The sequence below is a fragment of the Chanodichthys erythropterus genome, chromosome 4 (genome assembly GCF_024489055.1).
Source record: "Chanodichthys erythropterus isolate Z2021 chromosome 4, ASM2448905v1, whole genome shotgun sequence".
Lineage (NCBI taxonomy): Eukaryota > Metazoa > Chordata > Actinopteri > Cypriniformes > Xenocyprididae > Chanodichthys > Chanodichthys erythropterus.
In genome coordinates this window covers 9,618,644-9,690,732 of record NC_090224.1, presented here as the reverse complement: position 1 = coordinate 9,690,732, position 72,089 = coordinate 9,618,644, and the positions used below count along the sequence as shown (strand labels likewise).

General features: G+C 38.2%; 3 protein-coding genes across 7 annotated transcripts in view; 1 reads left to right on the top strand and 2 right to left on the bottom strand.

Moving 5' to 3' along the window:
• usta (uronyl 2-sulfotransferase a) overlaps window positions 1-14,272 on the top strand; it is a 75,638-nt gene extending 61,366 nt beyond the window's left edge. For both annotated transcript variants that reach the window (XM_067384002.1, XM_067384001.1), the window contains exons 4-8: window positions 439-518; window positions 638-791; window positions 10,505-10,602; window positions 11,547-11,704; window positions 11,932-14,272. In XM_067384002.1, the coding sequence (XP_067240103.1) occupies window positions 439-518; window positions 638-791; window positions 10,505-10,602; window positions 11,547-11,704; window positions 11,932-12,236 (795 nt within the window). In that variant the 3' untranslated portion in view covers window positions 12,237-14,272. The remainder of the gene's footprint in view (window positions 1-438; window positions 519-637; window positions 792-10,504; window positions 10,603-11,546; window positions 11,705-11,931) is intronic.
• A 6,395-nt stretch (window positions 14,273-20,667) lies between these two features.
• Window positions 20,668-33,159, bottom strand: slc22a16 (solute carrier family 22 member 16). Of its 2 annotated transcripts, none has more exons than XM_067384000.1 (9): window positions 32,843-33,159; window positions 31,905-32,375; window positions 30,157-30,274; window positions 29,678-29,992; window positions 28,905-29,145; window positions 28,334-28,461; window positions 23,697-23,806; window positions 22,755-22,854; window positions 20,668-22,628 (listed from the first exon to the last, which is right to left on the bottom strand). In XM_067384000.1, exons 1-9 carry the CDS (start codon window positions 32,890-32,892, stop codon window positions 22,455-22,457), a joined length of 1,707 nt encoding a protein of 568 aa, XP_067240101.1. In that variant the 5' UTR covers window positions 32,893-33,159; the 3' UTR covers window positions 20,668-22,454. The 2 variants fall into 2 exon arrangements, 1 of the variants encoding a protein (XP_067240101.1); XR_010894956.1 differs by lacking the exon at window positions 20,668-22,628 and adding an exon at window positions 25,582-25,619.
• Window positions 33,160-37,220: 4,061 nt separating this feature from the next.
• LOC137019030 (apolipoprotein B-100-like) lies at window positions 37,221-67,004 on the bottom strand. Of its 3 annotated transcripts, none has more exons than XM_067383996.1 (28): window positions 66,898-67,004; window positions 59,037-59,066; window positions 58,674-58,777; window positions 58,444-58,589; window positions 58,214-58,361; window positions 57,975-58,127; window positions 57,753-57,877; window positions 51,668-51,753; window positions 51,130-51,583; window positions 50,930-51,044; window positions 50,691-50,837; window positions 50,374-50,585; window positions 50,105-50,300; window positions 49,828-50,004; window positions 49,517-49,720; window positions 49,211-49,378; window positions 48,919-49,124; window positions 48,653-48,832; window positions 48,444-48,553; window positions 48,152-48,359; window positions 47,819-47,994; window positions 45,763-45,923; window positions 45,546-45,655; window positions 45,108-45,418; window positions 39,320-45,013; window positions 39,092-39,197; window positions 38,789-38,975; window positions 37,221-38,428 (listed from the first exon to the last, which is right to left on the bottom strand). In XM_067383996.1, the coding sequence occupies exons 1-28, from the start codon at window positions 66,950-66,952 to the stop codon at window positions 37,523-37,525; spliced, it is 10,875 nt and encodes a 3,624-aa protein (XP_067240097.1). In that variant the 5' UTR covers window positions 66,953-67,004; the 3' UTR covers window positions 37,221-37,522. The 3 variants fall into 3 exon arrangements, with proteins under 3 accessions (XP_067240097.1, XP_067240099.1, XP_067240100.1); XM_067383998.1 differs by having other exon boundaries at window positions 45,546-45,604; XM_067383999.1 differs by having other exon boundaries at window positions 37,791-38,001.
• Between the last annotated feature and the right edge of the window lie 5,085 nt (window positions 67,005-72,089).

The following is a 72,089-nucleotide window of genomic DNA, read 5'->3' as shown; positions in this document are numbered from 1 at the left end:
ATCCACGCGAGGAATGTTTCCTTGGTCTGTCTGTGTGTGTGATTCTGAAACTCAGAGGCCTGTTTGCAATGTTTTACGTCTATGGTTTATTTTTTGAATTAGATCCATCGCTGTGGCTGAAGAATTATTGTGTTATAGCCACTGAAGACAGCAACTTCAATTAATTATGGCTGATTTTGGTATACACCCTGTGATTCATTAGTTTGTGAGTGTTTTATTTATTTGTTTGACAGGAAAGATATATAATTACATTTCCTGCTGCCAATGCTTCTGGTGGTTAAATTATTTTTGTTGTTGCGGGATCTGCAATTGTAACATGTTGCACGCCATTACTATTTTGTTTTATCATAATTGTCAGTGTTGCTGGATGAAGAGAGTCTCATGAATAGTTATGTAACATGCATTTTGATCTGTTTATTTGTGTTGATTTATTGCCAGGTGGATTTGATGAGAAACATTAGCACTATTCCACAGCCTTTTCTGTACACCAGACATGTTCACTATCTCAATTTCACAAGGTAAGCAAATCAGGAATTATTTATCTGAATGTATCTGATCAGGACTAAGATAAAAACATTGTTGCCATTAAATTATTGTTCGATACAGTGCTTATTCTCTTTGTCTCTTTCTTTTTCAGGTTTAGGATAGAACAGCCTGTCTACATAAACATCATCAGGGATCCCATTAACCGTTTCCTCTCCAATTACTTTTTTCGTCGCTTTGGGGACTGGAGAGGAGAGCAGAATCACTTGATCCGCACACCCCAGATGAAAGATGACGAGAGATATTTGGTCAGAGGCTCTTTCTAAATTCCTCCTCTTCTTCTAATTCTTGTTCGGAGTTCCTTCTTTACTATTTTCTGACATTTTATTAATCAGGTATTTCTTAAACTACAGGCACTTTTATGTTTCTTGCTTTATAAAAACTAACACATTTCAAATTGTTGTTATATGAAGATTACAGTACATAAAAGTCTTGGGAAATTCACTGAAATATGACTCCATGACAAAAATATTCATTTTTACATTTTTAAAGTTATGATAATCTAAACAAATAAAAAGTGAAATAAATCTGTTCATTATATTGGGTAAAAAAATCCATAAATTTCAGACTTTCCATCTTTTGTGGTGTAATTTTCACCACAACCATAAATTTTGCCCCTAATATATATATATTTTTATATATATAATATAATAAGGTTAGTGCACTTGGTTATTAAGGATACAAAAATGTCAGTGAAGAGCATGCTTGAGATGAAATATGAGACATGTAATGTGTAAATAAAAAAAATATCACACATTGTCATTTCCATTCAAGTTGTAAAAAGTGTAATATTATTTAATTGTATTTAGAATAGGCAAGGCAATTTTCCCATTATCATGTACATAGTTTGAGGCTGTCTACACTGGACACGTCAAATCCACCGCTGCAAATCAATTTGCCCGTGTCAGAAGTTGCGCAAGTGCATGGAGTATGTCATAAATAGAACGGAGCATCAGTTTTGCATTGCGCCACATCCAGTGTAGACAGTGTTAGCAATGGTCACTATTTATTCAGAGTTTTAAAATACTGCATTTGCAGTGTGCTGGAAATGCCACTTGTTCATTCTGGGCAAAAAAAGGACAAAAAATAAATGTGTGTATATCTACTGTTTGTGGTCAAATTAACCCCTTGAGCTTCGTACCCGCCCTTCGTAGTTAAAGAAACACCCAATTAGGCACAGAAACTCAGTCCCATTAAGCACATACACATGCTCTTTTTTTTCTTGCTGTCTTTCTCTTGTGTTTCAGTCATGTCTGTGCTGTTTCCTATAGGGATGCAGCAGTACTTAGTGAAGTGAGCACAGATTCAAACATAAACATCTGAATAGTGATATGAAGGGCTTACTACAATAAAACTAGTAATTTACCTATTCAAACAGAAGTTGTACTCATATGCACAGTTTACATAGAAAATTGCAGCCTGACCATGGAGTGACTTGACTTTGGGAATTTAATTCCCCTTGGGAATGAATTTGTTACACATTGTAATATGTTTGTGAGAGCGGGTGCAGGAGTCTGGCTGTATGTTTGGAAATTAGCTCAGACAATGTGAGCAGAATGTTCAGGAATTGATTAGTCATGCTTGTTTTTTTAGTCAGTTGCATTGCTAAATGCTCTAATCTCTGATTTGGAAAAAAAAATGCTGAAACTCAAGACAGTCACTTGAAAACTTGGCATTGATTGAAGAATTACATCAGTCGACTAAGGATTGTGACAGAATTATGGCTAATATCTGTTATTCATAAAACATAAATGGCCAGTTTCCCAGACACATATTAATCTGGAACATTAACTGGGACTTTTTCTTGCTAGTTAATTCAGTCCAGGCCACTTTCTCTGTTAACTCATCTTGTGCCTGGTGTAATGATATTAATCTATGAATATTTTTACTGAGAAGGGGTCAAGATTTGGCAAGTTAGCATGGTTCAGTTAGTACTGTAAGTTCAGTTCACAGTGGATAAAACAAGAGAACTCAATAACAGACCAACACATTAACAACATAGGCTACTAAAGCCAACTTATAAAAACAAGATTAGCTGAGACAGGTGAACATCACATTACAGTAATCAAGATGTGATGAAATAAAAATTGTATGATTCTTTTCAAATCTTGAATGTTGAACTCATTGTTGAGAAATAGTTCTGAACACCTAAATTCCTGAATACTGATTTCACATTTCCTTTCAGTGAACTGAAATATGGTTTTATTATATGTGTAATGTCATCTGAACCATGTACAAAAATTTCAATTTTATTTGAATATAATTGTAATGTGACACTGACTTTGCCATCACATGACTAAATTAGTCTTTAAAATATATACAAATAGAAAAGTTATTTTAAATTGTGACATTTCATAATATATGTATTTATTTTTGATCAAATAATGCAGTCTTGGTGAGCATAAGATACTTGTATCAAAAACATTAAAACATGACGCCAAAATTTTGAGTGCTTGTGTATTCAATTTTTTTTTTTAACTAATGACTACTTTGGCACTAGTAAATACTATCTATATCCATATATATCCATCTATTTATCTATCTATCTATTTATCTATTTATTTATCTATCTTATCTATTTATTTATCTATATCTATCTATTTATATATATATAATATACATATATATATATATATATATATATATATATATATATATATATATATATATATATATATATATATATATATATATATATATATATATATATTTACTAGTGCCAATAATAGTCATTAGTTTAAAAAAAATCTAATTTTGCAGCGCAGGTTATTGACTTTTAAAAGTTATGTGGTTCCAAGAATAAAGATAAACAAAGACTTTAAAATGATTGGGAATACTAATGGACAGTTTTTAATTGCTTTATAGATTAAAAATGTTGCTAGCTCACTTTAAATAATATTAAATCCATATCACACTACATTTCTATCAATAATTCACAATTATCTTTCCCCATTAACCATTTTAATATAACCATTTTTGTAATCTTACAGGAAGACACATGACAGTAGCAGTTCTGTTATGATGGGAGTTGAACCTATCTTAGCTAACGAGAGACTACAATAAATATAATCAGACCTTCACCATATAGAACATAACCTCTTCTTAAGATCTCCTCTCCTCCTGGAGGCTTGGTTAACCACATATCTTTTTTTATAGTTTAGGATTACTGTGGCTTGTGATCTCTCACACTAAACATATCTGTTTGCTTAATTTATGTGTCTGTAATAACTGGGCCCTTAGTCAGGAATGAGACTTCAGATGGTATGCTATTGAAGTTTCATTTTAGATCTTTCCTTTTGAATTTAATTATTATAATCTGTGACGTACTTGGGAATTCCCCCGCAGTCTGCATGGATGTGCACGCCCACACACACACACTCAACGTCAGACACATGATTTCACCAACACCAACACATTTGCATTACAACTGGATGCTGGAAGATAATTGGATATTGCAGAGTTGTCCCATATGTTTGGAGCATGTGAAGTGATTTTATAAAGTGTGTGTTAGAGGAATGGCCATGCTCACAAGGACAAGGAGGGGGGTAGGACTTTCTCACCTGGTGTGACTGAAATTTTACAAGCTGGTTTCCTTTCAACACATTCTCTAGGCTTAAGCTAGTCCTAGACTAAAATGCATGTTTGAGCTGTTTTAACTGGAAGCAACTTGCACTGATATATCTTAAAATATGTCAGTACCATTGTTTTAAAATATGTCCATGCTATTGTTTTGACTACACTGCGTTCCAAATTATTATGCAATTGACATTTCAGTACGATTTCAGTACAATAAACATTCAGATTTTAGTTTTTCTAAGAAAATGTTTGTTTGTTTATTTATCCATGTATTTTTAGATAACTGGTATCAATCTCAGACAAAATAATTTGCCAGATCTATGGAAACCCTACTTAGAGGTTGTTCCACATTATTAAGCAAGTCACAGTTCTCATGCAATATGGGGAGGAAGAAAGATCTTTCTGAGGATGAAAAGCATGAAATGGTGCAATGATGTGCAAAAGGCATGAAAACAACTAATATTGTGTGAAACTGAATGGAGATTATCGAATTATCATAAGATTTGTGAGTGATTTAGAGCACAGCAGAACTCGGTCAGATAAAGGCTTATTAATGAAAGTTCCTATCAAAAAAATGTATTGTATTGAAAGGGCAGCTATAAAAAAGCCAGTGGTGAGCAGCAAACAGGTATTTGAAGCTGCTGGTGTCTCTGGAGTCTTGAGAACCTCACCATGCAGGCTGGCAGTTGTGCGTAAAGATGCATTTTAGACACCACTAACCAAACCTAACAAAGAGAAACATTTACAGTGGGTGTAGAAATACCTTTTCAAACAGTTTTATTGCTGTGGTGTTTTTTTGCAGCATGGGATAGTGCATAGTGCATTGTACAATAGTGCATTGTACTATGCACTATCCTCCTTTTTATACCATAGCTGAAAATGGAGTTATGAACTCCAAATATCTTGCAAAAGTCATTTTAATACCCTCCATCTCACTTCCCAGTATTCCAGCCCAAATCATCATCCACCAGCTCCTTGCTGACGTCGCAGTCTTTTTGGAACGTGGTGGCCATTCACCAACCATCCAGGAATCCATCCATTTAGACCATCCATTGTAGTACGGCATTAGTCAGTAAATAAATAAAACTATTTAAAAATGAGTCTTCATGTATTTCTACACACACTGTAAATGTTTCTCTTTGTGAGGTTTGGTTTGGAGTGGCTGAAATGCATCTTTACGCACAACTGCCAGCCTGAATGGAGAGCTTCTTGAGACTCCAGAGACACCAGGAGCTTCAAATACCTGTTTGCTGCTCACCACTGGCTTTTTTTATTGCTGCCCTTTCAATACAATTAATTTTTTGACAGGAACTTTCATTAATAAGCCTTTGTCTGACCTAGTTCTGCTGTGCTCTAAATCACTCACAAATCTTATGATAATTCGATAATCTCCATTCAGTTTCACACAATATTAGTTGTTTTCATGCCTTTTGCACAATATTGCACCATTTCATGCTTTTCATCTTCAGAAAGATCTTTCTTCCTCCCCATATTGCATGAGAACTGTGACTTGCTTAATAATGTGGAACAACCTCTAAGTAGGGTTTCCATAGATCTGGCAAATTATTTTGTCTGAGATTGATACCAGTTATCTGAGATTTATCATGGATAAATAAACAAACAAACATTTTCTTAGAAAAACTCAAATCTGAATGTTTATTGTACAGAAATCTTACTGATATGTCTCTTGCATAATAATTTGGAACGCAGTGTAAATGCACACAAGTGATGTTTTTTTTTTTTTTTCTAAGGTACATTTATAAAAGCTATTTAAATGTCCTAATTGAACTAAGGCCTAGTCCTGGCTTAATCTAAGCCCTGTCTATGAAACCGAGCTTTAAAGTGTATACAATATGTAAGTATGTTCTGCTAGGTGGCTTCAGTGGCCCAATTTTGTCTCAGATGGTCATCTGGTGTGAAAAAAAACCTCAGATACAGAGAAAAAATGATATACTAGTATACATTTAGGCACACTTGGCAACATTTATCATGAATTTAAAAAAAAAAAGAAAAAAATTACGCTTAAAATATGAAAATGAAAATGTATACGACCTTTGAAACAGTTTGGGGTTTAAGATTTTTTTATGTTTTTGAAAGAAGTCTGAATTTAAACTGAATTTATTTGATCAAAAAATACAGTAAAAACAGTGACATTTTGAAATATTATTACAATTTAAAATAACTATTTTCTATTTTATTATATTTTAAAATGTAATTTATTCCTGTGATGGCAAAGCAGAATTTTCAGCATCATTACTCCAGTCTTCAGTGTCACATGATCCTTCAGAAATCATTCCATTATGCTGATGTGGTGCTCAACATTATTGTTTTCAATGTTGAAAATTATTGTGCTGCTTAATATTTTGATGAATAGAAATATGTTTGATGAATAGAAAGTTCAAAACAGCATTTATTTGAAATAGAAACCTTTACTGTCACTTTTGATAAATCTTAAATGTGCTTGCGCCAACAAACTCAGTTGTTCTGTAAGGTCATTGTGTGAGAAATGCTGGCAGACCTTCAAAGCTGTAGTACTGCCCATGTTTACTAATGACTGGAAACATTAAAGCTGAACCGTGTGTGTGGTGTGCGCACATAGGAAGTAAATTGCCCCCATTAGTGGAACTTATCCAGGTTCTCATTTCTCCTATCGTATCCTTTCATCTCATTTTGTCTCGAATCGTCTCTCATCTAATCTCTGCTTTGCTCAAACAGTGGTGACTCTTAATGCAGCCACACATTATGTATGCAGTAACCAGTATTATTTCTTATTTGCATTCATCCTTTTGTAGCATTTTCCAGACAGAAAAATGCTTTCTTTCATGTGTGGCAGAGCGTGTTGCTTGGTGACGTCCATCTGGAGGTAGTTTAGGGGTAAATTGCGATGGCTGTGTTCCTAGGTGCTTAGTGAAATGGCCACCTTGGGACTGAATCAAGAACACAAGGCCAAATAAGTGTGTCACCTGAGCTGAAGTGGGTCCTTCTAGAGAGAGAAAGACTGACCCGTTTTACTGCTCGGGATGTTTGCCAGAAGCACACTAGACATTTGCTGTAACTTTTTATATGTAATTTCATATATCCAAACAGACTTTCTTTATTTTTATACTCTCTTTTTTCTCCACTCCAACAAACAGCATCTTCCTCCTCATTGAACTTGTTTTTAATTGCTGGTTTTAAATGTCTGGTGCAGCTTTAAGGCATCATTATCTCTTCAGGGCTTGAGTATGTTGTTCTCTAAGTTGCTGCGTAATTGGCGATCTGTTAGAGGATGACATTTCTGTTCCTTTTGTTCTCCGCAGACATTTGCCCTTTTGACCATCTGGCTTTCTTAACTTAAATACTCGTTTCCTTTTTATACACCAAAAAGTCAACGGAAGCCCAAATGGGACATCACTTGTTTTTCTTTCGGCAATAGCATCTGTGCGTTCAAAGTGCATATCCATCAGAGTTGTATGTGTCTCCATTGGGACGGAGTGGAGACGCGGATGAAAGGACATTGATGCGCTCTTGGCTTTTAGACTCTATTCAGATACACACAGAGTGAGTATTGTTAAAGGAACTGGCCCTCCTGGAGCTCCACTGCTTTGAAGAAATCTCCAGTGCATCAGCTTGATATTGTCAACAAATGAACACGTTTATAGATCAGTGAAATCAAGCTAAACAGCAAACTGCTTTTTCTTCTTCTTCTTTTTTTTACCCCCAAGCGAATTAAGTTTCCCCAGAATGCTGTGCATGTTATATTATCTACAGGTAATAATGTCCAGGCATCGATGTGCACAATTACTGTAATTTTCCATTGCTTATACCCAGTGTTGGGGAAAGTTACTTTTAAAAGTAATGCATTACATTATTGCGTTACTCCCTAAAAAAGTAACTAATTGCGTTACTTCGTTACTTTTTATGAAAAGTAATGCGCTACTTTACTTTTGAGTTACTTTTTCTCACCAGGGCTGGGCTTGCTTGTTTGTTTGTTTTTTAATAACAACAAAAACGTTCTATTTTTGGCAAAAAGGCCCTTTCACACCAAAAGTGAAATGAATAAGCCTTAGGCTGAAGGAAAAGCATATTTACACCTGTACAGTAGAGGGCGCAGCTCAAACAAACCTTTCAGCTGTGCTGCCATTCTGGATTTAAGAAGAATAGGATACAGGAGAAGGAAGTTCTAGTTCTTATTTCTAAATCTAATCTAAAGTATTTTTTGCTTATTAGTATGGTTGAATTAGGTATATTGAAGGTCAGCAGCCAAGACATTGGTTAATAATTGAGATTAAATACATAAAGTATATTTGTGTAATTTAATATAGTTAATTATTACAGGTTTGCAAAAATTCTGAGATTGCATTTCACTGTTTTTATTCATTTTGAGGATACATACTGAATGTTTTCGTGCAAGTGAGATGAGTAAATGCATGTTCACATTTAGTCTAGAACTACAATATCCATCATTGCTTACACAGCGCACACAATATCTCTGCACTGTATTCCTCTCAACATGGGGACAACATGTCAGTCAATAAATGTGAAAAAGTAACTTGCATTACTTATTTGAAAAAGTAACTTAGATATTTTGTTGTAAATTGAAAAGTAATGCGTTACTTTACTAGTTACTTGAAAAAGTAATCTGATTACATAACTCAAGTTACTTGTAATGCGTTACCCTCAACACTGCTTATACCTATAAATATCATGACAATCAAGCCTTTGTCTAGACAAATGTTTGGACACACTGGACTAAATTTATGTTTATCATAATTATTTTTATCTGAAGGCTTATGCTTTAATTAATTTAATAATTAAATGTAACATTTTCCAATCTATATTAATGTTAAATACTGTTTAAAAATCATCCCAGGATGCACCGGTGTGTTTAGTGGAGTAAAAGAAACGAAAGCACTCAAATATTTGGAATGTGAGGTACTGTGGAAAGTGGAAGTACAGAATTTGGGAGGGGGACAGTAAAAATAATGCCAGTTGACTCATTAAAAAAACTCTGAAAGTGAAAACCAGCTTGAAAATGAGGGAAAACATGGGTGGGGGACAGTTAAAAAAAAATTAATAAATAAGCAATTTGACTGATATTTAAAAACTGTCAAAGTGAAAACCTGCTTAGAAATGAGCAAAATTTCTAAAATAATCAAGTCTGCAGTTAAATCACCCACCATTTTGTGGGGTCAAACAAAACTGGCGAAACTATCAGAAACATTAATATTCGAAAGTGACTTATAATTGAAAAACATTCATGCTTTTAATAATCAGGATATGGAGATGATTAAAGTAAATTTCTAAAGATGTATTGCAAATGTGTTTCACTTTTAGGGGACTTAATGAAAGGCAGAGAAATAATGTTCACATGTCAACTCATACTTGGCATGTGCAAAAGCCATTCTACTGTGAAAGATTAATGCTGAAATAACTCCGAGTATGTTTTTCTACCTGCCAGCATGAGGGCCCTTCTCTTCTAGACCCACGGCTTGCATGTGATTCCCCCACCTGGGGCTCATGAAAGGGAAGGAGTGCGTGGAGTCTGGAGCCTCGTGGCTATGTGGTCTTTACTTAACCTCTCTTGTGCGCGAGTTAGAGACGAGGCTGTTAACTTGACAAACTGCCCTCTTTTCCAAGAAATGTCATCTTGACCATCTACTTTCAGCATGTAATAAGTTCTCTCAAATTTAATGTAGTATCATTATAGCAATTGTTGTTTTGAGGAAATTGCATATCGTCGTCTTCCACATCTTTTGTTTTTCCATATAATCTTTTTACTGTTGTCCATGTTGTTCTCAGAAGACTTCACATGTATTGTAGTCTTGATACACAAGGGACAGAGATAATTGGCATGTTTTTGTTTTGTTTTGTTTTTATCTCAGTACTTCTTTAGTCTGGTCTTCTCAGGCCTTGTAGTCTGGTTTCTTTTTGCTAGATAAAAATGGAATTAAAATACATTGCTTTCCTAGGCCTCTCCTGTTGTGTTTTAAATAAGTGTGCATATGTGTGTGGGTGGATTACATATCTTCCCATTGAATGTTCCCCAAGTTAATTATAGTTTTTGGATCAAATAAAGTGATAAAACATTGTTGCATTGGATCCAGATGAGTGAATGTTTGTATTTTGGATGCGTTTATTTAAAGATAACAGTCGGTGCCGCCACATGACTTTCAAAAGACTACTTGTTTTAATATTTGTGTAAGTGGTGCCCCCTTGTGTTCACTACAACAGATTGGTGGTACTTTTTATGGAGCTGCTACAGTATAAAGCATATAGTCCTGTGTCTATGTCTATGATTTATAAGCACATTTTGGGTGTTTGCTCTGTTTTATGTTCAATGTGCTGATTTCTTTTTGGCTGTAGCTCTATCTGTCTGACTCATTTGCCCATTTCTCCATTGTAGGACATTAACGTTTGCATCATGGAGAACTACCCAGAGTGCTCCAACCCACGACTCTTCTACATTGTTCCATACTTTTGTGGACAACACCCTCAGTGCAGGTAATTATGGCCCATCATTTGGGTATTGACGTTGATGAGTTAGTATTTTTCAATGGCGTAAAATTTAGTAGGGACGCTAGGGACATGCCTCTACCAATATTCAGCAAACCTGAATTATCTCTTGCAATAATTTGGATTTGAAAAAATTAAATATATTTATATGTAACCAGTGTTGTAATCTTTGATGCATCTGAATGGGTCTTTGCATTAACATTCCCAGAGAAGTCATAGTAAATATGTAAGAAAACCATGCTCTTTCAAGAACATGCATGGACAGAGTAAGTGTTTGAAACAGCCTATGTACACAGTTCAGTTGAATGATAAAGGTTACCCTCTTTAACTTTAACTTAATGTTATTAAGCTGAATGTATGAAGCAAACTGTTAGCTCAAATGTCCACAAAATTAAAAACAACACTGACAATTGCACTATGGACAGAGTAAAGGTAAAGTTAGATCTCTGTTAAACTGCCTCCTTCTCATCATTACCTTTCATTTATAACAGAATTGATTAATTGTCCATGTAGACTAAAAACCTTAATGTTCCTGGATAAAGTTTTTTTTTTTTTTTATCTCCTCCTTCTGTCCACACCAGTCAAAATCAAACCTACGCCTTTGGTATTTTTATAACTAATTTTAAACATATGGGTGTGTATTGCTATATGTGATGATTATAGAGTTAAATAGCTGTTTTGTAATCATACAGATTTTATTTCTATTCAGCAGTTAAACAAGATTTTTTGAAAACCAGACAGTTTCGGTTCCCTTTGACTTCCATTGTATGGACGAAAAATACAATGGAAGTCAGTGGAAACCAAGACTGTTTTGTTACTTTTGTGGGTTTTGCAGAAGAATGAGCATCACAGAGAATCTCTTCAGTTAAGCAAACTGAAATATTTGGATGTTTTCATGTCAAAAAATTGTAACTTTTCTTTGTCTGCTATAGAGAGCCTGGAGTTTGGGCTTTGGAGAGGGCCAAACGAAATGTCATAGAGAACTTCCTGCTTGTGGGGATTCTGGAAGAGCTGGAGGATGTATTGCTCCTGCTGGAGAGACTCCTACCTCACTACTTTAGTGATGTGCTAACCATCTACAAGAGTCCTGGTGTGTTTTATTCAATTACTTCAGAAATTAAATCAGAAATGTAAAAAATGAATGCAAATATAAATAAAAATTAAAGAGCATTTAAAAATTCAAAACAGTATTTAAATCTTCTGAAACTCATCTTTAAACTGATGTGCTACATTATTTATTTATGTTTTAGCAATTTTGAATTGCATACTGTAGCTTTCTTTGTGGCTCATAGTTTTGTAAATCTGATTTCTCTGCAGCGTTCTGGAAGATGGGGAACCTTACAGGCACAGTGAAGAAACACATGCCGACTATAGAGGCCCTGCAGGTGCTTTACCAAAGGATGAAGTACGAGTATGACTTTTACAACTTCATTCGTGACCAGTTCCATCTTACCAAGAAGAAAATTGGCCTCAAGTCCGCCTCCCAGAACTCAGCTCATGAACCTGACTTCCTCCGTGAGCTTGCCCTTAGGACCCATGAGCCTTTGGAAGAGGAGGAGGAAGAGGAAGAAGAGGAGGACATGGGACAAGAGGATGCAAACATCTGGATGGTTCAGCCCTGAGTAATAGCCATGGAGGTGTAGGCATGGCAGATATCTCATAAGCTTGATGTCTATGTCCAATCAGGAGGTAGTCAACATTCCCAGGTGAAAATTGGGTGTGTAATAGTGATCCCCGTGTTTTTAACGGGACGGCCCTTCGAGACACTCTCAAGAGGAGCAAAAAAGGGTCTGAATAGTTATTTAAAGAACTAACAATTATGACAAAATGATTTCGTTCATGTTTATGAAATTAAGCAGTTGGTTGTGGTCATTTCCTGGTGAGATGATCCACAATTGGAATTACAGGGATGTTGCTGGACTGTCAAAATGGAGGGAAGAACTAATTGTGGTATAGCAAAATGAGATGCTGTGGAAGTATTATTTCAACTCTTGTTCACCTGAAACCTGGGTGAACTCTGACTCAACCCACACTTTCACACGCAAACACATTCAGACTATGCAATAGAGGCAAGATCTCAACAAAGTGCCAAACCTTCAAAGTGAAAAGGATTACTGCAAGATATAGTTGTAATCACAATAAACAACTCAAAACACCAGTCAGATCTGATCATCTAATCACTCACTTCCTCCTCTGGTTTTAGAAACCTGCTGCAACTCTGTGCCAGAACTTCAGTGCAAGTCTTTTTGAAAGGTTCTTATTATATTGTACAGTGAATCAAACACTTTTGAATGTCTGCAAGATGTCAAATGCAGCACACTGTTTATCTAAAATGTTTAATGTGGATGTTAAACATTTTGTTAACCTTGACAGTGTGTCATCTGTTGTGTTCAGTATTTGCATAAAATCAGGCTCGTACGTTTCATTTGGTACATGGTGTTTCAAGCAGCTATACGATTTTGTCACAGTCTGTATTGCTCAGCAGTGTATACTGTAAAGCTACTGGGATATCAAACAATACCCAGCTAGTTATATCTAAACAATGTTCAGGCAGCACATAGGAAAACTAGTTTGACAACAGGACAAAAAAAAAAAAAATGAATGAATGAATGAATGTGAAATTTTGTGGGAATATGAGTTTGTAAATTGCGTTTTAAACCCATATATATTTCTAAATCATTAACATGCTGCTTTGCAGATCAACACCTATTCCTGTAGTGTGTTCTAATTACAGAATGGTCCACTTATTTTCATTACAGGTCAGCCTCGTGGAGCATTTTTCTGGTCAAGTGAAATGATTAATACATGAATAAATAGATGCTATAGCTACAAGCTCTCGCAGAATTTAACATTTTCCTCTTAAACTTTTCAGTTAAGTATATACTTGTGTATGTACTTGTTTTGTGTTCAATGTGGATTTTTATATTGTTTAATTTATTGTACAATATTTTGATTATTGCATTCCGTGTACGAATCTCAGGAAAAAACAGAGCAGATATATTTTTTGTTTTTTGACATCTTAACAGCTGGCAAATATTAAAGCATCTGATACCTAAAGGTTACTTAAGGACAGCAGTGGCTATTGTTTTGAATACCAAAATGGAATGAAAATGGCTAACATTACAAATTAACTGCACCTTTACTGGGAAAGCTCTCAAAATAAAAGCATTTTAACAGCAGTTTTGCTTGTAGGACTTGTTCATAATTGCTGTATGAAAATGTTTCGTATTCTATGCTTACAAATGATTATTTCTTATTTTATAGCAATCATTTAAATGTTCTTTTTAAAATAACATTATTTTATAGGCTATAAGGATTATAATGGTGATTACTATTTTTTATTACTATTTCGTTTGAGAACCACATAGCAACTTTGTGCTGGCCCAGGTCTGTCACGCATGGTTTGATGATCTGGGCCACATGTGGTGTGGAATGATGGCACTTGGGTGGACCGCTCCTGTTTGCCAGATCTGAGCCACAAGCAGACCAAGAGCAAAAAAATAAACCAGCAATAAAATAAATTATTCCAGAAATGAAATAAATGATTCTGAGCCTCAAAATCTTTATATATTATTTATAGAACCATCTTAGCATTAACAAGCCTGTTAACAAGCAGAATCACTGAAGCAAAGAGAACAGAAACACAAGAGATACAACTGACTTCACCCACAGCCTTTAGATGAAATCAACTGAAGATAAAAGAAGACTTTAAATCTCTCCAGATTGACTTTATTTCTGTCATTCATCTACAGAAGTTCTTATTGAGAATTAGTTTAATGCTCATGTTTGTTTCATTTGAAGTCACCATAATGGTGATTGGTGTTCCATTAGTTGGGCTCTTAACTCTTATAGTATGCTTGTTTTCTCTGGCTGTTGTGATTGTGTGTGTTAAACACATTTGCAGTATCAAAGAAAGCTGAAGTGAGATCAGATGATGATGATTGACACTTTAGATTGTCATCTTTGTTGAGATTCATGTGCCGATTCTTGATGTTTGTGTGTCAGTTTAGGATACTTGTGTGTGTGTGTGTGTGCGTGCGTGTGTGTGTTTGTGTGTGTGTGTTTTAATCTTCTGATCAATTCTGTTCTTTTATGAGATTTCAGTGTTAGTTTTGTTTAGTTGCGAGATCTCAATCAGTTTAATTTTACTATGAGATTTCAATTACGGTCAATTACGGACACTTTTGTTGTTTTAGGAGATGTCAACAGCAGTCAGGTTTAAATGACAGTTATGTTCCATTATGAGATTTCAATGACGTCTGTTTTGTTCCATTACAACATTTCAGTGATGTTCGGTTTTGTTTTATTACAAGATTTTAAGCTTGTTTTCAGTGTCGGTTTTATTTGGTTACAAGATTTCAATGACAGTTCATTTTTCTTTTACAAGATTTCAATGATGAATTCCATTATGAGATTTCATTGATGGTCAGTTTTGTTTCGTTATGAGATTTCAATGATGGTCAGTTTTGTTTCGTTATGAGATTTCAATGATGGTCAGTTTTGTTTCGTTATAAGATTTCATTGACGGTCTATTTTAGTTTTTTTGTGAGATTTCAAAGATGGTAGGTTTTGTTCCTTTAGGCTGGCCACACACTTGAAAATTTTAAACCTGATTTGCACCCCCAAAAAGGATCAAGAGAAGACAATTTTTTTGTCCAAAACAAATCATTAACTGAAAACAACACATGCATGAGTTAAAGGTGCTAAAGAGGATGTTTTGTCTTATACATTTTTGCAATATTACTTGAAACTGTCTTTACTAACTGATAAAAGACTATTTATTAGGTGCACTGAAATATTATAATATTAATATACATCATCTGTGCACGAGGTAGGGCCTTAAAAACATCAGCTTTTACATCGGCTTTCACTTTTTCCAGCTGCTCGCGATGGCCAGTCCGAGACTGCCTTATATTTAGCACAGTTACTATATTAATAATAAAAATGATAAAAATGATAGCACTTAGTTTTTCTCTGGCTGTTTAAATTGTGTTTTCAAAACACACTTGTTACAGCAAACATTGCAAGAAAAATACGATGGTGATTCAATCATCAGAGTGTCCTGGTTCACTGATCTTCTCTAGAGACTAAACTCTGTGAATTAACTGTTAGTTTTACATAAATTTTTTTTATTATTATTATTAGTTTTATTTATTTATTCATTATACAAAGTTTTGAGTGTCTTTTAGACTCACACAGACATCATGAATCAGCTTATGAACCTCAACCATGGTGACAATAAACAAGGTCTATTTTAGCCCTCTACAGCGTTGCCTTCAGGCAACGGAAAGTTTTCTTAAGCCCTATAATTTTTCTTTAAATGGTTACAACCAATTAGAAAGGTCGAGAAAGTACCAAAGAACAGTCCAGTAAGGTGTGGGAGTTACTATCGAGAACCATATAAAGGTGGGACGTCCTGTTCTGACACATGGTCACAGGAGCACATGGTGTGAGAAGAAGGCAAGATTATTTGCTTTAGTAATCTTATTTAGGACATGATGACATGATATGAACTGTCCATAAAAATATATGTGTGTGTGCGAAGGTGTAGAGAAGCCTTTTGTCAGGTTTTATGAAGTTTTTTTTATTTTGCATGTTCAGAAGTTCAGTTTTTCTTTTTGTTGCCTCAGGGCAGCGTTATGCGATAAGGGGTACTTTTCGAGGACGTTTTGGGCAATACCTCACATTGGCAACAATGTGTTATAAGATGGGAAGATGCAAGGTTCCTGGGTGTGCAGGAACACCCAAAGTGATGTGCAAAAATTGTAACACACCTCTATTTCACAGCAGAGAAGAAGTGCTTTTTGAAGTTTCATGAAGTAAATTATATGGCATAGCACACTACATGATACAGACCTATGCATGTATCAAATTTAAAATATCAATGTCTTTCAAGTGTTTTTTTCCCTTTTTACTTAATGATTTCTTGAAAAAAAAAAATTTAATTTGATTTTGATGATAATTTTCTTTATGATTCTGTACCATTGTCGCACAACGTTGCCCTGAGGCAATGAAAAAATATTTTGGGGTTGTGATTGAATTTTTATTGATAAAAAAACTTTTTTTTATCAATAAAATACGGTGGCCCAGTAGTGCACAACACAACGAAAATCGAGCCACAACACAATGGAATAAAGCCACAGCACAACGGAAATGCTCCCGACCACTAGGAGGGGGCTCTCAGAGCTCGGTATTGTTAGTATTCCTTGCCATAGAGTCGGACTCGGCAGTGATATGAATACCACGATTAGTTTCAACAGTATATAACCACTGTATATCGACATGAAATATTAATTCAAAATCACTTGAGTGCACAATAGTTTCATATTGAATTAAAATTACTTTTAACATTTATAAACAGACATGTTCAAATTACAAAGCTTGTCAGTCTTACCAACAGGAAGTAACAAGCTTGAACATGTCTGTTTTTAAAAATTAAACAGTCATTGTAATGAATACAAATTATACGTTTTAACCACTTGGTGGAATTGTCAGATGTTCCCTTCATCCGTGGTAGCGCGTCAAATCATTCACAGGTATAAATATGAAGCTGTTGTGCACTCAAGTGATTTTGAATTAATATTTCATGTCGATATACAACGTTTAAATACTTAAAACTAATCATGGTATTGATTTTATGTAAGACTGTCGACTTTATAGAACATTGGCAAGGAATAATAATATTAACGAGCTGTGAGAGCCCCCTAGTGGTCGGGAGCATTTCCGTTGTGTTGTGGCTTGTTTCCGTTGTGTTGTGAACTTATGTTTGCTTTTTTAATTTCGTTGTGTTGTGCACTACTGGGCCACCACAATAAAATGTTCCCAAATTAACCAAAAAATTATGTGGAATATTTTTTTTTCCATGTGCCATCAACATATAGAGGGTTAGTAGCTTGTTTTGTGATGTTAAGAGTTAAACTGTTTATCTGAAAATTTTGTCATCATTGTTGAGAATCGCACGCAGAATGTTGATGTCTTTGTTAGTCTAGATGATCCTCTCTGAATAATTTCTATGCAATGATAAAATCATAATCATAATATCAAAACAGGGCAGAATAACAAAAAGAACCCCACATCGTGAACGTACTGGGAACGTTACTAACGTTCTAAACACCAGTGGGGACATTCTGGGAATGTATAATTTCTAGCAGGGATAGCAGTTAACAGTAAAAAAAAAAATCATTCTCTAGAGTCTAGACACTTGGAAGTTGGTAAAGTATCTTGGATAAATGGAGGAATAATTACATGCATGATGTTTAGTGGAAAACTGTCCTTCCAAGTCCTATCAGTTTGGATACAGACCTTCCATCTCACTAAGAGAAGGTAAGCAACAGAATTGTTCTTATTTATAATTAAAATGTGTCTAAATATTTGATTACACACCTATATTTTAATGAGCAGTTGTATTTAGTTGTTAATGTGTTAACTTTCACCCCAGACATACCAACAAACCCAAACGTTCAAAATGGCTGACAGGTACAAGATAGCTTTTCAACTTTTCTGATTGGTTAAATAATAGCGGTCGTAACACCGCAGGTTTGTTGTTTACAGAGTTTAGCATTGTAAAGACATTTATAGCATTGATATCTGTCAGTTTTAGGGACGTTTTCTGTGTGTGATATGCCTCTGGCTATATTGTCCATTGGGTTGAGGTGTGCTTGACATCTGGGTAGTTGATGTGACATTTCAAGCAATGTCAGCACAGCAGTGTGGCATACTGTAAAACCATTTAAACCAAATTTTGGTCATTCTTATTTTTATATCATTGTTATACTTGAGGCACTCATATTTAGAGACTTTATATGAGCATTAAAAAAAAAAAAAAAAAAGTATAATTTTTTATGATTTTAAAAAATCTTAAAAAGTTTTTTAGAATTAAGATTTTGAATCTTTATGGAATGGAAGTTCATGGACATTTGTCATGAACAATCTTTTTATTTGTCAGTCAACACAATGTAAAAGATAAGCAGTTGTTCTGATAAGTTTGGGAAACACTTTGTATGGATTTACCATAGTAGGCCAAGATGTATTTCCCAAGTTCAACAGAAGTGGGAGTCCTTGCTTCAGGAAACCCTCAGCTGTATTTGGTTTGATAGGGCTTTGCTGTGAGCACTTGATAAAGCATCTTAACAATAGTCATAGTTTAGCTGCATGATCATAACCATGGCATTTTTACTATCAGACATGTATTCCAACAGATACCTAATTTTAAACAGAAGGATTTTACTGCAAAGATTTAGCTGTTGTATTTTCTGTTATCAGTCATTACCTTGTTTCTAAAGTACTAACACAATCTTGACTTGTCTTTATCTAGCACATTTTAGTCCAACTGTGTTTAATGTACCTTTTAGATTGGATTGATATCTGAATGGTTTGTTTTAAAAACGGTATTTGCATTTGCATCAGTGTGTATTTGTGCTTAGCTTGGTTTCATAGCAAGGTCAAAGTGCAGTTTCCAGCTGGCCCTGTCCACAAGGGATCATTTCTATTTGTGTTTGTAGGCTAGCACTGATAACCCAAACCTCACATAAACAAGTAAGGTAAAATGTGATGTTTTTTATATATATAATTTTTTTTTTTTTTTAAGATAATTAAAAATTTTTTTTAAATCAGTAGCTGTCGAATAAGTGATCCCCTGTCTTGTTATAGGTGCAGTGGGCAGAAGGTGGAAAAGCAGAATGCTTGTACCATAATAAATGAGTGGTTGAATTTGTTGAGTAGGATGTGTAAAGTAGGCCCACTTGAACTGTTCAATCACAATGGAGATTATTTTGTGAAATATGCTTGTGCTAACAACAGTAGTCCAATATACACAAAACAAAAATATGTTAATGTAAATGTCCAGAAGACCCTAATCGAACAAAAATATATGTGAATATACCGACAAATATAATGTGATATAATACATAATACATTTCCATATATGGGAAACTAATTCTTATATTTTTCAATATACTGCAATATATGCATTGACCATGTATGGCTATATATTGATACATATAAAATATTTATAAATGAAGACAAAAATAGCTTTGCATTCATTAAGTTTTATCCTTTATTGTGTACATATATTGCACATACATGTTCCCATATAAATGTGAATGTATTGTACAAACAAATAAACACACATTCATGCAATGAGTTACAATCAGTGGTTACAACAGACTTCTAGTTCTCAGCATTCTTTAATTCTGACTGTTAAAGGAGAGTAGATGTTAAAATTAAGTGCTATTTCATGTGTTTTGCTCGATATTGATATAGGGGGAGATCTGTTAGTGTTTAAAGTTCTATTATTTTGGAATTTAAAAGGTTTACTGGTATGTGTAAGTTTTTGGGGTTACCACTGTGCTGAAGAGTAGAGCCCGTGGTTAGGTTTATGACTATAACTTTATTTAAGAAGTGACGGCTGTGCACGCTATAGCACAGTGATAGTCTCTTTGATAGAAACTTTAGTACACGCAGATGTGCTTTTGTTAACTAACTTGAAACTATGTAACATTTAAAATGTAAATCATTATAAAGTATAAGAAATGTGTTACATAATATATTTTACCATATATGTTTATACTGTATGAGTAAATATATGTACAATATATAATGCATGCAGTACCATGTCTGATCACATATAAATCTATATATTAAGAAGTATATTACTGAATATAAAATGACACACATTATGATATATTAGTAAATATATTATCACATATTTTTCAATATATGAAAAGCGGCAATTCCTTATGTATTGTTCAATATATTGTAATATATTTACGCAATATATTTTTCTGTATATTTTCAAATATACTGTTAAATCATGTAATATATTGATCATTTATATATAGGGAAATATATTTTCTTTCCATAAGGGTAAATAAATCAACACACAAAAGTTCCTTTGTATAAATTCAGAACCTCTGGTTGAACAATTCACTGTTATGTTATTTATTTCTGACTTTTTTTAGGAAGAGCTGGCAGTACACAGATTGTCCTGGGCCTCCTCCCCTCTGTCACAGCGAATGAGAGACGCCTGGCTTACGCCCCCTAACCTGGAAAATATTTCCCACCTTTTCCATGAATACATTCTCCTTGTTCTCCTTGTTCTGTGACAGGGCATTTAGTACAGTACTTACTTAAAGTGCTAATATTTATAGCCAATATAATAATTTTAATGAAACTAAAATAAAATAAATGATTATTTTAGACACTATATAATATTTATTAATTCTTTAGACAAACATGTTGCTATGACAACTGCACATGACTACAGCAAGAATCTACTATCCCTGCCTTATTGGTCCAAAACACAAACATTTCAAGAGTTTGAGGAAAGTGATAAAACATTGATTATAAAGTCTATGGAGTCTATGAAGAGAAAAAAAATAGCTTTATTACAAATAAATCAAATCTTCAAGTCAAGACTTTACAAACATTTTTTAGCACATACTACTATATACTATTTAATGCTACTAATAAAATTGTCTAGATAATACATTCCTCATGTAAAGCAAAGCGAGTGATATCACAGGACAGGAAGATTAAAAATGATAATATTAAAAAACAAAATAATACAAAAGCACCCAGAATGAACAGTTCTGAAGTATTATAAAGTACAGTCAGAGTTTACTATGAACAATACTGATCAATTTTGAGCTAAACCCTGAGATGCAATTGTATAAAAACAACTTCCTACAAACAATGACTGTCTTTCAATGAATCATGCATAAAAACTCATCACACCATTAACTGATAATGAACAAGAGTTTTCTTTGTCCACTAAAGCTGATTGTTGCTAATACAGTCAATACATGTAGGTAGATGGTATTTAAAGGCTAAGTTCACTTTAAAATGAGAATTATCCCATGATTTACTCAATGGGACTCAACTTAATGAAGGACTTCTGAAATGCAATGATGCGTACGTGTAAGAAAAATCTCCATATTTAACGTGTTATAAAGTAAAATAACTAGCTTCCGGCCAAACTGCCATATGGATTCCACTTACGTCTAAAGCATAACTTGTATTAGTCTGAAAGAAGAAAGTCATATACTCCTAGGATGGCTTGAGGTGAGTAAATAATGTTGTAATTTTCGTTTTAAAGCGAACTAATCCTTTAAGATCCATAACAGTGCATAGAAATGTTCATCATTTAATTATGTTCACATTGATATAATTGCAATAATTAATTGAATTTGTAATCAAAGCTAAATTTGCATTTCTTAACTTCAAACCATTTAGTAAATGCAAATAGATTTTTTTTTTGGGGGGGGAAGGTGCAGTCACATTTACCTTTTAGGTGATTTATTATTTGAAATCCAATCATTTCAATAGGAATCCACAAAAATTTCGACACGGGTTCAAGTTGGTCATGAATTCTTGGCTTGTAAGGAGCTTCTGTGTAAGCTGTGCTTCATACGTCACTACACTATAGACAGTGGAACTTTTTTTGTCTGCAGAAATGTGCTAAAATTTCACTAATGTGACAGCACTTTAAGCATCTGTGGGTACAGTAAGTGGTTTGGGCTGAAATGCAAAAATTTAATACTTAGCGGTTTAGATTAATGAGGTATTGCCTTGCAAGCTCTTGCTTTGTTAAAATTAAGATAATACTTTTCAGAACAATTTCAAAATATCAAAACATTCACAATAAAATATACCACCAATGTTTTTAAGTAATTATCCAAACTCACTCACGCACAACACAGCCTCATCTACCCACAGATGCCTGCAAAAAAAAAAAAAAAAAAAAAACTATCACATGTTAAAAACCATTTGATGTCTCATTCATACTGGAGTACTGTTGTTAGACAGCAGAGGCACTTTCAGGATCCTGTGTGAAAACGGATTTAAACTTTAACGGATTGGTTCATCTCTAGTGCATCCACTGGAGGATTCTTTGTATTGGGCTTGGAGCCCAGAGCTTCAGCTTCTTCCAAAGTCGAGGTGAGGGGCTGTCCTAGAGTCTCTGGAAGAAACATGGTCAGGATCCCAATGATGAAAGCCAGAATTCCCACAATGAGCTACAGAATAAGAGAGAGCAGAAGTTACTGCAGCACTGTTCAATCCAGCAAATGTATATCATGTTGTATCATTCTTCAGTTCTAGAGTCTTACACTTACAAAAGGTTTTTGATTGCTGGTACATACCTGAGGCAGATAGATCCAAATGTCAGCAAGGTAAACGCAGAAAGGAGCCACCACACTTCCCACCCGACACATCATACTACCACTGCCTACAGCCAGAGACCTGCCGGACCAGATATGGTGTCTGTTATTAAATATAGTGTCTATACGAAATAATCACTGGAAAACATGCAGCATATATGTAATGATCATCCTACTGTACAGTCGACAAAGAAACATTAAAAATATTGTTACTAAATGTATATGTATTTGAACATTATAAATATTGTTATTGAAAAATAGTGATACTGGATAAAAGTGAAACGAAACTACAGCAGAGTGTTTTATACTATAGTGACATATCTACTGCTGTGTGTATTGTGAGGTAGATTTTTTGCAGTCTGGACAAGTCAACGCTAGTTGCCGAAAGTCAGAGCCAGTCTGCAGATTTTGGGCAGTTAGACTTTACAAAAAAATAAAATTGCATAGTGTATGATGGGCACAGACAATTTTTTGATATTTTGAGCTGATTTTAAGAATATATATTGTTTTAATTTGTCATTGCTAGGAGACATGTTTCTGTGTGAGTTTGTTGTTTGATTTCTCTATAACATTTAGATGTTGACAAGTGTATGACACATTATTTTAAAAAACGTTCAGTTTTAAAGAGACGTTTGGTGTATTTTAGCTTTTAGTGTGGACATCTAGGCCTGGTTTCACAGACAGGGTTTAGCCTAAGCTTGGATTAGGCCTTAGTTCAATTAGGGCATTTAAGTAGCTTTTATAAATGTTCACTAGAAAAAACATGGTGTGCATCTTGATACAAGACAATGGCACTGACATATTTTAAGGTATGTCAGTGCATGTTACTCTAAGTTAAAACAACTCAAGCATGCATTTTAGTCTGGGACTAGCTTAAGCTTTGTCTGTGAAACCGGGGGATAGTGAATTAGTATAACACATTACCTGATAATTGTGGGGTAAAGCTCACAGGTGTACAAGTAAATCAACCCAAATGCAATGGCAATAGCAAATTTCCCAGTCATACTCAGGACTATAGCCAGTACCTCAATATCCTGAAACAAAGAGAGAGAAACACAGAATGAAACTATATTTATCATCAACAATGTTTTAGTCATCAGCTGTTGGAAGTGGTTGCCAGTAGCAGGCCTTAGTAGGGCAGCATTAAATTTGGGATCAGACACAAATCTAAACGTCCCCAAGACATATCCCCTTTGACCCCTTCTCAGAAGCAGGCAGCTGCCATATGTATAAACAGCCACTTAGATGACAGGTCTATTTATAAATTTTTGGAGCAACGATGGCTGTACTCACACTGCACTCAGCCATTTCAGGGTGTCAGCAGTGCAACTATTAGTTATGAAGGGTGGTGTAATCCTGATAGAATATCATCCCACTAACACATTCTTCTTAGCCTGTGCTTTCAGTGACCAAGGCTGTTTGGAGACTGACAGAGAAATGTGCAACATATTTTACATTTCACTTACATCCTTTGATTTTTATCACTCATGTTGCTTCATTTTTTAACTAGCACATAATATATTGAAAGAGTGCTATTGTTCCTAATATGTTGATATTCAGACCAACAGCACAATTGTGATTCTCATATTAAAATGCAAAGTTGACTGGAAGGAAGAAATTGGGTAGGCAAAGGTGCACAAGCAACAGGGATGACCACAAGCTTGAGAATACTGTCATGTAAAGCTGATTCAAACACTTGGGAGAGCTTCACAATGAGTCAAATGAAGCCGGAGTCAGCGCATCAAGAGTCACCACACTCAGACATCGTCAGGAAAAGGACTACCAAGCCACTTCTGAAACAGAAACAACATCAGAAGCATTTTACCTGGGCTAAAGAGAAAAAGAACTGGACAGTGAACAGAGGTCGAAAGTCCTCTTTTCAGATAAAAGTACATTTTGCATTTCATGTTGAAATCATGGTCTCAGAGTCTGAAGGAAGACTGGAGAGGCACAGAATCCAAGCTGCTTGAAGTCTAGTGTGAAGTTTCTGAAGTCAGTAATGATTTGGGGGGCCGTGACGTCTGCTGGTGTTGGTCCGTTGTGTTTTATCAAATGCAAAGTCAATGCAGCCATCTTCCAGGAGATTTTGGAGCACTTTATGCTTCCATCTGCTGACAAGCTTTATGGAGATGCTGATTTCCTTTTCCAGTACGACTTTAGCACCTGCCCACAGTGCAAAAACCACTGAAGGCTCAATAGTGCCTCAGCAGTGCCACAGACTGATCACTTCCATGCCACACTTCACTGATGCTGTAATTTGTGCTAGGAGCAAGTCATTTGCTGTAATATGTGCTGCCGACCAAGTATTGAGTGTACAAATGAACAATTTAAAGAACTTGACCTTTCCGTTTTGAAAATCCATTTTTTGATTGATCTTAGGAAATATTATAATATTTTGAGATACTGGATTTTGGACTTTCATGAGCTGTACGCTCTAATCATCAAAATAAAAAAAATAAAAAAAAAAATTGAAATGTTTTACTTTACATGTAGGATATATATATGGTGAATAAGCTAATTTTTTTAGACACTATTATTATAAAGTGCAATGTTTATCAAACATGAGGGTAAAAAAAAAAATTATTGATTCTGATTCAGTATGTGGGAGCATGGCATTTACTGAACATTTTCACCTTTTTAACATTTCATCAAGCAGCAATGCTAAACTGACATACAAGGCATGTGCAAACATGTATTACTCTCAAGAAGCCAAGACTATCTTGCACCTGCAGATCTATAATTCAAGAGGCTGCCAGGACATGGAGGAAACTGCCAAATTTCAGTTTAACTTAAAATAAGTGGCACTGACCACAAGGGGAAAGTTGTCCAGTTGACACTTGAAACCAACTACAGCACAGAGAGAGGAAAACATACCGATATGATTACTGTGTCAAACATATTAAAATGAATTTAGCATGCAAAAATAATTCACATGCACAGATGGTTAAACAGGTCTTGTGACACCAGCGATAACACCATATGGATATCTGCATTGAAGCAATCTGTAACATGCGGCTTGTTATTAATTATTAAACTCAAGCAAGACAAGTTTGACAGTTAGTTTGACATGCACAGTAAGGTTTTGGGCTTGTTATGACCTGCACCACTGTGGATGCTTTGACCAATCACAAAAAAAAGAGGACTGTATATTGTTTTTGGCAGAATCCTATATCCTAGTAAGTAAACTGGGTTCCTAAAGGTGTTGCAATACCACAAATCCTACTTGGAAGTTTCATGAGGTTCAACTCTGTCATATCACAAGTGAATGTGTCTAGGGACCAGGCAGTAGGAATTAAAATAACGGAAAAAAAAGAAAAAGAGGGATATCACCTACACAAGCTTTTGCACCGCATTCCCATCCTCTAAATAGAATAGATGGTGCTTAAATCTTGTTGCTATACCAACACAGCTGCCAGTAATTTGTTGCAATAATTACATGGGCACTTTCTTTGGTATATGAAGTGGGATGTGTATGCTGTGATCAAACATTTCACAAACACACTCATGTGTCTTCAGCAGACGAAACAGTGAAAAATATAATAATTACAGACATGTAACCTATCACAAAAAAAAAAAAAAAATTACACTTGTCATCTGATTCAACAGAGGATCCGTTACATGTACTGAGATCAAATATATATAATGTTGTCTCTAGTGCTTGGATAGAAAAAAAACTTGATTCAGAAGATGAATACCAGTTGGATAATATGCAGTGAATGTATTACTGCTGTTTAAAGCACTAGGGAAGAAGAGTGAAAGAAATTGAGAAAGTGGGTGCAAAAAGGTTCATTTAAAAACAGAACGAAAGACTCGGATGCAAACAGCTGCCCCAGTTACCATGAGAAAAGCAAACACACACACACACACACAAACATGTCCTCTCTTGCCAGGGTTAATCATTCATTTTAATAATCTCTCAGTTCCTCCAATATATAATGATGATAATACTTGTTACTTGATAAAATACCTGATAAAAATTGTTGCATATTGGTTCTAGATCTGTCAAAACAACTTAAAGGGATAGTTCACCCAAAAATGAAAATTTGATGTTTATCTGCTTACCCCCAGGGCATCCAAGATGTAGGTGACATTTTTTCTTCAGTCGATCACAAATTATGATTGTCCAACTTCGTTCAGCTTCCTGTTAGTGAGGTCAAAAAACGCGTTGTGATGACGGAAGTGATGTCTCGCCCATATACTTCAATGAGCGCGAGACATCACTTCCGTTATCAGAGCGCGATCAGACCTTACTAACCGGAAGCTGAATGGAGTTGGACATAGTGGTGTATTAGAGGTAAAAAATTATATAAATACTGTTCGGTTTCTCGCACAAACTGATCGTTTCGTGTCTTAGGACATTAATGTGTCGTCACGAGCCGCAGGGTTTAATTTGGATTTGTCTATGGAAGTTTTTTCGACTCTTATTGTTCAAGTTCCCAATCACTGCTATTGTTTGACTGACAGACGGCAGCGGTTGCAGTTAAAAATCATCATTTGCGTTCGACTGAAGAAAAAAAGTCCTCTACATCTTGGATGCCCTGGGGGTAAGCAGATAAACATCAAATTTTCATTTTTGGGTGAACTATCCCTTTAAAATTACGAGCTATGGCCAACTGTCAAGTTGATTTAGCCAGATTGATAGTTTCCAGAATTTGCTAGAAATTTGAATGGCTTATTTTAAATTGTGTGGCCCTGCCAAGAAAAGTAAATACATGGCCTAGAAAAGAGAGAATATAGAACACTTTCAGGCTCTCTCTCTCTCTACCCATAACACATACTTTCATACTTTAAATACTTCTTTCATTTCATGCTTCCTTTAATTTACCAAACTGCCTGTTTCCCAGTAGCAAATGTATTTAACAGTTTTTCAAAACCTTAACTAACATATGTTAAAGCTGACATGATTTCAATAATCTGTTACATTTGGCTGTATGTCACAATACAGAATATTTGTCTGTTGCTACTTTGATATAGTAGTACACTGTTAAAGTCACAATGAAATCGGAGTGTGCATATATCACATGGATGCACAGTAGATGCACAGTACACACACACACACACACACACACACACACACACACACACACACACACACACACACACACACACACACACACACACACACACACACACACACACACACACACACACACACACACACACACACACACACACACACACACACACACACACACACACACACACACACACACACACACACACACACACACACACACACACACACACACACACACACACACACACACACACACACACACACACACACACACACACACACACACACACACACACACACACACACACACACACACACACACACACACACACACACACACACACACACACACACACACACACACACACACACACACACACACACACACACACACACACACACACACACACACACACACACACACACACACACACACACACACACACACACACACACACACACACACACACACACACACACACACACACACACACACACACACACACACACACACACACACACACACACACACACACTCTCATACCTGGGGGACCACAATAATGAGCATGCAGGCTACTCCACCGAGCAGCAGAGCTGGGGCACATGTCTTCTTCCTGCCGACCCGATCCATTGCAAAGCAGCCAATCAAGTATGACGGAACCTCAACAGCACCTAGTAACAGTCAAATAAAGGATAGTTAAGTTCACTTTAGTACTACTGAAACTAAACTGCATGTAGCAATGCAATACATAAGGCATCATGCTTGATGTGTTCATGTTTTTGTATCTCTTATACTATTTTTCGTTTAAACTTATTTAGCCTTTAAGTAAAGCTCACCCAAAAAATTACAAAAATGTTGATTTTTCAATTAAAGCTTTCAAAATTTTAAGGACTTGTGCACAAAGCACTCTTATGATCCTTTTTTTAATGGCGCTTTTCCATCAGGTTTAAAAGCTACACTCTCTATTCTTTGTAAACCAACAGTTTATTATCTTATATTACACAGAAAAATAAAGAAAGTGTTTGGAATGACATGAGGGTGAATAAACAATGACTTTTTTTCCCCCCAGGGTTATTCCATTTTACACCTTCTTGATAACAAATGTCTCCATTACCAGCCAGGAAGAGGTTGAGATACTGATTTCCACCAAGGTTGACAGACCCCAGGCTGAAGACATAGTATCCCAAGCTTCCGATGAACCAGATTGCCCAGCAGGTGACGCTGCGACCAGCCATTTTCAAGCTTCCAAACATGTCAAGGATGCTTAGCCTCTTCTCGACTTCCATTGCTTTCCCAGCTAATTGCTTATTATCCTTCAACAGTGCTCCATCACATTCATCCATAAGCTCTGACACCTAAGATCAATGATACATTCAAATAAACAAGCTGTTAACAATACCACTTTTTCTCATATCCGTTACTTTCAACTATCGTTCTAATCTTTCAAATCAAGCACTTAAAATATTACATTATAAGGATTATAATATCTCAGCATTTTCTACTGATCCTAGTTTTGGTCTAGGTTTGTAATTTCTAAATGTTAATGTTAATATGATGAAACGCAAACGCTGGCAGCAGATTTTTGGCAGCATTTGCTTTGTGATATTTATTTTCTTTGAGTTTTAAAATGCTTTTCAATTTATGGAACCTCTTTAGTTTTGCAAGTCACTTTTCTTTCAATTTCTTTATTTTAACGTGAAGTGCTGAGTCAGATAGTGTGTGATAATGTAGTGTATTGCTGTTCAACATCAATCAAAGTATGAAACTTTTATCTCATATTCTAAGGTCATGGTAGAAAGGTACATTCTGAAAAATGTTATCACATGTCTGAGATGGGTATAATTCATGGCAGGAACAGAATTCCATGTGTTGTTAGAGTGAGTCTACCTTAAGGGTGGGTGGCAGGCCATTGAAGTAGGCCATAGTGTCCAGCAGCTCTTGGGCTTCCTTGTACCGCCCTTTAGCCATTAGGTAGAAAGGTGTTTCAGGAAACTTCCAGCAGTAGAGCAAGAATGGAGAGGTGCTGAGAGTGAGGATGATCTGGTAGATCCACCAGACACGAACAAGGTACCCCACCAGAGCCACTACCATGACGCCCACAGCAAAGGCAGCGTGCACATGCATAGAGGTCCATGTGCGCACCTTAATTCCTGTAAACTCTGTCACATACACAAAGACTACAACCAGATACCCACTCGACACCTGCCAACACACACGCACAGAGAGAGAATTGGGTTAGTAGTGTTTTAGCATTCCCATTTTTATTCTTTAAGCCATATACATCTGGAGCTTCTCAGCTGTGACGAGAATCACATGAATGTGCATGCATGATTGTTAATATTATGAACATGGCCCAATCAACTTACCATGGCAAGAAGGAAACGCATCATCACAAAGAGGTAGTAGTTTCCTGTGAATGCCACAGTAACCCCAAAAATAAACTGGCACAAGCTGGTAACCATGAGAATGGGTCGTCTACCAATTCTGGAAAATGGAAAAGCAAAAGTGTATATTAAACATGATTTGCATTACCTACAGAAAACTGTATGAAGCTACAGACACCAAAATAGCTTTATATAAACTTTTGCTTTATATTTATTACAACCGGATCTTCTACAACCTTAAATTCCATTTTTCCAAACACCTGACATGAAAGAGACTGGTTGTACTGTTGTCAATTGCCAGTTAATGGAAGAGAGATTCACTATTCACAATTTGATATTTATGTGTGAACAGCTGTTTAAAGATAAACAGGGCGATTGTATTATCAAGGCAAACCAATGGGCAGTTTTGCATGCAGATCTCTCACTTATGTACACAACAATGACTTCACCTTTGACCATTCCACATTTGATTGCGTTCCTATGTGTTCGTTTAATCGTTGAATGGTTTGTTAACTTGTATGGTTACACATTTCTATACACAAAATAATACTCTTCTACATTTGTACAACCTTGACCAAACTGTAAAATGAACATGTACAAATATCCCTTATGAAAATCAACCATTTTTTTATTATAGTATGAAAAGTGAAGGAACCATGTTTTTTGGCGGATGGATTACCATTTGTTTAACCACATTTTTACTACATATACCATGGTTAAACTATGGTTTGTGTAGCAAAACCATGGTCAATTTGTTGTCACCATGATTTAACTATGGTTAATATAATATAATCATGTTTTTTTGGTTTTATTTGTAGTAAATATATATGAATGAGATCTGACCGGACACTCACTTGCAAATACTTTATTATCCAACGTTTGGCAAAAAGCCTTTGTCAAAGTGTGCGTTTGTCCATGTCTTTTTGGTAATTTATTTGTAGTAAAACAGTGTTTAATTTTCGTAAAGTATACATTAGTATCTAGTATGGAAATTGACTTTCATTCCCTGTTTCTGGAATGTGAACCTGTGATATCCTGTTTATGCAGCGTCTGCACATCTCGCATCCTGTACTGCTCTCTGTGCTTTTAGTTATCTTACTGCAGAAGCAAATATTTGCCAACTGTAAACTATATTGCAAAATTAAATGTTCAGGTTTGAGGTAGTACTTTAGCATAGATTACACATCATTTTCAAGCCAACCTTCTCTCTTTTTCTGTCCTAAATAACAGATCAGTCCTGTTTGTGCTGCTGACCATGTTCATGCAAGCACATCAAGTCGTATGGTAACTTTTATTCATTGCACTGATAAAGGGAACTATATTACACTGTATTAAATTTTCTTATTAACTTATCTGTTATTTTGTACCTCCATTGCTCTAAATGCATTTGAAATGCATTTGGTGAACAATTAAGTATCTGTTGTGCAAACAAACCTTTTTATACCTAAGAGTACAGTATGTGCAGGTTTGGCATTTTTTGAAAATGTCCTCACATAGTGAAACTTGTCAAAAATCTACTTGTGAGGACATTTGAATTGGTCTTTGCCATTTGAAATACTGCCAACTTATGCTTCGTTTTATCTAATAATGTAAATAGGTATCTTTAAAGGTTAGGTTTATGAGTGGTGTGTAATAATTATGTTAATATGAGAACTACTGTCTGTGAGAGGTCCTTAATAATATTGCTTTCAAGATCTGAGTGTGTGTGTAAGATGCAACACATAATTTACCTATCTGCAACATCCCCAAACACCAAGGCTCCAATCAAAACTCCCAGCATAAAAGTTGGCTGTGAAAGCTTGGCAAGCCATTCCTTCTCACACACCAGGTCCCAGTCTGTTACGATGCTCTGCTCAACTTCGCTGTGATCATACACAAAGCCATCACATGTCTCCACAGTCTTGTTCCCAAAAAACTTGTATTGAAAATTGATGGCATCAAGCCGCAGCGCTTTTAAACAAGGACTAAGTTCCCACTGGTCTCCTCCAGCTGTCCGTACAACCACTGGCCCATCACCTGGCTTGTAATGAGTCCAGATATCTGCCAGAGAGGTTGATGAGTGATTTCTATATAGAACGTCTGTGATATTTGGAGTGTCACAAAGAAATTTAGGTGTTTCAACTAAGAAAACCGAGGCAAGGTAATGTATTCCACAGGAGATGGCCTGGAAAATAGCAGCAAAGTAGAGACATGCCTGAAACCTGAAGGGAAAGTAGAAGGATAAATTGGACAAGGTGTACATATTCAAGAATACATCAAATATTCAATAAAGATAAACTGTAGGCTAATTGTTAGGGAAACACTGCCAGGTTGTGCTAATAACATTTTCACAGTGCAGGCTGTTAATAAATGCAGCTACGATTTACGATTTCTCCTGCAGTCTAAAATAAATGTAAATAATTCAAAATAATTAACGAAATTATAAGTTTAAGAAAACTTTTAATGCAAAACTGTGAACATTATTTACTTTATAGGACTGGATATTCGTGTACGTCTTCAACAGCGCACGCGAGCTCTATATCACGCGCATTTATTAAAGGGCAACAAAATGAAAAGTCCGCATCATTCATACGACATACATAACTATGATTTGGTGTAAATATTAATAGATATGTTGACCATTCCCATAAAATACTTAACGACGTTCCTTTCGAGAACAAATGGCTACCTTTTAAAGTGTCCAAGTTCGTCGAATAGTCGCTCCACGCCAGTGGTCATTTTCAGCTTGTGCAAGATCCTCAAGAGTGAGAAGAGCTCTTCTGACTCTTGTCAATTTGTACATGTTGACTATCATAGATCCTTAGTTGTAGGAGGGGCGGTTTCGGTGGGGAACTTTCCACTCCAAGGCAAACAACGATTAAAACCAAAAAGTTCGCCTAACATCTGGTAATGCGACACCCCGATAGGCGAAGAAGAGCCATTAGTGCCCTGAACAGCTGAAATTACATCATATTGCTTCAAGCGTGTCTGTGTTGTTTTTACTTCCATCGCTTGTCAGGTTATGCAGAGTTTACATAGTTGACAAGGTACTTCGTGATCCCCTGGAAATATCCCTGTGACGTGAGATGGGTATTAATAAATAATTTAGACTTAATACACAGGCCAAGCGAAATCTGTTGTGAACATGTCCACTCAATTTGTCATGTCTGTTTTCTGTGGCATGCTCTGATAAGTAGGCTATGTGCATTTTAATTTATTTATTTTATATCCTCCACAGACAATCAAATAGGCCATTACTCTAGCAAATGTGCTAATTCAATCAACGACTAAATCAATCAATCAGTGCATCCTCTGTTAATCAATTATATATGAGGCCGGGGCTAGTTGTCACAAAAGGGTATCTGTCACAAGGGTTGAATCTCAGTCAGGGATGGACAGTATTTATGATACATGTATTTCAAATACGTACTTCAAATACAAAATAGTATTTTGTAATTTGTATTTGATAGGGTTAATGAAAATGGCTTTGTGTTTTGTATCAAAATACTTTCGTGTTTTGTATTTTTCTAGTTTTAAAATACTGTAAAATACTTTGTAAGAAGTCTACATGATGACATCATAAAAATGCAGCTTCTGATTGGTGCCTACTCAGTGGTTTGCACAGACTTGTTGAGTTCAGAACAGATGTTAAGTTTTGGTGTTCGTTTTAGTAGCCTAAGCTAAAATAGTGTACAAATTTACATAATGTTCTTGAAAACTATTATACCAAGCAGCAGCACCCAATATTTATGATTAACAATCAATTGATTAATTAGTGAATACAGGTGCCATCAGTTGTCTTCTTATGAATGAGTCAGTATTGCTGATGCAAAGTAGGCCCTTCATTACCAAACACCAAGTAGCTAAATCAGGATACAATTATGAGTCATTTGCAAACTGTTAAACATTATTCATTTAAAACTAACCTTCATCTAGGAGATCACATGTGAATATTTGATCTGTTAAAGCCACAATATGTAAATTTTCGCTGCTAGAAGTCGCTTATTCATTCGCTTATCCTTGATTTTGTGGAATCATGGGATGTTGTTTTCAGGTCTACAGCTGGTGGAAAAGAATTGGGACGGGACTCTGGCAGAAATCATGTTCATGGATGAGATTATTAAAGTTACTGTAATATGAAGCAGAGCAGGGCCGAGTGATGTTGGAGCTGAACGAAACCCCTGGAGAGACTGCTAATGGGAGACGAGCGTGACACGTCTTGAAAGCAGCGGAACTTTCCCGCAGTTGCCGTTTTCGCTTTTTTTCAGTCTAGCGTACGTAATGCAGTGCTGTTTATCATATTAGATACATTTGAGTGTTGAAAGTTGTCATAATGCTACTCTGTGCGTTCGCTTGACGGCTGCTACGAGACACTTGATGCACACTGCAGTAAGCTAGATCGATGTTAGTCATGGTAATACGTGGTGCTCACGGTAAGAAAACGAAATTTAAACAAAAAGGTATATAACATGATTAGCTTTCAGTCGATGAATGAATCCAAATAGTTCCTCATCTCTCTAATAAAATATATGTTTTATTAGACAGATGAGGAATATAAAGATGAGGAATATTGTTTCATGGTTTCTACAAAGTAAAACCAGAAATTGAAGGTATGATGTCATTGATCATCCGACACACGGACACATCTCGTGTTCTGGTTAATAGATTAGGTATCGATCAAATAGGCCAATTGATGGAAGGTTTGTGAAGAAATTTCATGCTCCCTTGTAAAAGTATTTTTTAGTATTTTTAAAATACAAAAATGCGGTAGTTTATTTTGATACACTTAAAATTAAGGTATTTGGTATTTTATTTTAAAATACATTTTGATGTATTTTTGCCCAACTCTGATCTCAGTAAATATATTTTAAATCAAAAGTCTAATTCCACAAATGTGCTTTCTCTACCAGTGTTTTGTTGGTTTCAAACAAACAATTCACAATCATCTTAGATTAGAATATTTTTTGTGAATGTTGTCTTCCAAACCAAAATAACAAAATCTTTTATTTCTTTTCTCAATAGCTGTTATAGCTGTTATAGGTAAGCGATGAACATGGCTTTAACACTAACATTTATAAACATGTCACAAAATGTCTGTGCATGGATTCAGTGATTTTTTTCTAGAGCAATAGTAGAGATGTTTAATAGCTTTTTGTAGCGAACACTTTAAGGTATATCTATAAAGAAATTTCAAATTAAGAAGTGTAACTAGCCTCAACTTCCTCTTTTTTTATTAAGTTAGGCATGACAGAAATAGGCCTAGGCAGCTTTGGTTTTAAAAATAAAATGTGTCCTGTAATTTAAGAGGTACTCTGAATGACTCTAGGAAAGTCATATTTATTCTCAGTGAATCTTGGTGTAATGAAGTAGTTGAATGTGCTCTGACTCTCATTATTATTGTTACAGCCACACTTGTTTAATTTGTTAATGCCACTAATTCTTCCCTCTGTTCATTTCTGAATGTCAGAATTCAGAACCTATTCTCACGCCTAAATTTAACCTGTGGTCACAGCAGGGTGTATGACACTTTATGCTCTACCTACTGTAAATCATATACATACACGTCCTCACTAAAATAACTACCTCACTAAAATAGGAATTTCATTCTTTTGCATCAAATACATGAAAACTTTTGTCAGAAAGCGTAATTCATCTTCTTACAGCAGACGCATAAGAGTAACCTTCATTTGAACATTCAACAGCTGGTGTGTCCACACTTAAAAGCTTTGATTACAAACTGTGGGAGAAAAGCCAAAATAAATAGAAGAAAACTTATGTGTAAGTCAAAACCACATAATATTTAGTTGGTTTATGAAATGATAAAAGGAAAAAAGGAAAGCTCTATCCTGGCAAGGAAAAAACTGGATCACTGACCTCAAAATTTCATGAAACATTCTGAATTACTTAATAAATTCTAAAAGTCACAGAAATGTTTTGTAGCACACAGTGAATTGATTGCTTTTGTTATTTTGAATTTATTGTATGCTTTTATCTTTAACATTTTGTCTGTTATGAATTAACAAAATGAGGGGAGGTTATTTTATTATTCTTTCTCTAGATGATTTATTGGAAATTTACAAAGAAAGGGACCATCAGGTGAGCACTAAATGTAATAAAAACGAATATATATATATATATATAAAAAAAAAGAGTACTAAGTGTTGGTAGGTCCATACTGTCAATACTAATACATTTCATCTCATCTGTAATTGCGAATTTGTTCACCGTGTCAACAATTCAGTGTCTTCACCACAAGGAGGCAGAGTAAAGCTATGCTGGAAATGGGGCTTTTGAAAAAACCCAAGAAATAACTAACCTCAAATAAGGCAGATGATGACATTACTTTGAAGTTAATTTAGGATAGTACAAAAGAAAACAAAACAAACCTAAAATGTGAAATAAAAGGGGGATGTCCAAAATATGATATCTCAGGTTTTAAATTTTATCAAAACAAGTTTAGGCAGAATAGAGCCATTCAGTCATGACATCAATTTGTAAGCCATTTGATAACAGATGGCTTATACGTTTGAGGTACTACTTTGTGTACTTTATGCTGTAGACAAAAATGTAAACTTGAAAGTAAACTTCCATTGATATTGCATCAAAAAAAATCTTTCTTCAGGCATTTTTATGTTCTTAACAAAAACAGTATTCTGGAAAATTGAAGTGACTTCTTGCTCACATACTGAGAGGTAGTATTTTGTAATGCAGATTTTGCTGTATTTTACCACATTATAAATATTATAAACAGCTGTTTATAAGCATTATATTAAAAGTGCATCAAACCAGTATGTCACATTTTAACAGTGTGCTCTTCACAGTTAATAATAACATACACTGTATCTTTGTTGTTGAGGAAGAAACATGTGTTTTTGCTCATCATAATATATACAGGTAATTTGCTAAACTGTGCAGGGCTGCATGTCTCAAAAGCAACATCTAAGCAAATCATAGAACCAAATGGTCTCTACAATCAACTTAGCTCACAGTGCTTTTGAGAAATGCAGCCCAGATCATTAGACTATCACAGAAAAAGAAAAAAAATGAAGAGATGCATGGTATTGCATAATAAAAGTTCTTTATTTAGCCTCATCCATCATGCCATTAATTTAAGATACAGAACAAGGATGAAATGTTACAATTGTTGTACTTGATACCTAAGTTAATATTTGAGTCATCATTTATACAAATAGGATAATGCAACAGCATATTAATGCGGCATGTACAGTATGGCATCAGTGAGTGCTTTTTAAACATGTTGGTACTGCACTTCAGATGAGTGTCCAATGGCTTGAATGCCCATTTAAGAATGTTAATTTCAAAAGATGGTAGTATTTATTTCAATGACTGTTTGTTCAGAATGACCATTTTACTGGAAAAAGGGGAAAGGAAGCTCAATTTGCTGTATTCCATTATTTGCATTAAGCACTTCCTCAAATTCAGTAGAAAGGTAGTCAAATAACTGACCTAAAGGAAAAATAACATTGAAGATGATGAACATTGCAATGTACTGAAAAGAACGCATCAACTTTTTGAAGAAACTGTTACATGGAGCTGCAACAGCTTCTAAGATGTCGGACTTCATGCTGTCCACAAATTCTTGTGCTTTATCAACAACCTTTTGAATTGTATGTCCCAGTTTCTCAAGAAAGACATCAAGGCTTTCCAATTGCGGCATCACATCTGACATCGTAGCTAGGAGAATTTTCATGTTACTTCTCACATTTTCTTGGACCTCGGCTACAGTAATGACCTTACCAGAAGGAAACGTCATTTCAACTGTGTTGAAGTTCTCCATGATGGGAAGGAAATATATCTCCAGGTTGTTGGCAATTTTCTCCAGCATTTCTGCAATTATAAATTTGATATCAGACAGGGTAGCTTCCATTCCAGGCAGTTTGTAGTTGGTCTCTCTCAGGAAGTCAATGACAGTATTAATTAGGAACTGGATGTTCATTTGGTACGTAACAACTACATTTCTGAACAGTTTAGATAGCTCACTGAGCTCTGGGCTGGGCCAGAGAGCAGCATTTTCGGCATATACTAAGACTTTATTAAATTCAAGAAGAATCAAGTCAAGTCTGTCATTTGCAATAATGATGCCATGTTTTTCAGCAAATCCAGTAACACTGGATGAGATATCCTGTAGCCTGTTTATCAAGCCTCTGGACACATTACATGCAGCCTGTAAATTGTAGCTGATCAAAAGCACTTTTTCATCTCCCTTTGGTGCAGCTCTGATGATCAGAATGTCAACATCATCTTCTGGTGCAGACTGCAAAAAAACCACAATGATTACAATATAAATCAGGGGTGGCGAACGCCGGTCCTGGAGATCCACATTCCTGCGGAGTTTAGCTCCAACCCTAATCAAACACACCTGAACAAGCTAATCAATGTTTGAAGGGTTACTAGGAAGCTACAGGCAGGTGAGTTTTCGTCAGGGTTAGAGCTAAACTATGCAGGACTGTGGCTCTCCAGGACTGGAGTTTGCCACGCCCAATATAGATATAGAAAATCAGCAAAAAATTAAAAAAGTAAAATTATGTAAGTATAACCAAAAAACAGACAGCAAAAGTTGTTAGCATGAGTTAATAGTTCGGTTTTAAAGATTAACAAAAGAAATACCACTTACAGCAAAACGGCTGTAGAGTCTCGCATTGATCTGGGATGGAATCATTCCTTGAAGCTGGAAGCCAAGGTGGCCAGTTGTCGGTGTAGAAACCGAGGCACTTATGCCATCTCTTCGAGCAGCATAGCGAATGTTTACATCAGTGAACGTTGGGCTGGTGATGTCCACATTCAGGGTATGACTAGGATCACTAAACCAGAAATAATAATAAAGATTTACAAACATAATTGGTTATAAACTAAAGAATACTTGTAAACATAATTCAATATTTTTACTTTAATTCAATAAAAAGTCAGAACACATTACCCCATGCGAATAACATTTCTTATGTCCATCGTAAAGTCAGCATGTTTAAGTACAGCATTAGCTCCTATAACCAGGGCATCGTTCTCCATTGTAGTACTCATAGAGCCTGTTTTGTGTCAAAGCTAATATGAGTTAATCACACCACCAATTCTTCATTTCTTCTTAGTAAATATTAGTATCATTGAATGATACATGTTTATTGATTTATTTGTCTTTGCAGACACTTACTGTCAAGACTGTACTCCAGCAACACAACTGGTGACGTGGCTGTAGCCTTGAGAACAGTTTTGTAGTCTGGTAAGCTACCATCTAGTTTAGCAACAACATCTGTGGTGTACACTGGAGAGATGATTTTTGAGGTGTAATCAATTTTCTGCTTGGGTACACTGAGCTCCACTACCACCTTCTCAGAGATGCTAAGGTCACCAAAGGTACTTTGTTGAGACAAATCAATTTTCACATCAGCCACCAGTGACTTCAGAAGATCCAGATCAGCTGTGGCATTTCCCCTACCAAAAAGCTTAATAATAGGAATGTTAAAGGTGTACTCTATCGTAAAAGTTGAATCTGTTTTTGAATGGGCCTTGTTGTCAGCAGTAAGTTGGTGGTTGGCTTTAGCTGTGAGTATAGGTAGGTTGATATTTGCAGCTGTGGTCACAGACAGTGCAGCTTCAAAGTTATCTGGGTTCATAGTTACAGTGCTTTCATGGGTTCCTGCAATGTGACGATTTTCCAGGAATACAGAATTGGCTATTTTTAATCCACTTTTGGTGCTCAGGCTGCTGGTTCCTTCAATCTTTGCCTTCAGTCCCTCAAACTCAGAGGCAGTAATGGCTCCAAATCGAATTACCGGGTTATCCATCCCATAGATTCCAGCATTAACATTAAGGTTGAATATGGAGGACTTGAAAGACAACTCTGATTTTAAATCGCCCAGAGGAGTGACATTAATGAGACCGAGATCAATAATGGGTGCAGCTTTGCTCTTCTGATAGACAATCTTTGCATCTACATCAATGGCCTGGTCAAAGTTGGTCAACAGATGCTTAAGGCCAGTTTGTTCATATAGGTTGATGTTGCTGATTTCTGGAGTGTCAACAATCATAATTAGGGTTTCAAACTGGATAGGTTGAATACTGAATGGGGTAGTTAGGAATTCCAAATTGGCCTCTCCATTTACTGCTGTGTAAATGCCAGCCTCATCTCTGTTGTTGGCAACTGTAAAGTTGTGACTGTATCTGTGCTGGTTGAAGCGAGCAGTTGCCACAGTGCTCAACTTCTGCACGTCATTATTTAAAAGAACATTATAATTATTCTGGAGATCAATCTTGGCAGATTGCTCTATGAAGCTGAGCTTAGTATTAGCCTTGTTCTGGAAATCAAGGACCACCTCAAAGGGATGCATTAAGACGTTGAAGGCACTGGAAAAGGTACCACTGAGCAATCCATCAAACTTTGTGTCATAGTCTGCCTTCATCTCTACCTTCATTTCTCTGAGATTAGCCTTTCCAGAAGCATCCAGCAAGTAAGTGGATCCGGAAGCAGAATTACCTTCAATACGAGCATTAAAGTCAATGCAACTCAGGGCAACACCTTCAGCATTTATTCTCTGTTTAAATTTTGAAACTCTACTGATGCCATCTGAAGAAATGGTTAGCTGAGCTGTTGTTGGAGTAATAGTTATAGTTGAGGTACTCTTTATGGTGATATCATCAGACTCATCACGCACAGATATTTGGCCCTTGACTTCTTCCATGGACAGAAGGATTTTTAAACCTTCCTGCTTAAGTGTGAAGTCATTGGTGTAAGATTGGTCACTGTTCCATGAGAGTGCAGGAATGTTTACCTTATCATCATATGTTGTTTTAATATTTGCAGACATTCCATCCTCCAGTGCAAAGAAAGCCATGTTAAGAATGTTAGCACTAAAGGGGGCAGAAGTTATCTTCACAGTGCTCTTGGCCGTAGCTTGAGCTGAGAAGCCATAGAGTGACACTGAGGATTGATGGTCAACAGCTAGGACACTGTGAGTGATCTTCAGAGTTTCAGCAACAATCACACGACTCATCTTAGGGATGGCAACCCGAGCTGTAGAATCCAAGCTGTATTTAAGAATGTCATATTCAGATGATCCATGTGAGGTAATGTACCCGGTAAATTGAAGGGTTTCTGCACTTTCAGTAGAGTTTAAGAATTCCATTGTAGTTCTCATGTTGAAAATTGGAATGGTGACTCTAACCTCACCATACAGCTTTCCAAAGCATGGCATCATGACCTCATTAGGTACTGCAGGGAATGTGAATTCTGGGATCTTCAGATCTGAGAATTTGTGCTTAGTAATGTATTTAGGAATTTCAGGAAGGGAGATCTCTGGAAAACTGATCTCTGGCAGTGTGATGGCAGAGATGTCTGGCAGGTAGATAATTCTAAGGTCTCCAAAGATGGCATCAACAGATGGCACTTCATAGTTGGCAATGAAGTTCAATAGGTCTAATAGTCCCTGCCTGATATCATCATACTCTATTCTGATTGATGGCACAGTGTAATATTGCAGAATAGTAAACTCTGGAAGGTCAATCAATGTAGAAGGGAGGTTGATTTCCTCAAGCTTTTCTAAACTTATTTTTATGGGGGGTACAACAAGGTCAGTGAGTGGAAAAGTGAAAGATGGTATCTTGAATTCAGCCGTTTTCAGTCCTGTTTTGACTCCATCACAGATTTGCTTTAACTCATTGACAATTGCCTGATCTTTAAGGATGTTTTGGATTACTTCCATAACAGCACTGCATGCATCTGTTGCAATGGCCACAACCTTAGTGTAGATACCACTCAATTGATTCAGGACCTGGAGGATTTCTTCTCTAATATCCATGTCTATAAGTCTCTTCCTGAAGCTTTCTGTAAGTGCCTCGATGTCAATGTAGACTGTACTATCAACAATGTCCTTGAGTTTTTTAACCACATCTACAACTTTGACTGCTCTCAGTTCCTCAAGGCAAGCACTAAGAGATGATAGAGCATAACCAACAAATTCTCTGATTGCCTCAAGCTTTTGCCGGATCTCAAGTGACAAACTCAAGGTGTAAAGATAATTTATTAATTCCTTGATTTTCTGGTTGGCCTCATCCACAAACGCATTGTAGTCGAATGATCTAATATATCTGATGCAGTGGTTTAAGCAGTTGTTCAAATGCTTAGTGATTTCCTTTACCTCTGTTGTTTTCAAGTAAGTGACGGTCTTATCCAGCAGCTCTATGAAAGGGATCAGAATAGATTTCAAAGTGCTAGCAAGAGCCTCAATAGTTTGTTCAATATTGAACTTCTTGATTAGCTCAGCAACTTTTTTCAGAATTTCTTCAATCTTCTTGTTAACACAAGATTTCACCAGAATTTCTCTCACGTTGCTGTAGAAGGCATTCAAGCTGCTTCCCAGTACAGTAAACAATTGTTTTGCTTTTTCAACAGTCTTGCTGATTTCTTCTGTAGGGATTTGAGCCACCAAATTCTTTGCATAGTCTCGGAAGCTGACAGAGGCAACAAAGTTCTTCACATCCTCAATGAACTTTCCTTGGTCAAAGTTTGCAGCAAACTGCTTCAGTTCACTCACAATCTCCTCCAGTTTGGATTTAATAGCATATTGTTCCTCAAGATCTTGCAAGAGGGCAATGCCACTGCCCTTCAGTCTCATTACATCAATCTGCTCAATTACATTTTCAATAGCCTCAATGACAGCAAGAACTATGGCTCTGACATCATATTTCTCATTGAATGAATTCAGTTCTTCTGTTAGTCTCTGTATTGCAGTGTCAGATAGTTTGACACTTGCGATCATTTCCCTCACAGATTTTTCTATCTCTTCTACACAAGTGTCCAGTTCAGAGAATAGGGTCATCACAAGAGGATTTAGATTCATCAGAGAGGCCTCCAGGTCAACCAGAGTAACTCCATACTTCTCATAGAGAGCAACTAGGTCCTCGCTGATCTTGACAATTCTCCTCTCCAGATTTAGCTCCTTCACAAATTCACTAATGTACTTGGCCAGGTTCTCAATCTCTGCAATAATATCTTCTTTGTTGATATAATACTGCATGGCTTCGGCAGTCTTCAAAATTGTAATTTTCATGTGTCGCAGGACCATAGGAAAATACTCAATTAATGGCAGGCTGATGACACGACTGTTAGTGTTTTTATCATATTTTAGGAAGGCTGAGAAAAAGTGGTCTTGGTTGTCAGAGTCAACTCTGTTGAAGAGGTTTGTCATGATGGATCCAGACACTTCTAATCCAAGTCTTTCAGGAGTATTGTAAGCACTCACATCTTGGCTGAAGATATGGTTGTTGACCTCAGATTTTACTCTCACTGTTGCCTTCTGCTCAGATGGGGTCAGCACAGTGTCAATCTTATTATCAAGGATTGTTTTAATTGATAGACCATTGTCCAGATTGTGAGTTGTTGAGACTCTGCATTCGTGCGAGTGTGCAAAAGCAAGTGGTTCTACCTTCATAAGAAATTTAGTGTAAACTTGTGCGATCTGTTTTCCATACAGATACAAATCACCATCTGTATTGGCCATGGCATCAACATTGAATCTGAAGGGAACAGCAGTGGCATGAAAGTTACCATCGAAGCGTAGGTACTGTGAGTTAAGACGAGCATCACTGCCGAATGTGAGTGAAAGTCCAGCAACTTCGATTTCTGTGTTATGGCTCATGTGAGATCCCATGAGTTTTCCAGTTGTACCACACTTGGCAGTGGCAACCAGATCTTCATATCTGATCTCATACGTGTGCTTCAGCTCATCTTCACCAGAGGTAAGCTTCCAAATGCCAGTCAGTTCAGCTTTGTATGGAAGTGCCTTAAACTGAGCCTCATTAATCAGGTTCATGTCCAGAACATCCAGTTGATTATTGATTTTCACTGAAGTACTAAATGGCTCAATCTGAAGGGAGAGGTCATGCTTATATTTTCCAACATCGCTATTAGCTTTTGCTATAGAGGTGAAAGCTACAGAGGACAGGGAAGCAGACAGAGAATTTGTATTTTCAATTGTCAGTTCTACTAATTTACCCTTGGTCTCAACTGACAATGAAAGCTCTGAAGAGTCAAGGGCTCCATTGAATTTGTTCTCAAGTGACAAAGGGATAAGAGGGCTTTTCAGTAAGGTTGTGCCACTCGTGGCCAGGCCATCTCTGGTCAAGGATAGGCTGCAAATATGGGAAGCTGTGTGTTCAACCAGATATGTGGACACATCACCTTTTACATCCAGCCCATTGCCATCTAGTGCTGCTGTAAACTGGGAACGGATGCTATTTCCAGCAGCAGAGTTAATGCTAGTGTCAATCTTAATGTTAACCAAATCAAGGCTAGCACTAGCCTCAGCAACATTTTGGATGTTCAGACCGAGAGCCTTTGCTCTTGTTTCTGACTTCAGAGCAAGCAGAGACTCTTTATAGGTAACTTCAGCATCATGCACCAGTATGTCCTCAAATGCAGTTGCTTTTGATACGACAGAGAGCTCTCCATTGGCAAACGCTGCTTCAATCATGTTCTCTGCTTGGAAATGATTTGAGTCTACTTTCAGAGAGGAATCAATTTTCACCTCTGGTCTGAAAGGGAGTAGGATAAGTGACTGCCTGAGAGCAACTTCACCATTCAGAGGACCAGCCTTGATGAAGCCCATCAGGTTTCCATCTCCAAAGATCTCATCCTCATCAAATCCAACCTGGCCTGTGTGTTCCAGAGATATCATTAGACCCAAGGGACTGTTTGCCTCAATCTTACTGCTTGATTTCGTCTTGATTTTTTCAGCAATTGTCATTTCCTCAAGATAAGTAACATTGGCTTGAATGAGCTTGTGATCAAGATATGATTTCATCACAGCCCTCAAAGATTCTCCAGGTGTGCCTGCCACTAAAGCTGATCCTAAAGCAGAATAACATTCAAGTAATTAGCATTTCATTACAGATTACAGAATGTGGTTAGGAAAAATATAGCTGCAAACAAAGATTACAAGTACCTTCTACTTTAAAAGAGAGGAGATCCACTGGGCTTGTTCCAGTGACTTCAATCTTGGCAGAATAGCTTGGTTTCTCCTCAAGTTCCCTGCCAGCAGAACCTGTTGCCTCCATGTCATAGAAGTTGCTACTCAGCTTGCTGGACACCTCTGCCATTCCCATGAGAGGCAGTGACACAGACAGACCGAGATAAGTTTCTGCCTGGTTTGTCATGGCAGGGAAGATAAAATCTCCAAGAGATTTCCCACCAAGAGGAATGGGAATGGAGATAGTGTAGTAATTCTGGCCAAATTTGTATTTAGCAGCCCCCTCACTGTTAAAAAAAAAAAAAAGAAAAGAAAAAAGAAATGAATGTACTTCATGTTAGTATGTGTATAATTATATACATAATTCTTGTTTCTGCATTTTAAAATGAATTTTTATACTTTTAATTCACTCACGTATTCAGGAACAGCGTCTTAGGGAAAGTGAATTCTGGGAGGGCAGGAATCCTAAAGCCCTGGACATATGGGATGTCAGCAGCAAATTGTTCCAGGTATGCATTTGAAGCCTAGATGATTATGGATATAGTGTTATATTCTAAATTATGTAATCTGTATTTTTATGGTTTGTATGAATTTATAGGTTTGGAGAACTAAGGATTTCATTTGAATTTACCTCAACTGATTGGATCAAGACATCACGGATCTTCATCTCAGATGTGCCAGTCTGCTGGTCAAGAAGATCATTGACTTTGGCTTTGATGGCATCAATTGGAATAGTGTTGTGAATCTCAGTGCTGACATCAGAAGTGACCTCAGCCTCAATCTTATCCGCATCTAAAAAGAACATGAAAATTAGTTAATATAGCAGAGGTATGGAGTCAAATTAATGCCTTAAAGTTTTGCACAAAAATAAAGTTTTGCAAAACACAAAAAAGAATTGAGCTATAAAAAAATGTTTTGCAAACAAAAATAAAGAATTGCAAAGGAAAATAAAATATTGAGCGGAAAAAAATAAGTTTTGCAAACAAAAATAATAAATTGCAAAATAAAATAAAGTAGTGCAAAAATAAAAATATAATCAATTACAAAAATCAATGACAGCTGTAATGCTATTTTATCTTTGCCACATAATTTTCATGCTCAAACCTACAAAATCATTTGTAACGCTCATTTTATTGCGCTCACGATACCGGTTTTCTTTTGCGCTGCACTGTTCTGTGCGGATCTCTTTATGGCACTGGTTTGACGTGGGGGTGGAGTCAAGAAACGGGGGCACGCCCCCGCGAAATACATTGGAAGGGAACGTAATCGGCGACAGGTGAAATAATTCTTTGACATGGTGAAAAATAATGCATGGTTTGTTTTTGTTGGTTTGTTTAGCATATGTTGTCACCGATTACGACCCCCTCCAATGCATTTCTTAGTATAGTAATATGACCCATTGCGCTCTGTCTCACTGCCTGTATCCACTTTTGTGTCCTTAAACATTCGTTTTTTGGGGTCGACTGCTTATAAAAACGTATTTCTGTTTTTTTTTTAGCTTGTTAGCTGTACACCTTGTCACGTAGCAGCTTTTAGGCATTGTTCTGTTTATTGTAATGAGTCAGAAAAGACAAGAAGGCAGCCTCACGCAATACAAAGTCAATGGAGACTGTTGGATTGTTTTTCCCCCGGTGGGCGTGGTTTTCAGATTATAATAAATGCGCTCTGTCTCTATGCTCGATCTGATCTGGGTAGCGTTTCCCAAAAGCATCGTAAGCCTAAGTTGATCGTAGCTCCATTGGTTTCCAAAAGCTTATGATGCTTTTGGGAAACGCTGCCCTGTTCTGTTGCGATCTGCGTCTCCTGCCGATGACGTGTTTCGCGGGGGCGTGCCCCCGTTTCTTGACTCCACCCCCACGTCAAACCAGTGCCATAAAGAGATCCGCACAGAACAGTGCAGCGCAAAAGAAAACCGGTATCGTGAGCGCACGCTTGACTGAAACGCAGAATAAAATGAGCGTTGCAAATGATTTAGTAGGTTTGAGCATGAAAAATATGTGGCAAAGATAAAATAGGATTACAGCTGTCATTGATTTTTGTAATTGATTATATTTTTATTTTTGCACTACTTTATTTTATTTTGCAATTTATTATTTTTGTTTGCAAAACTTATTTTTTTTCCACTCAATATTTTATTTTCCTTTGCAATTCTTTATTTTTGTTTGCAAAACATTTTTTTATAGCTCAATTCTTTTTTGTGTTTTACAAAACTTTATTTTTGTGCAAAACTTTAAGGCATTAATTTGACTCCATACAGAGGACTTTGAGTTTCCTTGCTGAATTTTAAAATTCTAAGACATTCAAATAATCCCACTTATGTATATATTTTAATGTTTTCCTTACAGACTTAAATTTTAAGAGAGCAACGTAATGTAACGTAATGTAATGTTTACAGCAACGTAATGTAATCCACATGTACCAGATGTGGGCCGAATCTGGGCAACACTATGTTGCTGTTTGGGATAAAAATTACTAATTGAACTTAGTAACTTCATCCTTCTTTGTGTCATTACTAATGACATCACATCATCCTTCTTTGGGTCATTACTAATTAAATTCAAATTCTCTGAACTCATGAATGAAAGGGAGCCATTTCTAGAATTCTGAATTTGCTTTTATCTGAAATTGTAGTGCATCTGGAGATCTTGTCATACATTTAGTTTTAGAATGAAAGCTTAAAAATTTACTGTATTTCAGAATGACTTTCTGAATAGAATTTGTCATCTCAGGGAGCATAAGAGCACTCTCAAGCTCAACTGTAAGGACCTCAGAACATTTCAGTTTTGCAGTTACTTTAGCATCAGTCTGAAAATTAGGAACGAGCAGCTGAACCTGCAGCATGGCGTCCTTCATTGACTCTGTCCTAAAGATTGAAGAGAAAATTTAAAACCACAAAGGTTATTTGTACAATGTATAATTATCAAAAAATATATGTTATTGTAAGAACATATTCTAAGAGCATATTTTTCACTTTTTTCATTTTTTTAACTTTTGAACATATTTAATATAGATGTGCATACTTGGCAAGGGCAACAAAAGATGCCTCGGGGATGTTCTTATTAATAAAGTCAATCTGGATGGAATGTGTGGCCCTGCTCGGAGTTTCACGGTCAAAAGCATGAACTCGAATTCCAGCTTCCAGGTCGTAGTCAGGAATTTGGAGATCAGCCGAGATGCTGTATTTCTGTCTGTCGAACATCAGTTTGGCTGTGCCCTCAAATGATATTCCTATTATATGGAATAAGAACAACATTTCAGTTGATGAAAATGTCCAGACATCATAAGGGATTATTTTGTGAAACAATGCTTTACCTTCTGCCTTCAGACCAAAAGTCACCGTGTCAACCTTGTTTTCATATACATAGTCGACAGTAGCTGTGTATGCAGAAACCTCGCCAGTTGGGTGGATCTCAATGGCAAATCTAAATATAGGTCATTATTCAACTTTTAGCATTGATAAAGAAGCAAGACAACAGACAAATAAATAAACAAACAAACAAACAAACAAGTATTTCCCTTACTTGCTGTCACCAGTCAAGGGGAAATAGGGGGAGGCATCACTGGAAAAGGCGTTAGAATATTGCATGGCACTGCAGTACTTAAAACCAGGGAAGAAAGGAGTGCATTTCTTTGTGTTCACATGTTCCATCATGGGAGGAATGGTCTTGGTTTCAGTTCCAGTCACTGAGAACAAAGAGTTGCTGTGCAGAGAAAATAAAATTCTGAATTCTGATAATGTATCTTCAGAGCATTGTGACACTTTTCGGTGATAATAGAAACATCTTACATCATACTGATGAGTGTAGTTGGAGCTTGGGGTGTGGGAATGGTCAGCTTGAACTGCTTGTTGGTTACAGCAACCTTTACACTCAGACCACTGTCATGGTAGATGTTAGTATGCATCTCCAGGCCAGACTCAACGTATTCAGGTAAGAGAGCCCCAACTTCAGTCACAAACTCAACTCCGGCAGATGGCATGAATGCCATCTCACTCTATGTGAATAGACAAAGAAATAGGTAACTTAGGTATAGCTTGTAAAACTCAAGTTAAAAAAAACAACAAAAAGCTAGACCCATACCATTTCACGGGCAATTTTCAGTCCTCCCTTCACTCCTGGAGCAAAAGTACCAGATAGGGCAATTCTTAATGGAACTCCGGTACCAGTAGGTAGATAAAACTCACTGTCCATGAAGACGTAGTGTAGGAAAAGGTTGTTGTTTACACTTGAGAAAAAGTTCCTTATGAACTGTAAAACAAATAATTATATATTTGACCATGAACGTACACGCAGACCTTTGACCATGATCCTTCATCATTATTTTGTTTTTTTAGAGCATGGCAGATTTGCTAAACACTAATATTTGTTTTAAAGCAGTTCACTTACATCAGTAGGGAACATACTTAAGAATCTTTCAGTCAGCAAAGAAGCAGAGTAGGCCATGTTTTCCATATCCTTGGTTTTAAGATAACCCAGTTCAGCACCCAGAAGCCTCAGGTAGATCATAGCCTCTGGATTATCCTGAACCTTCAGTTTCTGGATGAGCTTGTTCACATTATTGGTTATTTCCTTGATGATGCTCTGGGGGGCCTATAGAGTGAGAAGGGTACATGAGTGATAAACCAAAACAAAGAGAATGCCATCAATGTTGCAAAATGTGGAAAATCATAATGTGAAATACAGTCGATTTGAAAGACCTTTTGCATCTTTATGTTATCCCATAGGCTTGGGAACATGCTCTGCATAATGTCATTGCCCCGGGGCACTTTGTCAGCTGCATAGTTAATGGTCTTCTGCATGGTGTCACGGAAGAACCCATCGATACCAATCAGAGCATCAACAGTAGGTTCCAGTCCCTTACCATTCAATCCAATCTTTAAGTAAGAACAACAAATAAAAACACATTAATATACTGGTTTTACAACCAGAGTAAAAAGAAGGGAGAAAATTTAAGAATGCAGAATAATCTTGTACCTCAAACATTTCTATGTCATATCCGAAAGCGTTCATGGTCATTTCCAGGATGACTTCGTTGGGCAGAAGTTCTTCAGACTCGAAGATCACGTTTCCCTCTAGAGATCCAATCTTGTAATTGCGAGAGTATTTTGTTGGATCTGTGACAGATCTGATCTCATTTCCTTGGAGGGCATTGAGAATCTTCTTTCTAAGTCTGAGAAGTAGAAGAGAAATTAGATACAGTTTTTATACTCAGGATGTTAAAATGTATTAAGATTTCTACTAACTCCTTAGTCTCTGGTGCTGTGGAGCTCAGGATGTTGCTGATATGGGAGTTAACAAAGCTCATAGCCTGACAGTTTTCATTTTTAGGCAGAGCAGCAACCAGCTGAGCCAGTTCAGAGGGCTGAGGGTCCTTCATCACAATGAGATAGGCAGCAATACGCTTTGGTATCGGAGCAGCAGCATCAAAAATGACCTTCATCAGCACCTCTCTGCCCTGATATAAATATAGCAAGTTTAAGTCAGTGAAACATAAATGTATTAAAATTACTTTATATTTACTTATATTTAGTGATTTTAATTGTTCATATATCGGGTTTACCTCGTCGGGGACAGAAGTGAGTCTAAAAGCTTGAATAGCAGCTTGCTGGACCTCAGCAGATGCAGCAGGTTGGTTTACACATTGGATAACCGCTGATTTCAGAGCAGGGCTTGCAGCTCCAATGGCAACAGCCATGTTTCCAATGATCTAAGAGATTTCAAGTACAGATTTCAATATCCACATATCAGCTGTTGTTTTTAACTTAGTAAAGCATGCTTAATGGAATAGGTTGAGCATACCCTCAGGGACAAGTACACATGTTCCTGGTTCCCTGTGCAGTCGCCAATCTGTTCAAGGGCATAATCTGCCACTGCCTGGATCTCAGGGGTGACACTTCCTTCAGCTTCATACAGCCTTGGAAAAGACAGATGAATGAAAGTTTAAATTCACATATAGATCAAACAACAGGATTTTTGTTGAGTTGTTCTTGTTTTCTCACCTCCTGACAGCATTGCTGAGAGCATAGTAGATGGGCTTACTAGCCTTGAATTTGGCCATCTCCAGAATTTCCTTGACAATGTCTCCAGATGGGTTGAGTACCATGCCCATGGCATAAACTGCAGCATCAATCTCTACAGAGGAACGGTCAAAGGTTCTGAGAACCCGCAAGATGGCACTGGTGCATTCTTGCGTGCCACATTGGAACAACGCCTGGTACACCAGGGGGCGCGAAATCTCCAGGGCCTCCGGGAGACCAGCGCTCAGGCTTTCAGCATTAATTTTGCGTATTGTAGCGATAAGCTTGTGAGCCAGATGGGCTCTGTTATGTCCATTGTTGGTCTCAGAAAGGCCAGCCAGTTCTCTGAGAACAGACAGCATGGCATCTTTATCCTGAATTGGATGAACTGAATCAATGCTGCCGTCGAGGTGCAAGGTCTTCATGTTGGCTACATCTATAGGTGGGTAAACCAAGAGAACACGGTTACTTCTGCTCACTCTAAATGCATGCTAATTTAAGTGTCTGAATGAATACTTACCGTGGTCAAAGATTCTGTCGTTGTGCACAGACACTCCCACCAGTGTCAAGACTTGCTTTCCTACATTAGTAACTCCAAACTGTCCTCTGTTGATTATCAGAATGAATTAGCAGAGCAATAAAACGTCTCGGTTACGTATGTAACCCTCGTTCCCTGAAGGAGGGAACGGAGACGTACGTCAGTAGTGACCGACGAAATGGGATATCGCTAGAGAGCCCCTATCAGCTTCGAGAGAACTAAAACAAGCCAATGGAATTGGCTTGCGATATTTGCATAATGCGCACCTCCCCTAACAGGTGGATATAAAAAGGGGGGCAGATGCAATCGCACTCTGTTTTTCGCTGAGGAGACAACCGGTGTCCGCACTGCAGCGAGGGTACAGAAACTGTGGCGATGGGACGTACGTCTCTGTTCCCTCCTTCAGGGAACGAGGGTTACATACGTAACCGAGACGTTCCCTTTCAGTCTGTCACGTTCGACGTACGTCAGTAGTGACCGACGAATTGGGATCCCAACTAAAACGCCACAGTTACGAAACCCCTTCCAGTGCCCAGCGCAGGCTCTAGCCGCCCGTCGCACCAAGGGGACGGAGAAGGGGGCGAGCTTACGCCGGGAAGTCTACTGCTGTTCCGATATACCCACTAAGTAAACTAGACTACACTGGGGAATCGAACCCGTAAGGAACGCTGCGGAAACCACTACCTACCCAGAGGGGAAGGAATTTACATGGAAAACATATGGACTGGCCCGCAGGGCAGAACGCATATGAGTCCCTGGGATGGCTCCACCTGAGTAGGGGGAGACTCATCTGACAGGAGAAAGCAGAAGCTCTGCTAAGGGAAAGACACGGGCTCACCGTAGGGAGTAACCGTGGACAATGCACATATGGAATCACTCACGTAGAGGGATTGCAACATATGGAACCCAACCAACAGACAACATCGAAGATGGATGTTGGTCTGGCATCAGACACTCCGCAATGCCCGAGCCGAAGGTGGAGGTGGAGGAACTCGACAGGGTTCACCGAACGGGGAACACGACTGGAGTCAACAGATGCACATATCCGGCCCAGGGGGCGGGAGTGGCATTGCAAGCCGACACGAGCACAGGTTCAACGCGTCTACCGGCTGGTGGAAGCGAGTACACGGAACCAGCTTACACGTAAGCTAAAAACCCTAGCAAACGTGTTGGGTGTCGCCCAGCCCACAGCTCTACAATCTGTCAGCGAGGCGCCATGAGCCAGCGCCCAGGAAGAGGCCACTCCTCAGGTGGAGTGGGCTCTCAACCCGAACGGGCAAGGCACGCCCTGGGAACATAAGCCAGGGTGATGGCATCCACTAACCAGTGGGCCATCCTCTGCTTGAGACAGCCTTTCCCTTCTGCTGGTCTCCGTAACAGACAAAGAGCTGATCTGAGGTCCTAAGCTTCAAGTTCTATCCACGTAAACACGCAGGGCGCGAACTGGACAGAGCGAAGCTAGGGCTGGGTCTGCCTCCTCCGAAGGCAGCGCTTGCAGGTTCACTACCTGATCTCCGAAGGGAGTGGTAGGAACCTTGGGCACATATCCAGGCCGGGGTCTCAGGAAGACGTGAGAATCCCCAGGCCCAAATTCCAGGCACGATTCGTCGACCGAAAATGCGTGCAGGTCCCCTACCCTCTTAACATGAGGCCAATGCAACCAGGAGGACAGTCTAAGAGACAGTACTTTTAACTCGACTAATTGCAAAGGCTCAAGGGATAACGCCGAAGTTAGTTAAGAACTAAGGTGAGATCCCTAGAGGGTAAGGAGGGTGGGCGAGGAGGATTCAGTCCCCTCGCCCCCCTCAGGAACCTGATGATCAGACCGTGTTTCACCAGGGCTTGCCATCAACTGCATGGAGATGTGCAGCGAAGCGGCAACATACACCTTGAGGGTGGAGGGAGACAGCCTTCGCTCCAAGCCCTCTTGCAGGAAGGAAAGCACAGATCTGACCAAGCATGATCGGGGGTCCTCTCGTCTTGCGAGAGGAGCACCATTCAACGAATAGGTTCCACTTCAACGCATAGAGGCTCCTCGTGAAGGAGCTCTAGCGGAAGTGATGGTGTCTACGACCGCCTGCGGGAGATCACCCAGAACCTCCGCATCCCGTCCAGGGACCACACGTGGAGGTTCCACAGGTCGGGACGTGGGTGCCATAGGAAGCCCCATCTCTGAGTCAGGAGGTCCTTCCTCAGAGGAATCGGCCAAGGAGGGGCTGTCGTGAGGAGCATTAGGTCCGAAACCCGGGTCCGAGTGACTAATATGGAGCCACTAACAAGACCTGCTCCTCATCCTCCCTGACCTAGCACAGGAGCTGTGCGAGAAGGCTCACTGGGGGAAAACACATATTGCGTAGGCCCCGGGGCCAGCTGAGTGCCAGGGCATCCGTGCCGAGTGATTCGCCGGTCAGGGAAAACCACTGGCCGAGGGCAGTTCCTGGGGAGGCAACAGGACTACCTGGGCCTCGCCGAAGTAGTGCCAGATCAGCTGGACCGCCTGGGGATGGAGCCGCCACTTGCCCGCAAGTGGAGGCTGCCGTAAGAGCTCGTAGGCTGCACGGTTAAGCACACCTGGGACATGAGTGGCTGAAGCGACCTCAGATGCTTCTGACTCCAAGCAAGAGATGGCAGGCGAGTTGCGATATGCGACGGGAGCGTAGACCAGCCTGATGGTTGATGTACGCAACGGCCGCAGTGCTTGTCCGAGCGGACCAGTACGTGCTTGTCTGACAGCAGCTCCTTGAAGCGGCCCAGTGCAAGACATACTGCTAGCAACTCGAGGCAATTGATATGCCAATGCAGTCGAGGCCCCGTCCAAGACCCGAAACCGCATGCCCGTTGTACATGGCCCCCCATCCGGTGGTAGAGGCATCTGTGTGGACCACAGCGTCCAAGGGGCACTCCCGCCCGCAGGAACAAAGGGTCCGACCACCGGATGAGGGTAGGGCGGCAGCTCCGTGTCACGAGGACACTGAGCGTGCTGCGCTGCCACGGCCATCTCGGGACCCAGTCGCGGAGCCGGTGTTGAAGCGGCCTCATATGGAGCAACCTGAGCGGCGTGAACGCGGCTGCAGATGCCACATGCCCCAGGAGCCTCTGAAGTCTTTCAGTGGGGCCGCCGTCCTGCGCTTGAGCGAACTCAGGCAGTTCAACACCGACTGGACGCGCTCCTCAGAGAGGCGCACAATCCGGGCGACCGAGTCTAGCTCGAGACTGAGAAAAGAGATCCTCTGCCCGGGGGCGAGTTTGCTCTTGTCCCAGCTGACCCAAAGACCCAACAGGCTGAGGTGAGCTAAACCATCTCCCTGTGTACGCACAACTGCTTCGCGAGCTGGCCAGGAACAACCAGTCGTCGAGGCAGTCGAGAATGCGAACGCCCTGTTCCTTGAGGGGAACAATGGCCACCTCCGCAACCATGTAAGGCGTGGAGCGACAGGGCCAGCCCGAAGGGTAGGAGTTTGTACTGACATGCTCGACCCGAGCGCAGAATCGAGACATGAAAGTATGCATCCTTCAGGTCAAATGCTGCAAACCAAACCCCGGGACGGACGCACTCGAAAATGCGCTTCTGCATGAGCACCTTAAACGGCAGCCTGAAGGTACCGGTTCAAGACACGCAGATCCAGGATTGGCCATAGCCCACCGCCCTTTAGGGTACAATGAAGTAGGGCTGAACCTGACTTCAAATCGGCTGGAGGGACCGGCTCGATTGTATCCCTCGCCAGGAGGACAGCAATCTCCACTCGGAGAACAGGTGCAATGTCCAACGACACCCAAGTGAAGTGGACACCCCTGGACGCCGGAGGACACCGGGCGAACTGAATCGCATAGCCGAGTCTGATAGTACGAATGAGCCAGCGGAACGGGCTGGGGGCACTAACCAGGCCTCCAGGCACCGAGCCAGCTGAACCAAACGCACCACAGACGTACCGGGGGTGGGGCAGCGAACCAGAGTACGGGGACCCGACTCGGGCGGCATGGTAGCGGCCCAGAGTGTGATCAGACTCTGCGAGGTAGCAGTGCGTATGGGAGACGGCACACGGGGCGCGGCCTGCACCAACACACTGACACCTGCTGGCGAGGTGAGAGGGGGCTGGGAGTAGCAACGCGGGGCGCTGCACACCGCCAGCCACACTCTTGGGATGTAGAGGATCGGAAAACAGTTCTTAGTGGGTACCGCTGGACTCCGGAGAGCCAGCGGCGGAACAGACCAATTCTCCACCCGGCCCTCCTCCGGGGGAGGGAGCGATGCGAGCATCGTCCCCCGAAAGAACCGTTTACGTCAGCTCCAGGTCGCCATATCTCCAGGACCGTCTCCCGCTAGTCAGGTGACTGCGGGTTGAGCGGGCTGGGTTCAAGGCCAGTTTGTGAGATGAGCGCATTGAGAAAGCACACTTTGACGACGGCACATCCCAGCAAGACTCGCCAGGGGTGTTTCTGGACCACCATGGTGGACATTGTCTGGCCAGGGGCCTGCGCTATGATTTGCATCCTGCGTAGCTCAACCCCGACTCAGAACTACCCATATGCAATGAGTGCTTTGACCTACCGCAGACTTGCCAGGGGCCAAGACTCATGCAGGGCAGAGGTGGTGTGCCTGTAGCACTGCCACCCCACCCTAGGGGGTAGTGAGAGAGAAAAAACTTGTAGTGCAGATTATGACCCTCTTGGCGTTCCATATTAATGCCAAAAAAGGCCACAAACTGCCAAGTTTTTTCATGCACATCCGGGCTAAGCCAGGGGGCGGGGCAAGGCGAGTACGCGTCGCACGACACCCCCAGGGGCCCGGGAAAGCATGGTTGCAAAGTCTGAATCCGATTCGGCATGAGCACGCCACAACCGTGGGACGCTCAGCCTCATCTTCATGTTCAGAGTCCAACAATACTCTCTCCAATGTAGCAGTCGACATCTGATCCTCTGCTGGAGCCCTGACTAAGATGTTAGGTCCTCCATATTTATTTTAAGGAGGACCAGCAACACATGCAGAAGCTACCAGCCATGTTGGACAGTGAACGTGGCCGCCCAACTGGACGACACACGGCACCCTGGGCACCGACGTGGCCATGTTGTTTCTAAACATGATCCACCCACGAACATAGTCACAACATGTTTGCGATGCACTAGAGGAGTGGGGGGCCCACGGAGAATGACTCGGCGGGTATTGCCCCACTGTGATCCTCTGGTCACCCAGGCTTATTAACCAAAGTAGCACTTTTCTGATTCAGAAAAATAACTCGGGGAATAAGTGAGGGCACTCCACCTCATTAAAGGCAGCCGAGTCTCGACCGTGCATCTAGAGCGCCAGACAGCGCGCAGGGTTGCCATGGCAATTCGACGGCACACGGCGCGCTGAGCGCTCAAGCCCTTACGAGAAAGGCGAGCAAACAACGCGCCGACGTGGACATATTTCCATAAGAAAATATGACCACCCACAAACACAGTCTCAGCACGCTAAGCAGACATGAGAGAAAATGATCGTGGCCGTCAGAGAGGATAGGAAACGACCGCCTCCAGAAACGCACAGACAGAATGACATCTTGAAAAAGACGCAGTGTCTGTCTGTGAAGCTCTTTTAGAAGGGGAAACTTCAGGGAGCACACAGGGAGCGTCACGATGTGTTTAGAAAAACACAGGAGGAACCAGACCAAATCGCAGACCAACCAGTGGAATTACAGCGGAACGCTGGGAAAACAGTAGATGTTTCCACCCGGCTCACTCCAACTCGCGACCTCGCTGCAGGCGTCGTCACACCAACACAAGCGCCGAAACTTCTTCAGAGGCTTGAAGTTCTAACAGCCGCAGGACACCAGGTAGGCTCCGAAGCGAAAGACAGAGTGCGATTGCATCTGCCCCCCTTTTTATATCCACCTGTTAGGAGAGGTGCGCATTATGCAAATATCGCACGCCAATTCCATTGGCTTGTTTTAGTTCTCTCGAAGCTGATAGGGGCTCTCTAGCGATATCCCAATTCGTCGGTCACTACTGACGTACGTCGAACGTGACCGACTGAAAGGGAACAAACGATCTGTCAAAAATCAAAAACACATGTAGTTGTCAATGAACTCACTTGTAAGAAAAAGGCACAAGCATGTGGTTTTCAGTGCAGGAAGCAGATGTCATATGCTTCTGTGCATTATCAAACTTGTAGTTGCAGGTTTGGCTACTCCTGATGAGCTGAGCAAGTGGGTAGTGCTGTGTGATGAAAAAGAAAGCAAGTTAACACATTACTGAAACCATTAGATATCCAGCACACAGTTATTTTGTATTATTCACAGACTGGATGACTTACCATGCCTGTGATAAGGGCCAGGGGACTAGTGTGGTCTTTGACAGGCCTGAAATTGTCACATTTAGAAAGGTCTCTGTTGAGGGTGACATCAGTGGCAATGTCCTCTCTGGAGTTCACAGAGTAGCCTGTCTTGCACATACCGTAGATGGTGGGCTGGTTTTGGGGAAAAATTGTAAAGGATTAGTCAATGTATATCAATATTTTTTGAAAGTTATCAAGATTTATAGTGAATGACTGACCATTCTCCTGTTTCTGTCATCCTCCAACACAGGCACTGCAAGGGCAGAGATTAGACCCCTCTTGACATTCAAAATGTTGACTGGTTCATCATCCTCTGGAAACAACTTGATGTCATCGTCTCCCTCAACGGTGAACTTCAATGGGTTCCTGAGAATTGAGATGTCAGTGTTTATTTAACATGATCAGCTTCTTCTTATCTGCTCAGTGTAGAATGCCTTGAGAAACATACTTCTCCATGGCAGCCTTGAAAGCATCTGCACCAGCAGATGGCCCAAAGATAGGATTTCCTTCTGCATCAACATCGATCGCCTCACTTAATGCACACTCCGTTGTGCGCAAGATGTAGCTACATGTGCGAGGGACCTCAATTTCAACCTATTTAAAAGAGAATATGTATGAACTTCTAAGTTTTATGAAAAAAACAAGATTTTTTAATATTCACAGTGTCAACATTTATACCTTGCATCTGGCCTTGGGGCCATTGATTGCTCCATTCAGGGCATTTAGAGACTCTGTTTCGTAGGTGTATGCATACTTGTTAAAGCTCTTGTACCTTTTGGCCACTAGGGGAGCACAATCACATCAGAACACTCATATATGACTCTGCTCCACAACATCAGTTTGCTTTTCTTAAATGAAATGATAAATTCTAAAGAAAATGAACAAATTTTACTATTACAGTAACTCATAACTTAAAGGAGATGGTTTTCTTATTTGTTTTATTTTTCCTGATAAAGATCATTACATAATGTATAGCCTACCATATAGAATTTCTTATAGACATTATATTTTCTCAAAAAATGTTAATAGTATGGCACTTACAAAGGCATGAAAATTCCTCGTTTTGAGCATCTAAAGTGAAAAACAGTATGAACATAAAGTACTATACAAACAATATAAAAACTTTAACAGTACCATATAATACAATTTAATGTTATTCTTTAAAAGGATAGTTCACACAAAAAATGAAAATTCTATACTATGGAAGTCAATGGAGCCTATCAAATGGTTGATTACCCATATTCTTCAAAATATCTTCTTTTGTGTTCAGCAGAACAAAGAAATTCATACAGGTTTGGAACAACTTGAGGGTGAGTAAATGATGATAGAATTTTCATTTTTGAGTGAACTATCCCTTTAACAACAATAGATAAATATATATAAACAAACACCAAAAATAATTAATGAATAAATTAGTGGTGGGCATAGATTATTTTTTTTTTAAATCTAGATTAATATCGAAATTAATCTAGATTAAAATGGCTCATTTGAATTCTGCCGAAGACATTCAGAATATGTGAGATACCCAAATTGTCCCTGCGTCCCAATGTCCATACTATCCATCCTAAATAGTATGTGAGATTAAAATAAGTGTCCCAAAGCATAGTATATAGAAAAGAGTATGCCAAAAGTCCCCGGATGGTCTACTATTTCCGGTAGATTTTCAAAATGTGGATCCGTGCACACTATAGAGGCTAATATTGCCCACAACCCATTGCGCTTTGGAGGAGGATTCAGTTCAGAACTACAAACGCGAGTAAAAAGTGTTAAAAACTACAAAACATGGCTGAGAGGTTGAGTGACTATAGTCATTATAGTTATTATAATAATCAGTTCAAACTGATAGAAAATATTTATTTTAATGTTATATGTGCTATTTTTCATCTGCACATACCAATGTGGACTTTTATAAAGATCTGATTGGCAATTAACTTTTAAATGCATCATTATGCATTAATATGAGAAGAGTTCTCCTCGCGACTGCAGATCAACGTGCTGCATTTCTCTCCGATATGGTAGGAAATGAGCTAAATGAAATGTGGAGGATGTAAGATGGTTGACAGGGCAGTTTACCGTGACTGGATGCGGCAGAGAGCAAAGACGCGATTGTATGACGTGATAGTATGTCCCAAAGCTTGTCCACTCTTTTGCTACACACTCAAAAGTAAGTACTTTTTGTGCACAGAAAGAGTACACTTTTAGGGCGTAGTATAAGTAGGCGAATTGGGACGCAGCAAATGACTAAAAGTAATCCGCCATTTTGTCCGACAAAGCAGATAGAAGATTAACCTCGGTGGAGTTAAACTTGAAAAATTGTGTATTGACATCTCTCCGCGTTTGAAACAACATTGATTCTCATGTTCATTCGAATGAACATGTTTATTTGATGCTATAAATGGACTCGTAGATGATCGGTTTACGAGCCTGAGTTGAGGCGCTACAGCAATCTGTCACGACATATTAAAGAGTAACAAAACAGTTTTTATTGTTTGAAATTTTAAAAAAAAAACTCCACAGTTTTAAAGCTGTGACTTTGTTAAATATCACAAGTAACCTGCTCTGCCTTGTCTGTCGACGTCTTGTCAGTGTCCTCTTTGCTCCGGCGATGCATTTATCAGGCCGGGTTTTACACTGCACGCGTGTGCGGCGCGCTACGGTTGCGACGCGGCTACCGGAGCTGATATATGGCGTTCGGACGAGCTCATTAATATGACGTTGCAACTATAGACAACAAACATATATGAATTACACATCTGTGGGCCCACACTCACACGCATACATCCACAAACACCACTGTTGCAGGCCTGAGTCGTTGCATGTGTGTGTTGTGGCCTAATAAAAACACAAACTGGCCTCTTCACTCCAATGAGCAACACAAAACAACAGAGTACCTCGGTCCAGCCGCGGCGGCGCACTCAACCGCAACAAGCGGTCCGCTTGTTCTCAAACTATCCGCCACCTGCAACCAAAATTCGATTCCTCCGTAACGGCGTACAGTATCCAGCGGTGCCAGAGTTGCTCTGAATCTCGCGGGGACTCAGAGCGCTATCTGGGGTTGCGACGACTCTCTGTCGGTGTCGGAGGAGCTCGTTTAATGTAGCAATTGTGAAATACTGTAATATAAGATTAGGGGAAAAAATGCCCTTGGGGTAAATATTACAAATATGCAGATATAAATATGCAAAAGCTGTTGGAACACTGTTGAGAACATAGCTTCAGAATAAATTATATTTACACCAAAATAAATAAATAAAACATTTCCAGACAAGCAACTTTTTTGCTTGGACCAATTTACTTATCCAAAGGACAAAGCTTAATATCGAACCCTGTATTTTCTATTGATATGTTCTCCTTCAGGCCTACAGAAAGATTTTATTGTTTTCAGATGTAGCTTTGCACACTGCCAGCATCTCGAATAATTTTGATCTGCATTTTAGTGTTCATAGCAGAGGGCTCTGTCGACTTAGTTTTTACAGTTTGTCAATTGAGAAAACTGTAATCTCTGATAAGATTGATATCAAAACAAAGTAATTACGCTATACTTTTTTTGGCAACGCGACACGAAATCATCCATTAACTAAATTTTCACATTCATTAGAATTTCAATTTTGTGTCCCGATGTTTTACCTATGCTAACATAACAGATCCATTTAGGGTGAATTAAGGGTGATAAGGTCAACTGGGACAACAATACAGAGTTTATTTTCTCACCTGATGAATGAAAATAAAAACTTTTTTTTTTTTTTTGCTGAGCAATAGCTGTGAGACTACATAATTAAAATGGGATGCCCTCGTTGGTGTGACATCACGTAGGTGGGCGGGGCAGGCAGGAAGTTGACCCTGAAATCCATGAACTGAGGAAAATTACAAAAGGTTTTGCTAGTTGTCATGGTAAGGTCCTAAAATTCTCATAGCTATAGCAACTATTGCACAAACTTTTAATTGGAAACATTAAAATGACACACTGATACTAAATCAGTAAAAACATGGAACATGAAATTTCATCAACATAAGAGTGTTTACTGTGCTGTGTTAATTGTTTTGAGAGCAACAACATTCATTCATTTGAAGACATGTGTTAGGATTAAAATAAATACAAATAAAAAATGTATGCTATAATTATTATGTGTAGCCATAGTTGTAGCCTATTTATGCTCACTGTTCATTTTTAAAGATTTATTTTAGACAAAATCCTGCCATTTGCAATCCTAATCTGCTTGTGCAAGTACACCACACCACCAGGTGGTGGTAAAGTCCCACGTTTTTTATTTCGCAAATAACGTGTTAACACGTAATTACGCGTTAACACGTCATTTGCGCGTTAACACGTAATTACGCGTTAACATGTCATTTGCGCGTTAACACGTAATTACGTGTTAAGACGTCGGTTTCACACGTTTTGGCCCTTTTGGCCTTCCATAGTGAGACGTTCAGTGAGACGAGTGCAAGTTGCAACGTCATATTTTTGACCTCGTCCGAACGCCATACTGATACGCGGCCACTCTAGTCAATGCTCGTGTTTACACCAGCCGCGGCGCGGTGCGTTTGAGAAGCGTCCCAGAAGCGGCTCGCCGCGCCGCTTCGCTAAAGATAGGCGCCTCGCCTATTTTTGACGGACGCCGCGTCCAAGACGCGCAGCTCAAATACAAAATAAAGTCAAAATAATCACCCTGAGTAAACTCCCGCTCATATTTCACTTCACTACGATGCCAGAAACTGACGACAAGAGATTTGAAGTTGAAAAACTTGAAATTTCTTTGTTTTTGTTGTCCATAACTGAATATTAAGTGTAAAATTATTAACTTCATCTGTATACAGCAACATAAATTATGGCATAGCAATAAACACAATTAAACCGGACAATATATAACAATTTAGCCATTAAAAACATGAAAAAAATCAACGAAAACAACGTTGGACAGGCAAATCTAGTGGTCTCGCGAATCCAGCCGCTTCGCTTCTGAAATGCTTCTGGTGTGAGTTGACACCGCTCAGAGGACGGAACAAAACTATGCCGAAGCCGTAACGCAACACACACGCGTGCAGTGTAAACGACTGCGTGTGACGTGACAGCGCCACGGCTTGTCGGACAAAGCAACAGTAACTAAGGGGGGCGGGTCTTTGCGAAGGGTCAATTCGGCTAGGTATACATCCGCGCTAAAATATCAAGGTGAAAAGGTGCGTTCACGCGGCCTCGTAATTCCTGTAGTTACGAGATTCTAGCTTGTAAAAGCGTTCACGTCCTTGTAGAACTCGTAATTACAGCTTGTAAGCTGGGAGTTTTCTGAAAGCTCCCACATGTACCATGTTGCCGCTGTACCACCTGACCGCTGTAGATTCATTTAGGCGTTGATAATAGTGCCATGGAAACGCATAATTGCCAGTCCGAGGACGTGAACAGCTCCGAATATAACGTCACGTGTTGTCATTTCAAGAATCCGGTAAATACGAGGTGACGTGAACGCAGCAAAAGTCATCATAACTTGCGTAGTAGCCTATAGACCCAGCTCCCAACCCAACTTTGAGAATATTTTTTTTATCGCACGATAAGAGATCACGTTAACGCAGCAAGTTAACGCCGATAACGGCCCACCATTAGAATAAATACAAGATAACAGAAGCACTATTTTGTTTTATATTTATCATCTGTGTTTTTTATGTTTAATACTGATGTAGCCTACAAAAATATTTTAAACTGTTTTCCATAGCATAAAAACAAATCAGTATGATTAGAACTGAAGGATGACTTTCGCTTCCGCCCGCATGGAGTGTGTAGCAGAGAAAGGGAGCTTCTCGAATAAATAAGTGATGCAAAAAAGTTACATCGACGATCCAGCGTAATACGAAGACGGAAAAAAGCAAAAGAAAAATGGACGAACATATACGACGACTCTCCTATTTCACTGAGTGCAATTACAATGGAACTCCCGCCAAAACCGAAGCCGGGAGAGAGGCCCCGAGCAATAATTGCTCGTTTTCACTATTATTTTGACAAGGAAAAAAATCTGAAGCTGTTGAAAGGCTGTCTCTACTACAAGGGATAACCGGTACACATCTTCCCCGATATGAGTCCAGAGGTTGGCTAACTGCGCGCCGCATTCAATCCAGTGAAGGCCAAGCTGCGAGCCGGGATTAACTATAGTTTGTTCTACCCAGCCAAACTGGCAATCACCGTGGACAGAATCAGGTACACATTTGAAGCTGAGAAATTTATCGAGAACAAAATTCAAACCTGATAGCCGAACTGTAAGATTTGATAGGCAGAGGTGCCGCATCTGTTATCATTTACAGCACGTAAGCAAGAGTTGTATTTATATATCAGTCATGTTCACCAGGAAATGAACTGTAACTTAACCACTGACTATGTTAAAGTGAAAGAACCACAAGAGTGTAAATAGGTCTATAGAGCATTTTTTTCTTTATTGTTTCTAGAAAGGAGCTAAGTGGGAAGTCAGATTGATTGCTAATCTTTTTGTTGGAATAATGGGTAAAAAGGGATTTCTAAACTTGCTCTGCTCTTCTTTGTACAACTCTCTCAATCTGAAAAAGTGAATGGAGCTATTTTTCAAACCGTTCATGTTGTTCGAAGTTGTTAAGAAAAACGAATTGGCACTTTTTTTTCTCACCCCTAGCTAAATCAGCCAAATTGTTACACGTTTATGAAAAGCTTTAAAATTATAGATTATGGAGATTTATCTTCCCAAACCAACGAAATATTCTTTTTTCTCACCGGTCCATAACTCTTGTTCCAGAATAGATTTTTTTTAAAAATTGATTATAAACTTTTGTCAGGAGTCTTACATTGTGATTATGAAGCAATGGTATTATCAGACCATAGCCCCCTAGGTCTTCAGATATTATTTGAAACCAAATATGACACTATTAAATGGATGTTTGATAATAGTTTATTGGCAGATAAAGTATTTGTAGAACAAACCAAAGCTCAAATTGGATTGTATTTAGAGACAAACTATATGACTGATGCTTCCAAATCCACATTTTGGGAGGCATTTAAAGCGTATATGTGCGGACACATTTTTTCTCATAGTATCTCGATCAAGAAACAGCGTAAAGAACAAAAAAAGAAATTAATGGACAGAATACAAGAAATAGATTGTGAGTATGCAACTTCCCCCTCACCAGAATTGTATAAGAACTACTGATTGGCTGATGTGGGTGAAAGCCACATATTATGAGCATGGAGAGAGAGCAGGTAAACTCCTTGCTCAGCAAATTAAAGAAACTGCAGCATCAAGACTGATAACGGAAATTAGAAAAGGTAAAGTACATTTGACCCACATTAAATATTATTTTTAAGAGATTTTATGTCAAATTATACTCTTCAGAATCTATTAATGACCCAGCATGTATAGAGCAGTTTTTTGAATCACTTGACATTCCATCTTTAAGTATGGAAGACAGGGATATCTTGGAACAACCGCTAACTATTAATGAAATAAAACAAGTGATATACAATATGCAAAGTTCAAAGGCCCCAGGTCCGGACGGTTTCACAACCAAGTTTTATAAATCTTTTAGTGAACGAACCTCTCCATTACTTTTAGAGGTCTTTAATGAATCACTTGAGAAAGGCTGTTCACCACCAACATTTTTTTCAGGCAAATATTTCTTTAATACACAAGGTAGATAAAGACCCTTTAGACCCTGGTTCATATAGGCCTATCAGTCGTCTTGATGTTGATAACAAAATACTCGTCTTGAAAAAGCTATTCCAACTGTGATCTCCATGGATCAAACAGGATTCATCAGAAATCGCCTCTTATTTTTAAGATTAGAAGATTATTAAGCATTATATACACATCTAGTCCCAATCCCACCCAACCCGAGGTACTTATTTCTATGGATGCAGAAAAAGCGTTTGATAGGGTGGAGTGGGATTACCTCTTTGCCACTCTGGAAAAAATTGGGTTTGGTTCTAATTTTATTTCATTTATTAAACTTGTTATATGCCCACCCCCAAACTTATATAAAAACAAACAATAATAACTCGTTATTTTCAATTAAATTGCTCTACAAGAGAGGGTTTCCCTCTTTCACCCCTGTTATTTGCTTTAGCAATAGAACCCATAGCAATTTCTTTACTTGCATCTACAGCCTATAGTGGAATAATGAGAGGGGGAAAAGAACACAAAGTTTCATTATATGCTGATGACTTGTTAGTTTACTTCTCCAACCCCTTACAATCAGTGCCAACCATTATGTCAATCTTAGATAAATTTGGGAATATCTCAGGATACAAGATTAAATTTTCAAAAAGTGTTACGTTTCCAATCAACCCTAAGGACCAATTTGAAACACTTTCCTCCTTTCTTTTAAAAACAGTAAACTCATTTAAATAGCTAGGAATTACCATAACTAAATGTTTTTATGTGCTTTATAAATAAAATATTCTGAAGTTGTGAACACACACAACAGATTTTTAAGAAATGGTCCAAATGTTTTATTTCTTTAGCAGGTCATATTAATATGTATTAATATTAATCAGTGTATCCCAGTTTACATTACTAAATCATTTTTTTTTTTAGGAATTTGGATAGAATAATCACCCAATTTATTTGGAATAGCAAGACCCCCAGACTCAAGAAGATATATTTAGCTCTCTAAAAATCAGTGTATTGTACTTGGAGTTATTACACTCTTAGCGCATAGATTGATTTTGCTTAATTGGAAACAAAAAAATCAACCTCACTGCTCTGTCCTGTTTAAAGATATTATGCACCACCTTCAGCTTGAAAAGATGAGATTTTCTTTAAAAAATAAGACTAACCTTTTTTTTTTTTTTTTTTTAAAAAGGACACTTAAGAATTAATTCTTATTTACAACAACAATATGTATATTAGTAAACAAATTCTACCAGTCACAAATCCTCAATAGTACTTACTTGTCACGGCTATTGCACATAGAAGCAGCAAAAGGCAGAGCTTAGTGTCCCCCATGATGGGTTCAGTTAAGCTCTTTCCTTAGATCGTTGCGTATTGAGATGGAATCTGCTGTATTACTGCTGTCAATGGCCTTATATATTACGGCAGTTCCTGTAGGAATGGGAGGAAAGATAGCAGTTGCAAAAAGTAAAGTCCCCACTCCAAAGTTCATATGTTGTGTCTCTGTGGCAGGACAAAGGCAACTCTTTCATGTAATGTCAATGCTCTTTCAAATAGAGAGAAAATGCTTTTTCAAGGGACACTTGCTTTGCTTGCTCTTTTGGGTTGATTAATTGATTCATTTAGTGTATTCTTCGATTCTGTGTAACATCTTATTGATATACAGAGAATTTTTTTTTTTAATTTTTTTTTCACAAATGAACACTCATTGCATGACTGAAAGGTCAATAATTATTAAAAAAAAAAAAAAAAAAAATCTATTTTACCTTTTTAAACATTAGCATCTCAACAACTTCCATGCGGCTCCTCTTGTGAAAATGTGATGGCAGAAGCCTGTCTCTTTCATGTCTTCTTAATTATGATGATGCAAAGTAGGACATTAAGCACCAAAAGAAGAATTACTAATCTTAGACCCACGTATTTATTAGACCAAGTGTATTACCAATCAGACATGACTAAACTGATATAGACACTGAAATAAATGATCAAACCTTCTGCCCTTTTGTCCTGTTTACTTTATCCACTAACCTCTTATTTTCTGTGGGTAAATACTCATTACATTTGTCCACGCAAGTCTTCATGGATAGACAAAAATGATACTAAAACTGATCCCTACTCATCATTATAATCATCACGAGGAAGATATTGTGATGAACATTTTATGTATTGATTGCTTAGAGGTGTGTGATCAAAATTAATTCAAAAGTGCTTTTAGAAAAATGTATTTTGTTCATTTTGTGCCATATGTTTTGACTGGAAAGGTTAATATATATGATATTATATTACATTTTAAAATGCTTGTAATCAGATGGCAGTTGCTTTTTTGATTGATTACATGATTACATGTTTTTCATATTTTTTTCATAATTCATTGATCCCACTACTACTCTTTAGCCTGCTTATATACTTTCAGAAGGTCTTTCAGGTTTGTGGAATCATACATACACCAGCTATATGTGCTTATCATTGAAAACTGAGACCCACACAGCATTTGATCACTGGATTTACAGTTCATTTCACTTTTAAGAAGTATTTTCTCAACACTGCAATCCTGCAACCATTCAATCCTGCTCAATCAATTCACATCATTTCATATTTATATGAATTGCATTCCCCAACTTTTTTGTCAGCTGAACCTCTTTGACCTAATATATTTACTTACATACTCCTTGAGATTTTAAGTGAATAAGTTAGGTTAATATTAAAAATTAATCAATGATAATAATAATAATAACAATAATAATAATAAAATTAAATTCACGTTTCTCTGCTGTCGGTTAATGGTCATGTGACATGCGGGTAAAAAAATGAAATATATTTTGTAAGTGTTTTATTTTAATTGTTTTTATTTTAAAATGATTTATTTTAATTTTAAATGTTTATAATTGAATTACCTAATAGCTTTCCATTCAACTCACAACCACACTGCAGTTCCTTCACAAACCTCAGTCTTGGAAACCCTGATGTAATGTAATACTTAATGTTGTTGATAACAAAGAATGGAATAAATTTTCTTTAAATAAATAAATTGCAAAAAAATATATAATTATTATTATAAAATTATAATTATTATAAATTATAAAAAATGTCTTTAAATAAAATAAATTACCTTAAATGTGTAATGTAATATGGGCTTATTATTATTACCCAGCACTGCTCATAGCATTGAGCAAGACATTCACAGTGTGTTCCAAACGGGATATATCGCCCTCCGAAGGGCACTTCAGAGTGAAAACAATCATGGCCGCCATATTGAAGGGTCGTTCCAAACCAAAGTGCTCAAAACGAGCCCCTTCAAAGGGCCCTTCTGAATGAAGGATTTCAAAGGATACAACTGATGGACACTTCGGGCCCCCATGATCCTTTGCACAGGGAAGTTGTTTGATGTCACAGAATGGCACAGGAGGCTCGGAGTTCAATTTTACTTATAAATCTATATATAGTATTTTTCTATACTACTGTAATATTTATATGAGTTAGATTTGGTATTATTATGGTCAAAACGACATTGTACTTCAACAAAAATACTTTACAGCTCCCTTTATCAGTCCATTCAAATGTTTAAAATACATAGATACAATATACATGGTGCTATAAATCTAAAATAAATAAATAAACTAACGTTACTCAAAGGACGCAGCTTCCACAATCTACTCCTCTTTGATTGTCTCGGTAAGATGACGCTGAAGTGCCTTCCAAAAGAAGAGTTTTGTTGATCCCTACACCCTTCATCCCTTCGAAGCTCTCAGTCCGGAGGGTAAACCCTCTGAAAGAATTAGGGCATAGGGATGAGCCCTTCCGAATGGAACACAGGGTCAATCTGCAGAGGCCAGCAGCCACATGAATTTTTACCCTATGTGTTTGTCTCTTGAGTGCGCTCAGTAAAAAAAGAGAAAACCATATAGACCGTATGATTTGCAATGATTAAACTGACATTAATTAATATTAAATTTAGTCTGTCTTCTAACCCTAATTCTGAGAAGGTACTATTTTTTTTTTTTTTTTCTGTTAGAGCAACTAACACTAAAACATATTTAAAGGTGCCCTCGAATGAAAAATTGAATTTATCTTGGCATAGTCAAATAACAAGAGTTCAGTACATGGAAATGACATACAGTGAGTCTCAAACTCCATTGTTTCCTCCTCCTTATATAAATCTTTAAAAGACCTCTGAAGAACAGGCGAATCTCAACATAACACCGACTGTTACGTAACAGTCGGGGTGTATGCCCCAATATTTGCATATGCCAGCCCATGTTCAAGGCATTACACAAGGGCAGCCAGTATTAACGTCTGGATCTGCGCAGAGCTGAATCAACAGACTAGGTAAGCAAGCAAGAACAATAGCGAAAAATGGCAGATGGAGCAATAATAACTGACATGGTCCATGATATCATGATATTTTTAGTGATATTTGTAAACTGTCTTTCTAAATGTTTCGTTAGCATGTTGCTAATGTACTGTTAAATGTGGTTAAAGTTACCATCGTTTCTTACTGTATTCACAGAGACGAGAGCCATCGCTATTTTCATTTTTAAACACTTGCAGTCTGTATAATTCATAAACACAACTTCATTCTTTATAAATCTCTCCAACAGTGTAGCGTTAGCCACGGAGCACAGCCTGAAATTCATTCAGAATCAGTGTAAACAATACAACAGTATACAATACTCACATAATCCGACGCATGCATGCCGCATGCATGACGAACACTTTGTAAAGATCCATTTGAGGGTTATATTAGCTGTGTAAACTTTGTTTATACACTGTTCAAGGCAAGCGCGAGCTCCGTGGGCGTGGAGCAGGAGAATTAAAGGGCCAGTAGCCCTGAATCGGCTCATTTATAATGATGCCTCAAAATAGGCAGTTAAAAAAAAAAAAAAAAAAAAAAAGTGTTTAGCTCAGTTTTCTCTTTTATATTCATTCAATATTTGGTTGAATAAAAAGCCAATCAGTCTTTTAGTTAGAAAAGGAGAGCACACAGCAATACCATTTTATTGTGAACACTTGTTTAAAAGTCCACTGAGGTATCAAGGTTCAGATATTGAGAGACATGTTTTTGCTAACTTACATAAGATGTGTGAGGGACACGAAAGAGGGACACTAATTTCGTGTCATCTTTGGACATACAGTGTTTTTCAATGGATAAAGGAAAAGAATATACTAGATACACAATGCACAGATTCACTGCATAAATTAACTTGACTCTATGGCAGAAATAAAGGTACAGAGCTTGTCACTGGGGCAGTACCCTAAGGCAGTGGTTCCCAAACCTTTTAGCGTGGAGTACCCCCTGAAGGCATTACGATCCTTCCGCGTACCCCCTCTCTTCCACTTCGACTGCAGTCACACCTTTACCATTAAGGGACAATATTTGCCCCCTAAATTGATTTTCCAGTGCCATTTTTATCTTTATGAATAACTTTATAAAATAAATAATGTTTTAAATAAAAATGTTCAATAGAGAAATATGCGATGGTAAAACTAAGTAGGCTAAAAGTTTTAAATATTAAACTAAAACCGCCAGTAGGTGGCAGCAAGTCACTGTTATGAGTGAGTCATCGAGTCATTCATTCAGTGACGAAGCAAGTGGCTGTGAATGAATCATTGAATCGACTCTCACAATTCGTTCAAAGCCGCAGAATAGGTTGGTTTCACGTGACGTCACAGCAGCAGCGCGAATGTGTCCGGAGGGCAGGGAGTGATGTTTCTATATAGGAATCCTATCAAAAAACTCAATATTCGTATGTTTTGCGTTGTTTATGGTTGCTCAAATCTTTAAAATCGAGAACCCAGAAGGTGTTTTTATCGTTTACATATCTTATACCGTTTTTTATAACTTTAGTTTTTTTAACTTTAAAAGTTGTCGCTTTATAGCGTTTTGCGTCTGCTGATACTGAAATGAATATGGATACCTTACCTTTTGTTTTTGAATTGGTTAAATATTCACATTCTTCATGCTATCGTTTGCAGGGAGGAGAAGATATTTTATCCTATTGAATGATAATTTGGTGTTTTAACTTCATTTTTGTAGAATTCCGTTCATGTTGATCTGGTTACCATGAAAACAGTCACGCGCTGCTGCTTCAGCCGTCGTAGTGTAGAAAATGTCCAAATAAAATAAATATATGTTTAACAAGCTGACAGAAGTCGATGCATTTCTTTGTTGGAAGCGTGTAAATGTAAGTAGTTTTAATGTTGTTTTTGTAAATATTCACTTTCCCATATGACCACGAAGGATAATCGAGGGTCACATTCAGGGACAGACACCGACTTTTGTATTTATTTCAACAAATGACAACCGAAATCAAACTTATAGAAGCTCATCAACAGTTTTGAAGTGGCTGTGTGCAAGTTATAAAGCGAGTGAGTCATACTCACAAACAATGTTAATTACAGTTTTTTCCAATTGCTAACACACTAAAATGACATGCACAGCACAATTATTTAAACACACACAGAGAGCAAAACT

Coding starts and splice junctions, on each gene's coding strand:
- slc22a16 (XM_067384000.1), bottom strand. CDS start 32,892: ATGACCACTGGCGTGGAGCGACTATTCGACGAACTTGGACACTTTAAA. Junction 30,275..31,904: donor TTTGGGGATGTTGCAGATAG/GTAAATTATGTG, acceptor TCCATTTTCCAG/AATTGGTAGACGACCCATTC. Junction 23,807..28,333: donor TCATTATTGTGGTCCCCCAG/GTATGAGAGTGT, acceptor TCTTTGTTTCAG/GATATTGAGGTACTGGCTAT.
- LOC137019030 (XM_067383996.1), bottom strand. CDS start 66,952: ATGGGGGACACTAAGCTCTGCCTTTTGCTGCTTCTATGTGCAATAGCC. Junction 48,360..48,443: donor TTTTGGTCTGAAGGCAGAAG/GTAAAGCATTGT, acceptor TCCATATAATAG/GAATATCATTTGAGGGCACA. Junction 45,924..47,818: donor GAAAGTCATTCTGAAATACA/GTAAATTTTTAA, acceptor TGTTCTTTTTAG/ATGCGGATAAGATTGAGGCT.